The 72,089-nt window shown below is 38.3% G+C and overlaps 3 protein-coding genes and 1 pseudogene across 6 annotated transcripts; 3 read left to right on the top strand and 1 right to left on the bottom strand.

The window, feature by feature from the left end:
- The first annotated feature begins 21,161 nt into the window (after positions 1-21,161).
- On the top strand, positions 21,162-34,063 carry LOC132621715 (uncharacterized). 2 transcript variants are annotated; one of them, XM_060336074.1, is made up of 8 exons: positions 21,162-21,300; positions 27,595-28,006; positions 28,396-28,536; positions 29,682-29,837; positions 30,063-30,152; positions 30,251-30,309; positions 33,281-33,431; positions 33,511-34,063. In XM_060336074.1, the coding sequence occupies exons 2-8, from the start codon at positions 27,677-27,679 to the stop codon at positions 33,583-33,585; spliced, it is 1,002 nt and encodes a 333-aa protein (XP_060192057.1). In that variant the 5' UTR covers positions 21,162-21,300; positions 27,595-27,676; the 3' UTR covers positions 33,586-34,063. The 2 variants fall into 2 exon arrangements, with proteins under 2 accessions (XP_060192057.1, XP_060192058.1); XM_060336075.1 differs by lacking the exon at positions 21,162-21,300 and having other exon boundaries at positions 33,281-33,407.
- A 4,141-nt stretch (positions 34,064-38,204) lies between these two features.
- LOC132621492 (probable methyltransferase PMT9) lies at positions 38,205-42,977 on the top strand. 2 transcript variants are annotated; one of them, XM_060335779.1, is made up of 8 exons: positions 38,205-38,767; positions 38,870-39,034; positions 39,525-39,707; positions 39,782-40,376; positions 40,668-40,780; positions 40,889-41,109; positions 42,190-42,515; positions 42,728-42,977. In XM_060335779.1, exons 1-7 carry the CDS (start codon positions 38,525-38,527, stop codon positions 42,500-42,502), a joined length of 1,833 nt encoding a protein of 610 aa, XP_060191762.1. In that variant the 5' UTR covers positions 38,205-38,524; the 3' UTR covers positions 42,503-42,515; positions 42,728-42,977. The 2 variants fall into 2 exon arrangements, with proteins under 2 accessions (XP_060191762.1, XP_060191763.1); XM_060335780.1 differs by having other exon boundaries at positions 38,638-38,775.
- Positions 42,978-43,164: 187 nt separating this feature from the next.
- On the top strand, positions 43,165-50,938 carry LOC132621493 (uridine kinase-like protein 5). Of its 2 annotated transcripts, XM_060335781.1 has the most exons (14): positions 43,165-44,989; positions 45,593-45,684; positions 45,903-45,972; positions 46,081-46,196; positions 46,669-46,765; positions 46,981-47,060; positions 47,639-47,833; positions 47,969-48,052; positions 48,131-48,191; positions 48,817-48,877; positions 49,050-49,143; positions 49,569-49,641; positions 49,728-49,810; positions 50,189-50,938. In XM_060335781.1, the coding sequence occupies exons 1-14, from the start codon at positions 44,875-44,877 to the stop codon at positions 50,348-50,350; spliced, it is 1,383 nt and encodes a 460-aa protein (XP_060191764.1). In that variant the 5' UTR covers positions 43,165-44,874; the 3' UTR covers positions 50,351-50,938. The 2 variants fall into 2 exon arrangements, 1 of the variants encoding a protein (XP_060191764.1); XR_009575530.1 differs by lacking the exon at positions 50,189-50,938 and having other exon boundaries at positions 49,502-49,641; positions 49,728-49,803.
- Positions 50,939-51,081: 143 nt separating this feature from the next.
- Positions 51,082-56,187, bottom strand: LOC132625046 (glucuronokinase 1-like; annotated as a pseudogene).
- Positions 56,188-72,089: the final 15,902 nt, after the last annotated feature.

Here is a 72,089-nt window from a genome sequence, read left to right as displayed (position 1 = left end):
CCTCCTATCTAAGGTCATGTCCTCGGTGAGCTGAAACTGTGCCATATCCTGTCTAATCACCTCTCCCCAATACTTCTTCGGCCTCCCTTTACCTCTCCTGAAATCGACCATAGCCAACTGTTACATCCCGTATTTTCATGTGTTGGAAAGCGTGCGAGATAAATGATATTAGTAACGAAAACGGGGTTATCCTCCCAATCTTATGGGTGGTTGTAGTGATGGCACAGATGTGTTATGAAGTTAAACAAATCTAAGAAAATAAGTTTGGTCGAGGTTCAAAATTTATTTGATGAAATACGGTCCAAGCTATAATATCCCGTATTTTTGGATTAGAAAAATTTAATCGTGCAATATGAGCAAAATTACCTGAACCCGGAGAATTCGATCATATTCAAGGATGAAAATCGAGAGCTCGGTGTACAAAGAGTTTGAGGTCCCGAAATAATTTAGGACTTAACAAGTGTGACCACGGTGATGGAGAATAATATTTTGTGTGTACCATAAGGGGGTGAGGTAGTGCTATGCCATATGATTTATGATAATGAGTATATGAAGTGATAAATATCTAAGTAAATTGAGATCAAGAAATTAATTATGTGTGTAATTGACTAAATGTCGGATTGTAGTGTGGATAAAGAATTCAAAAAAAAATATAAGGATAAGTGTCAAACATTATCCACGTGGCAGTAGCTGGACTTGAGGATGACATAATTTTAGTGAATGAGTCATAGCCATTTTAATTGGCATAGTGACACATGGAAAGAGTAGCTCACGGCAATTAAGAGGTCTTTAGACAATATTGTTGCAAAATTTCCTTGGGAACGGATCCAAGAGCATTACACAAACCGGAACGTTAATCCTTGTGTAAAACAATTAGTTTTATCATAAGAATTATTAGCAAGAGGCAGCAACATGGTGTTATATCTTAAACAGGGAACGTAAAATTCCTCTCAAGAATAATATTTGGGTTTTGCCCACTGCTTTGACCTCATTATTCCATTTTGTCGTATTGTTGAATCCGGGCTTTCTTTGAGGTGAAATTAGATGGAAGAAGATCATTTATCGACATATAAGGTAAGAAATCCACTCCCCTAGATGAATTTGAGTTATCCGAGTCGTATCTACATTGCTAGATGAAAGAATTACGAAAGCTATATCGGAAGTCGGATAAATTGTTATTGTTATCATGTGGGATGTTTGGTGGTTGTTATGAATTTTTTTGTGGGCTGGAATATCGTGGGATTGGCTGTAGTTGTTATTGTTGTGTTTGTTGTTATACTATGTATATACGAAAATAAAGAAGTGTATACAAGCGTCGGTATAGGAATGTATATTGGGCTGTTTTGGAGGAGATTTAAGAATGGATTTGATTCTATTTGGATATGTATTTATTGATATTGTTATTGGTATTGTGATTGATTTTGGCTAAATTGTGAGAATTGATGAAATAAACACGAACTTGAAAATAAAATCGTCATTTGGAAAGAGTTGAACTTGTGAGTTGTTTTCTTGTTATAATCATGTGATGTAAGGTTGGAATTTGTGGTAAATAATGTCTTTTTCATGTTGGGAACGTTTTTAAGTTAAGAAGGAAACATATAATAGGTGTCGTGGATTGTACGGATCCCAACTAGAGCTTATCACTCGTTATATGATATTGTGAGTTGTTATAATTCATATATATTGTAACGTTGAGGTCTATTTTGTTATTGGGCTGTTGTGCAATATACCGAATTGGGAGGTACTAGTGATATAAGGGAGATGCGACCCGTTTCGTTTAGAGTCATAGTCATCAATTCATATACGCGATATACGAAAGCCCTCTAAAGTTGTGTACGTATTCCTATGATTATAGGTTTGGCATACTAATTGTGGAAAGTTCGTGATTAAGTTGAGTCCCTTGGACGACATAAGGTATGCAAAGCTAACCCTTCTTTCTTTTTGGCATGATCTTTATGAAACAAACAGACGACGTGTATATGACTCCAAAGAAGCTCCTATTCTTAGAGACACTAGGATGGTTAATGTTCTTGATTCCCAGAACTTATTTTATTATGTCTTGATACGTGTCTATGATTCCATAAGATCTATTCTGATATAATCCATAGTGACATTCGAAGGATACTTGATATGACTATTGTCTTGATTATCAAATGATGGTTCATTTTGATTATTTTATTGAGTCTCAGATATGACTTAGTTTGCATATGGTTGCTCACTACTCTGCTCGTGCATGCCTCAATATATCTTTCACCGAGTCCCGGGCCGGGGTACGTTCTCGTGCACAGTTTCACTGCATTGTTCACCGAGTCCCTCACTAGAGGGCCGGGATACGGTATATATATATATATGATATGATAATGTGATTATGGCGCTAAGGATGGTATATGATGACTTTATTCACCGAGTCCCATAATGGGCCGGGTATGATATATGATATTGATATGCATGATTTACATTTCATAAGGCAAGTGTATTGGTATTATGATTGTCATACTTGTCTCCTGTAATCTTTATTTCAGTCATGGTCCTCTTTATTGTATTTCATGCTTTATATACTCAGTACATATCTCGTACTGACCCCCTTTCTTCAGGGGGCTGCGTTTTATGCCGCAGGTACGGATACTCGATTTGGTGATCCTCCAGCCTAGGATTTCTACCCAGCTGTTTGGAGAGCTCCATTGTTCCGGAGCCTATCTTATTTTGGTACAGATCTTTTGATGTAGAGTTATGTATATCTAGGGGTACAGCGGGGCCCTGTCCCGTCATATTTCACTATCGATACTCTTAGAGGTCTGTAAACATATGTGTGGATTATGTATAAGTTTGTTCAGCTGTGTCTATATGATTTGTTAAGGATATTCCCGTCCGTAGTGGCAGCCTTGCCGGCTTGCGTATCGTATCGTATGTAGTGGAAGCCTTGTCGGCTTGCGTATCATATTGGTTTGTAGTGGCAGCCTTGTCGGCTTGCGTCTCATATTACGTTTTGATTAGTTGTGACTCCTCAGGAGACAGGTTATCTTGATATATACGACGTTGTGAACCTTTAATGTTTTTGCAAGTTTCCATATTGTCTTTAGTTTCAGTCTGACTATATCTAACAGGTACGTATACGAGTGTGCAGCTCGGGCACTAGTCATGGCCCACGGGGTTGGGTCATGACACCAACCTCTCACACCTCCGCACTGGAGCATCTGTGTCTCTCCTCTTCACATGTCCAAACCATCTCAGCCTCACTTCCCGCATCTTGTCCTCCACCGATGCCACTCCCACCTTGTCTCGAATATCTTCATTCCTAATTCTATCCCTCCTAGTGTGCCCACACATCCACCGCAGCATTTTCATTTCCGCGACTTTCATTTTCTGAATGTGAAATTTCTTGACTGGCCAACACTCCGCCCCGTACAATAAAGTCGGTCTAACCACCACTTTGTAGAACTTGCCTTTAAGTTTTGGTGGCACTTTCTTATCACACAGCACTCCGGAGGCGAGCCTCCATTTCATCCACCCTGCACCAATACGATGTGAAACATCGTCGTCGATATCCCCATCTCCCTGTATAATGGACCCAAGATACTTGAAACTTCCTTTCTTTTGAATGGCTTGGGTACCAAGCCTCACTTCCTCGTCAGCCTCACATGGTAGGCCACTGAACCTGCACTCCAAGTATTCTGTCTTGGTCCTACTCAATTTAAATCCTTTAGACTTCAACGTCTGTCTCCAGCCCTCCAGCTTATTGTTAACTCCGTTACGAGTCTCGTCAATTAGGACTATGTCATCCGCGAACAACATACACCAAGGCACCTCACATTGTATTTGTCGCGTCAATTCATCCATCGCCAAGGCGAATAGAAACGGGCTAAAAGTTGATCCCTGATGCAACCCCATCAGAACAGGAAAGTGCTCCAAGTCTCCTCCTACCGTCCTTACCCTGGTCTTAGCTCTATCATACATGTCCTTTATCGCTCTAATGTACACCACAGGTACACCTTTAGCCTCCAAGCATCTCCATAGGACCTCTCTTGGCACTTTGTCGTGGGCCTTTTTTAGGTCAATGAATACCATGTCCAAGTCCCTCTTCCGCTCCCTATACTGCTTTACCAATCTCCTTACAATATGAATGGCTTCTGTAGTCGAGCGCCCCGGCATGAATCCAAACTGGTTCTCTGAAATAGACACACCTCTCCTCACCCTCATTTCCACCACCCTTTCCCACACTTTCATAGTGTGACTTAGCAGCTTGATACCTCTATAGTTGTTGCAGCTTTGAATGTCTCCCTTGTTCTTGTACACGGGAATCATTGTACTCCACCTCCATTCTTCCAGCATCTTCGATGTCTTGAAAATGACATTAAACAACCCAGTCAGCCACTCCAAGCCTACCCTGCCTGCATTCTTCTAAAATTTCCCAAGAATCTCATCAGGTCCGGTCGCTCTTCCCCTGCGCATCCTACGAACAGCTCCCTTAACCTCGTCAACCTTTATACTCCTACAATATCCAAAGTCGCGACGCCTATCAGAGTGCTCCAAGTCTCCCAACACAATGTCTCTGTCCCCTCCTTCGTTCAAGAGTTCATAAAAGTATGACTGTCATCTCTGTCTAATGCGGGTTTCCTGTACCAACACTTGGCCATCCTCGTCCTTGATGCACTTCACTTGATCCAAGTCGCGTGCCTTCCTCTCTCTCGCCTTGGAAAGCTTAAATAGCTTCTTATCCCCACCTCTGTCCTCTAGTTTTGCATAAAGGCGTTCAAAGGCTGCCGTTTTAGCCGCCGAAACTGCCAACTTCGCCTCCTTTCTCGCCATCTTATACTTTTCCTTGTTCGTCCGCTTCTCTTCATCATTCTTGCTATCTACCAACTTCACATATGCCTGCTACTTTGCTTCTACCTTCCCTTGGACTTCTCCATTCCACCACCAATCCCCTCGGTGCCCACCACGGCGGTCTCGTGAGACCCCCAATACCTCTCTAGCTGCTTCCCTAATGCTACTGGCCGTCCTATCCCACATATTGCTCGCATCCCTTTACTATCCCATACTCTCATAGCCATCAACTTCTCCCCCATCTCTAGGGCACTAGACAGAGTCAAACTCCCCCATCTAATCCTCGGTCGGTCATCCACGACCCTCTTCTTCTTCTTCTTCTTCTTCTTCTTCTTCTTCTTCTTCTTCTTCTTCTTCTTCTTTCTTATCTCTAAATCCATCACCAATAGTTTATGTTGGGTCGTAAGATTCTCACTCGGTATGACCTTGCAGTCCTTACAGAGGCCTTTATCATCTTTTCTAAGAAGCAAAAAGTTTATTTGCGTCGCAGCCACCGAGCTACGAAAGGTCACCAAGTGCTCCTCCTTCTTCGAAAAACTCGAGTTGGCTACCACCAAACCAAAAGCTTTTGCGAAATCCAGGAGTGAGACTCCTCCACCATTCCTGTCCCCGAATCCAAATCCTCCATGCACCTCGTCATAACCCCTCGAAACAGACCCAATATGCCCATTGAAATATCCTCCTATGAATAACTTCTCAGTAGGCGGTATACTTACCACCACTTCGTCCAAGTCCTCCCAAAAGCGCCTTTTTACCTCCTCGTCCAAACCCACTTGTGGCGCATAGGCACTAATAATGTTCAAGGTGAACCCTCCAACAACTAACTTAATCGCCATCATCCTGTCATTGATCCTCCTAACCTCTACCACTTGATCTTTAAGCTCACTATCTACTAAGATCCCTACCCCATTCCTATACCTCGACTTGCCCGAGAACCAAAGCTTGTACCTGTCCACCTCCTTAGCTTTAGGTCCTACCCATTTAGTCTATTGGACGCAAGCTATATTAATCCTCTTCTTCTTAAGAACCTTAACTAACTCTATGGACTTTCCCGATAAAGTCCCAATATTCCAAGACCCTACTCTCAACCTAGAAGCTCCCTCAACCCCCTTAGCCCCCCTAACCCTAGCCCCCGATCCCAACCGAGAACATGACCCTAGTCTACCATCCCTCCCCCACTTATTTACTGGACAAGAAAATAAAGTTTGTAAATTAATGAAATTACTTTATGGCCTTAAGCAAACTCCTAAACAGTGGCATGAGAAATTTGATCAAGTCTTATTGAGAGACGATTTTTCTTCTGTTGAAATGGATAAATGTGTTTATACTAAAGTGGTAGACAAAGATTATGTGATAATATGCTTATATGTTGATGACATGCTCATTTTTGGTACAAGTTTAACTATTGTGGAAAGCACCAAACTATTTTTGTCTACTAATTTTGATATGAAAGATCTGGGTGAAGTAAATATGATATTGGGAGTTAAAGTTATAAGGAGTGATGATAAAATATTGTTGTCACAAGAACATTATGTGGAGAGACTTCTTAACAAGTTTGAATGTTTTGAGGTAACACCTGTGGCCACTCCTTATGATACTAACTCTCAATTGAAAATGAATAATAGTGACCCAGTTGCTCAGTCTAAATATGCGCAGATTATTGGGAGTCTGCTGCATTTAATGAACTTTACAAGGCCTGATATAGCCTATGCTGTGTGTAGACTGAGTAGATACACTCATAATCCCAATCATGAGCATTAGTCTGCATTGATTAGACTAATGAAATATTTGAGAGGAACCATGAATTATGGTATCATGTATAGTGGATCTCCCTCTACTTTAGAAGAGTATTATGATGTAACCTGGATCTCTGATTCAGATGAGACAAAATCCACTAGTGGCTATGTGTTCACCCTTTGTGGGGGTGCAATATCGTGGAAATCAGCTAAGCAGACGATCATTGCTAGATCGACTATGGAGTCAGAGTTTGTAGCTCTGGAGTTAGCTGGTTCTGAGGCTGAGTAGCTAAGAAATTTCTTAGCGAATATCCCTTTAATAAAGGGTGAGTTGCCTCCTGTGTTTGTGCATTGTGATTGTCAAGCGGCAATAGCTATTGCAAAGAATAAATCTTATAATTGTAAGAGTAGACACATGAAATTGAGACATGATGTCGTGAAGCAGCTGCTGAGAGATGGAATAATTTCCATTGATTATGTGAAGTCATAAATGAATTTGGCCGATTCACTGACTAAACCCGTGGGAAGAAAATTAATTCTTCAAACTTCAAGAAAGATCGGGTTAAGGCCATATGATTGTCAGTAGAGATGGTAACCCAACCTATGTGATTGGACATCCTATGAAGTAGGTTCATATGGGTAATAACAAGTCGATATTGACTTTGCGCATTTAAAGAGAGTGCTTGAACTGCTACTAATTGTGAGGATGAGTATTAACTCTTAATGAATTCATAGTCCTTATGGATGGTGTATTTAAAGCAGTATACACTTGATGAATTCACCTATATGAAAGTGCAGTGGGGCCGCTCCTATGAGACATTGGCCTAGTCTCTAGAGCTCTCATGAATAACCAGGCACGCGCATGGCCTACGGCGCAAAACCGCATTGAACAGCAAAATTACAGAATCGAAATGTGATTGATGAAGTCTCTGACTTACAACAAGAATTATTGGTTCATAGAAATTTTATATTTCACCAGTAATTCTGTAAGTTAAATTTTATCGGTCTAAGTTTGGTTCATAGCCCAAAAGGCACCAAACTTATTGCATTTCAGACATGCAAATCCAGCAAGTATATATCTTTTTTCTAAAATCTTTAAAATAGTGGGGGATTGTAGTAGTATTTTAAAGATTTTTATGACAATTAATATTATTACTTCGAGAAGTGGCTAGTTAGATTTTATGTGGCAATTTGCATGGAAATGTTTTGACACCTAAATAACCATGTGTCTTTAATATAATTCATGACTTTTAATAAGTTTTTCTAAAGACAAGTGTCTAGGTGTTACACCCCGGAAATTTTCCGTTAGCATGTGCAAAATAGGCTAATAAGGATAAAATGTGTGTGTAGCATTTCGAAGGCAAGTAATAAGGTCCCGTAGATTGGTATCAAGGAGTTGAACAACTTTTACGAAGGTTCCATAAGGATCGGAAATGAAACAAAGTCAAGAAAATAAGCTTCAGTGAACTGGGAGTATACGGTCCATTATACGGACCGTAAAAGCATTTTGCGGTCCATTATACAGACCGTAGAAGTGTCACAGAAGAGGTTGGCTGAAGGGTGAGTTTTACGGTGTACTATACGGACCGTATAACGGTTTGACGGTCCGTAAAATGAATCGTCAAAGTGTCACAGAATGAGGTTGAGAGAAGGTCGATTTTACGGTGAATTATACGGACCATATAACGATTATACGGCCCGTCAAATAGATCGTCAAATGGTTACAGAGAGGGGTGATCACTGCGTCCATTTTACGGTCAGTTATACAGACCGTATAAATTTATACGGACCGTATAACGAGCCGTATAATGGCATCGGGACTGAAGTTGAATTATAAAAATAATGATCCAAGGTTTTATTTTTCAGTTCCCCTTTCTACTACACGATCCTCTCTCTCTCTAGAATATTCTACACTCTTCCAAACCAAGAACACAAGTTAAAATCTAAGATCAAATTCATCAATTCATCATAACCTAGTGAAAGAACACATCAAAAGGGATTATTTGAGTCAAGAAATTCCTAGAAGGAGGACCTAGGGTCTTGTTGGAGTGAAGTATTTCAACTCAAGCGTTGTTCAATCACCATCCAAGGTATGTTCCATGACTTTATCAAGCTATTTAAGTGTTAGAAGCATAAGAAAGCTTGAATTGTAGGAAGATATAGAAAATGGGTGAATAGTGTCAACATTGAGGGATAGTAGAATTAAATCATGGACATTGAAGTGGTATGGCTATGAATGTGCTAGAAATGATGATTTTACCATGAAATAAGTATTAAAGGTGTGAAAACACGATAATAAGCTATAGGGATAAATGTGGGAAAAATTGGAGGAAAATGGTGAAATATGATGAGTCGATATGAATGATGGTTGTTGATTGTAATGTTGTGGATATTATTGTGAATGTTGGGAATTGATATAGACGATGGGAAAAGTAGAATAAACAAAGGAAGTGCTGCCCAATTTTCTTTAGAAATAGCGACGCGTTCTTATAGTCCACTAACTAACGATAATTCGAATTCCCCTATGAAGGTAACGACGCGATATTAAAGGAGAGCAAGTGGACGATATTTTAGCTAAGCGACCAAGGTATGTGAGGCTAGCCCTTTTCTTCAAATGGCATGAATCCCATAGCATAAAATCATTTTCTTTCCATGAGCTCTTATACTCCGAAGATTTAGAAGCCTATTTTTATGACCATCTATATGAGCTAAGAGATACGATATGATAATGCTAAAGCGATGATTATGTCCTCATTGTCTACACTCACCTCATGTACTAATTCCTTCGAGGTGAGGAAGAATGTCAGAAATTGCTCCATAAAGAAGATCGGGGGATCACGACCTTACGTCACCGCGATAAAGTACAGATGATCATGAGCCTACGCATGTATTATGATTAGATAAGCATATTTTTAAAAGTGTATGATGATAATTATTTTATGTTAAGCATGTCATGATTGCATTTACACCGTGCCTAGTTGGCCGGGCAGACACCGCTTTGGCGGGCGGCTATACGGATACACCATGACCCTCTCGGGCATGGGCAGACACCACTAGTGGGCGGCATGAGATAGTACCCCGGACGCGGGAGGCCTGGACGCGGGCTTATATTATTGATGATCACACCGTCCCGACATGGACGGGCAGCTTGTATGATATGCATACATGATATGATAATGAGTATGAGTAAGACAGCATGCATCATCCTTCCTATGATTATGATTCAGTCTCATATGTTTAAATTGATGTTCCTTATGTTGTTATTGTCTCTCTCTTCATTATTTATGCCTCTCATACTAAGTACAATGTTCGTACTGACGTCCTTTTCTTTGGACGCTGTGTTCATGCCCACAGGTAGACAGGGAGACGAGTTAGACCCAGATCCATAGTAGCAGTCAGCTGTTGAGAGCACTCCATTGTTCGGAGGTGCCTATGGCTTCTCTTTTGTGTACATATACATACATATACATTCATTTTGGGCATGACGGAGTCTTGTTCCGTCCATTGTATAGCATGTCAGTAGAGGCTCGTAGATGCGCAGTGTGGGTTAGATGGTTCCACAAGATATTACTATATGTATATACTATTTTGATAGTCGTATGGCAAATGTATGTAAAGCAAGTATGTTTCTTGTAAAGTATGATTTTCACATGTTTCGTCCATAAATTATGAAAGGAGTATTTAATGAGTAAAATAAGAATTAAGAAGAGCGGTGCTCGGTGGTTAGCCCCGGGTACCCGTCGCGACCCCTAGCCGGGTCGTGACAAAAGTGGTATCAGAGCAGTTCAGTCCTAGGAAGTGTCTACGAGCCGTGTCTAGTAGAGTCTTGTTTATGGTGTGTAGCGCGCCACATCAATAAACAGGAGGCTACCGGGCATTTAGGAAAATGACCATCCTTCTTTTCAGAGATCGTGCGATAGAGCCGTGTGAAGGATTTTATTCTCTTCTAAAAGTGCGTTATGATTTCAGAATGCCGCCAAAGGGGAAAGCTACGGCTGCCCAGAAGGGCAAAGCTACGACACAGAAACGAGCAGAAAGAGAGCCTCCGGCGAATGTGGAAGAGGGTGAATCCCAAAATGAGGCATTGCCTAATGTAGAAGGGCAAGGAGGAGCCTCGGCTCCGGTTCCTCCACTAGTTGCTTCGGGTCAACAAGTGACCGAGGCCATACACTTATTGACTCAGTTGGTTGCCGCCCAGGCACAACGACAAAGTGCGGGCCCGAGTGATCGTTCAGCTAGTACAAAAGCCCGTGATTTCATGACCCTAAATCCCTCGGAGTTCTTTGGGTCTAAGCCGGATGAAGACCCGCAAAACTTAATTTATGATATGTTGAGAACCCTAAAGATTATTCATGCTTCCGAGACAGAATCCGTAGAGTTGGCTTCTTATAGACTCCACGATGTGGAGGTGCTATGGTATAACAACTGGATGGCATCAAGGGGAGAAAATGCATCCCCTCCGGTTTGGCAAGAATTTGCGAATGCCTTTGTTCGTCATTACTTGCCACCCGAGACTCGCCGAGCTAGAGCGGACAGGTTCCTGAATTTGAAACAAGGGAACATGAGTGCCCGAGAGTATAGTATGCAATTCAATTCTCTGGCAAGGTATGCTCCGAGTATAGTAGCCGATATGGGCGATCGTGTACACAGATTCGTGAGTGGTTTGGGGCCACATTTGTTCAGAGAATGCTTGACGGCCTCTTTGCAAGACGGGATGGATATTTCCCGAATACAGGCCCATGCACAGAATCTTGAGGAACGACGACAATTACATAGAAGTGATTATGACATTGACAGGAGACAAGGAAAAAGGGCTAGATCAATGGGAGCAAGTAGTGAATATAGAGGGGGGTCGAGGCAGATGCATTCTAGGCACTTAGGTCAGTTAGCGACCAGTGCACCTCCCAGGTTCCCAGATAGAAGGGTTGATCGTTCTTTCCAGCCAGGACAGGGCCAGAGTTCGAGGGCCTCAGATTCCCAGTTCAGGGGAGATTTCAGTCAGCGGAGACCTCCAGTACCGCGGTGCAGTCAGTGCGGTAAATTGCATTCCGGGCAGTGTCGTCAGGGTTCAGATGCATGTTATGCCTGCGGGCAGGTTGGTCACCTTATGAGAGATTGTCCTTCCGCGAGAGGCAGAGCGGGGACTCAACGCACAGGTTCAGCAGCGGGTTCTTCTTCAGCACGCCCGACAGCACAGACTTCTCAGACTACAGCAGGTAGAGGCAGAGGTAGAGGGGGAGTATCTACTTCAGGTGCTGTTCAGCCCCGCGTATATGCTTTAGCCGGGCGACAGGATCTTGAGTCCTCCCCAAATGTTGTCACAGGTACATTGACTATATTTTCCCGTGACGTGTATGCTTTGATTGATCCAGGATCTACTTTCTCTTATATTACTCCGTATGTTGCTGGTTGCATTGCGGTGATGCCCGAGTCAATTAAGCCCTTTGAGGTACTTACTCCGGTTGGTGAACCCGTGATAGCAAAACAAGTATACAAAATTTGTGTCGTTGTTATGTGTGACCGCCAGACTAGAGCCGATTTGATTGAGTTAGAAATGGTCGATTTCGATGTAATTATGGGTATGGACTGGTTGGCGTCATGCTATGCTAATGTTGATTGCCGGACGAAAGTGGTCCGATTCCAATTTCCGGGAGAACCCGTACTTGAATGGAAAGGTAACACTGCATCCCCAAAGGGTAGGTTTATTTCCTACCTTAAGGCGAGGAAGATGATAGCAAAGGGTTATATTTCTCATCTAGTTCGAGTTCATGATATCGAGGCAGAGCCGCCAACTTTTCAAACAGTTCCGGTGGTAAACGAATTTCCATACGTATTCCCAGATGAACTCCCAGGTCTTCCTCCAGAAAGGGAGATTGATTTCGCTATCGATGTATTACCCGACACCGAGCCCATTTCTATTCCTCCGTACCGAATGGCACCAGCAGAGCTGAAGGAATTAAAGGTACAGTTGAAGGATCTACTCGAGAAGGGGTTTATAAGGCCTAGTTCATCGCCATGGGGAGCACCAGTCTTGTTCGTAAAGAAGAAAGATGGATCTCTACGAATGTGTATCGACTACAGGCAATTGAATAAGGTAACAGTAAAGAATAAATACCCTCTTCCCAGAATTGATGATTTGTTTGATCAATTGCAAGGTGCTAAATGGTTCTCCAAAATAGATTTGCGATCGGGTTATCATCAGGTGAGAATCAGGGAAGCAGATATTCCCAAGACTGCCTTCAGGACGAGATATGGCCATTATGAGTTCTGAGTAATGTCGTTCGGGTTAACGAATGCCCCGGCAGTGTTCATGAACTTAATGAATAATATGTTCAGACCATTTTTGGATCTCTTCGTGATAGTATTCATCGATGACATCTTGGTATATTCTCGCACAGAATCAGAACATGCAGATCATTTAAGGATTATCCTTGGCGTTCTCCGAGCCCGAGAATTATATGCAAAGTTCTCAAAGTGCGAGTTTTGGCTTAATTCTGTGGCATTTTTAGGCCATATTATTTCAGGTGATGGCATCCGAGTCAACACTCAGAAAATTGAAGCTGTGAAGACTTGGCCAAGGCCTACGACACCGACAGAAGTTCGTAGTTTCCTGGGTTTGGCAGGATACTATAGGAGGTTCGTAGAGGGGTTTTCCTCCATTTCAGCTCCCTTGACGAAGTTAACTCAGAAGTCGGCAAAATTTCAATGGAACGACGCTTGTGAGCGCAGTTTCCAAGAATTGAAAGGCAGGTTGACTTCAGCCCCAGTGTTAACACTTCCCGAAGGGCTAGATGGCTATGTGGTATATTGTGATGCTTCCGGCATGGGATTAGGATGTGTATTAATGCAGCATGGCAAAGTCATGGCATATGCCTCGAGACAACTGCGGAAACATGAAAAGAATTACCCAACTCACGATCTCGAATTGGCTGCAGTTATTCATGCTTTGAAGATATGGAGACATTACTTGTATGGAGTGCACGTCGACATATATACAGATCACAAGAGTCTCCAGCACATATTTAGGCAGAAGGAATTGAATCTACGACAAAGGCGGTGGTTAGAATTGTTGAAAGACTATGATGTAAATATCCTGTACCACCCCAGAAAATCAAATGTGGTAGCCGACGCGCTTAGCCGTCGATCGATGGGTAGTTTATGTGGAATTCCCTCAGACAAGGAAGAAATGGTCCGTGAGCTTTATCGATTAGCCAAACTTGGAGTGCGTGCAATTGATTCGAGTAAAGCAAGTATCGGCATTAATGACCCCACAGTTTCATCTTTAAATGCAGAAGTGAAGGAACGACAATATGAAGATTCTCAACTAAGCCGTTACCGAGACCTATCTTGTGAGAAGGAAAAGTCTCCATTTGAAGTTTCCATGGATGGAGTTCTTCGATATCAAGGCAGACTATGTGTGCCGGATGTGGCAAATTTGCGCCAACGGATCTTAGAGGAAGCACATCATTCCCGGTATTCTATTCATCCAGGTGCAACTATGATGTATCATGACCTCAAACTAATATACTGGTGGGATGGCATGAAGAGGAATGTAGCAGAATTTGTAGCGCAATGCCCAAATTGCCAGCAGGTAAAAGCAGAACATCAGAAGCCAGGAGGGTTGTTACAAGCCATGGAAATCCCTATGTGGAAATGGGAGATCATCAATATGGATTTTGTTGTAGGATTACCCTGTTCACGAGGGACGTATGATTCTATATGGGTGATCGTGGACAGGCTCACGAAATCAGCTCATTTCCTCCCAGTTAGAACTACGTACTCGGCGGAAGATTATGCCCGGTTATACCTAAAAGAAATTGTGCGACTCCATGGAATTCCTTTAGCCATTATTACGGACAGAGGGGCACAGTTCACAGCCAAGTTTTGGAAGTCGTTTCAAGAGGGTCTAGGTACCCAAGTCAAATTTAGTACGGCATTTCACCCACAGACCGACGGGCAGGCCGAGCGTACTATTCAGACCCTGGAAGATATGCTGCGAGCATGTGTGTTGGATTATGGTGGTAGTTGGGACGAGCATTTACCCCTCATTGAGTTTACTTACAACAATAGCTACCATTCCGGTATTCAAATGGCTCCATATGAAGCTTTGTACGGAAGGAAATGCAGATCTCCAGTTGGCTGGTTTGAAATAGGAGAATCACAATTAATAGGTCCCGACCTGATTCAACAAGCAGTCGAAAAAGTCAAGATTATTCGGAATCGGTTGCTAACAGCCCAAAGTCGCCAAAAGTCTTACGCAGACAATCGCCGACGAGACCTGGAATTTCAAATTGGTGATTGGGTGTTTTTGAAAGTGTCGCCGATGAAGGGAGTGATGAGATTTGGCAAGAAAGGGAAACTAAGTCCCAGGTATATCGGACCCTATGAAATCGTTCGTAAAGTGGGTCAAGTAGCTTATGAATTGAATTTGCCTACGGAGCTTGAATCAGTTCATCCAGTATTTCATGTTTTGATGCTCCGCAAGTGTATTGGAGACCCCACAAGGATTGTTCCGGTAGAAGATGTGCAAGTGACAGAAAAGCTAACATACGAAGAGGTACCTGTTGCTATTCTAGACAGACAAGTGACAAGGCTTCGGAACAAAGAGGTAGCATCAGTCAAAGTTCTATGGCGGAACAATAACCGGGAAGAAATGACTTGGGAAGCGGAAGGAAAGATGAAGTCCAAGTACCCCCAATTGTTTCAAACCCCAGAAGAGGCTCGACATGAAGCAACGACGAATTGAGGTATGTACGCTTTATTTCTATCATTTTGGTTGTGTGTGACCATAGATGTATTGATATTGTGATATAGCCATGTGGGGAAATGATATTATGGGTTGCTGTGACAGGTTAGTAGTGCCAGATTACAGAGGAAACTCTGGCGAAATTTCTGTAGAATCTCGAGTGTTTAACATTCGAGGACGAATGTTCCAAAAGGGGGGAAGAATGTTACACCCCGAAAATTTTCCGTTAGCATGTGCAAAATAGGCTAATAAGGATAAAATGTGTGTGTGGCATTTCGAAGGCAAGTAATAAGGTCCCGTATATTGGTATCGAGGAGTTGAACAACTTTTACGAAGGTTCCATAAGGATCGGAAATGAAACAAAGTCAAGAAAATAAGCTTCAGTGAACCGGGAGTATACGGTCCATTATACGGACCGTAAAAGCGTTTTACGGTCCATTATACGGACCGTAGAAGTGTCACAGAAGAGGCTGGCTGAAGGGTGAGTTTTACGGTGTACTATACGGACCGTATAACGGTTTGACGGTCCGTAAAATGAATCGTCAAAGTGTCACAGAATGAGGTTGAGAGAAGGCCGATTTTACGGTGAATTATACGGACCGTATAACGATTATACGACCCGTCAAATGGATCGTCAAATGGTTACAGAGAGGGGTGATCACTGAGTCCATTTTACGGTCAGTTATACGGACCGTATAACGAGCCGTATAATGGCATCGGGACTGAAGTTGAATTATAAAAATAATGATCCAAGGTTTTATTTTTCATTTCCCCTTTCTACTACACGATCCTCTCTCTCTCTAGAATATTCTACACTCTTCCAAACCAAGAACACAAGTTAAAATCTAAGATCAAATTCATCAATTCATCATAACCTTGTGAAAGAACACATCAAAAGGGATTATTTGAGTCAAGAAATTCCTAGAAGGAGGACCTAGGGTTTTGTTGGAGTGAAGTATTTCAACTCAAGGGTTTTTCAATCACCATCCAAGGTATGTTCCATGACTTTATCAAGCTATTTAAGTGTTAAAAGCATAAGAAAGCTTGAATTGTAGGAAGACATAGAAAATGGGTCTTGAATGGGTGAATAGTGTCAACATTGAGGGATAGTAGAATTAAATCATGGACATTGAAGTGGTATGGCTATGAATGTGCTAGAAATGATGATTTTACCATGAAATAAGTATTAAAGGTGCGAAAACACGATAATAAGCTATAGGGATAAATGTGGGAAAAATTGGAGGAAAATGGTGAAATATGATGAGTCGATATGAATGATGGTTGTTGATTGTAATGTTGTGGATATTATTGTGAATGTTGGGAATTGATATAGACGATGGGAAAAGTAGAATAAACAAAGGAAGTGCTGCCCAATTTTCTTTAGAAATAGCGACGCGTTCTTATAGTCCACTAACTAACGATAATTCGAATTCCCCTATGAAGGTAACGACGCGATATTAAAGGAGAGCAAGTGGACGATATTTTAGCTAAGCGACCAAGGTATGTGAGGCTAGCCCTTTTCTTCAAATGGCATGAATCCCATAGCATAAAATCCTTTTCTTTCCATGAGCTCTTATACTCCGAAGATTTAGAAGCCTATTTTTATGACCATCTATATGAGCTAAGAGATACGATATGATAATGCTAAAGGGATGATTATGTCCTCATTGTCTACACTCACCTCATGTACTAATTCCTTCGAGGTGAGGCAGAATGTCAGAAATTGCTCCATAAAGAAGATCGGGGGATCACGACCTTACGTCACCCCGATAAAGTACAGATGATCATGAGCCTACGCATGTATTATGATGAGATAAGCATATTTTTAAAAGTGTATGATGATAAGTATTTTATGTTAAGCATGTCATGATTGCATTTACACCGCGCCTAGTTGGCCGGGCAGACACCGCTTCGGCGGGCGGCTATACGGATACACCATGACCCTCTCGGGCATGGGCAGACACCACTAGTGGGCGGCATGAGATAGTACCCCGGACGCGGGAGGCCTGGACGCGGGCTTATATTATTGATAATCACACCGTCCCGACATGGACGGGCAACTTGTATGATATGCATACATGATATGATAATGAGTATGAGTAAGACAGCATGCATCATCCTTCCTATGATTATGATTCAGTCTCATATGTTTAAATTGATGTTCCTTATGTTGTTATTGTCTCTCTCTTCATTATTTATGCCTCTCATACTCAGTACAATGTTCGTACTGACGTCCTTTTCTTTGGACGCTGTGTTCATGCCCACAGGTAGACAGGGAGACGAGTTAGACCCAGATCCATAGTAGCAGTCAGCTGTTGAGAGCACTCCATTGTTCGGAGGTGCCTATGGCTTCTCTTTTGTGTACATATACATACATATACATTCATTTTGGGCATGACGGAGTCTTGTTCCGTCCATTGTATAGCATGTCAGTAGAGGCTCGTAGATGCGCAGTGTGGGTTAGATGGTTCCACAAGATATTACTATATGTATATACTATTTTGATAGCCGTATGGCAAATGTATGTAAAGCAAGTATGTTTCTTGTAAAGTATGATTTTCACATGTTTCGTCCATAAATTATGAAAGGAGTATTTAATGAGTAAAATAAGAATTAAGAAGAGCGGTGCTCGGTGGTTAGCCCCGGGTACCCGTCGCGGCCCCTAGCCGGGTCGTGACACTAGGACACTTGGCTTGTCCACATACATGTCTTAAGCCTATAGATAGGCTATACTCCCTCCCCCAGAATGTGATTTAACAACAAAAGTTTCTACTCCCTCTCCTATTTTACCCGATTCCCCTCTCTTTCTCTCTTTTGTTTTTGTGTTAATTCTTTGTGGTCTTTTATTTTTGCTCTTTTAAAAACTTGCTGGTAATATTTTAATTTTGCTGATTCCTATATCCTCTAATTAACATTAGAGAAGGGCTTGTTTAATCTTGAAAAAATATTTCACATTGTTGAAATAGTTTCCTAGGACAGTGTCTAACACGACTTAAGTCATATTTACAATATATATTATCATAGTAATATTTACTTTTCAAGTGTTGTTATATTACTTTGCTAAATAAATAATAATAATAATAATAATAATAATAATAATAATAATAATAATAATAATAATTATTATTATTATTATTATTATTATTATACTGGTTTATTTTGTGGTTTTCCCAACATTTCCATTGCCAAGTCCTTGAAAAACTAATAACATCAAAAATTTGTTTAACCCTCTGCCAAATTGTCACCCACGATATTCCCATTTTTAGGATGCTAGATCTGATCTAAAACTAGAAATAGTGCAGTTTGATAATGTAAAGTATGTATACGACCCAGATCAATAAAATTTGAAGAAAATAATCATTTTTGAATGAAAAGATATTTTTGTCTTTACATTGTTGAACCAATTTTTTTAATGTGCAAGAAAATATCTAGAGTTGCTCATTTTGCTCATATGAACGTCAATTTCAAGTCATTCAATGTTGATAATCATTGTGATTGTGCTAATTGCCCATTTTCCTTTTGGTGGATTTTGATTACATGTAGTCTGTTTCATCTGATTGGAGATGATTCGTGGTAGCTAAGTAAAGTTTAATCTTTCATATTGATTAACTTTTTGCAACGAGTGGTAAAGATAATTTTAAAAGTAAAATGGTCATGCTACATAATTTTAAAAGTCACCATATTATTTCTTGTGTTTGTTTATGTTGGAGCGAAAATTATTGATGCTCCCTCCTTTGTTTAATTGAAAAAAAAAATGCATAGTAATCGAATCAAGAGTAATTATAAATAAAATATAGTTAAAAGTTGAAAGGTAAATTTTGATAGAAGTATCGTGACACATGAAATTTAGTATGTCAAATCCCTTTGGTTCACGTAGGAGCTCTTAAATAGCAGTTTGGTCCAAATTTTCGAAATTTACTTATTTTTACAAGTGTTTTTGTTAGAAGTGATTTTCGAAAAAGTATTTTGGAATTAACAACCTGTGTTTGACTAATTAGTTTAAAAGAAACTTCTATAAACTTTATAATAATAATTTGTACTTGAAAAATTTTCAAAAAGAAATTATTGGGAAGATCTATTTTTCAAATTCTGCTACTTTCGAAAAACACATTTTTTCTGCTAAAAATTTGGTCAACAATTCAACTTTGTAAAAAAAATATTTTTTTTGAAAAAACATTTCTGATTTCAAATGCTTGATCAAGATTTCAAAAGTGTTTCTTGAGATTTCTCTTTCAACCTCTATTACCGGTCAAAAAGCACTTTTTTTTTCTATAAAAAATGAGCGCTTATGATTTTTAAGAAAATTGCCAAATAAGTTACTCCTATATGTTTTTTTGTGGGTACATATGATCTGTTTGGAAAGCCACCTGGTAATTGAAATTGGTGTAATTACTAGGGTAGTAATTACATAGCCTAGTAATTATAACGACCTGTTTGGTTGTCATCACGTAATTACAGTGTAATTACAAGAGTACTGTTTGGTTGCACAAGTGTAATTACACAGTTAGTTTAATTTAAAAGTAAAATTTAATTATCAAAAATTAAAAATAAATAGTTGAAAAATATGTGCCTTTATAAATGATATTAAAGTATATATTTAGCAACACATTATTTCTTGAAAATATATTAATTAATAATCATATATTTGTAACTAATATTAAAAAATAATTGATATATATATATATATATATATTAAATTAATAATATTTTAATTTTAATTAATTATAAAAATTAAAAGCAGACTTTTTTGTGAGAACATCATGGATTGGACGTTTGACAAAAAATTAAGTATTTATAAATACAATGCCATAACATTATTTAAATGTTTGATAAAAAACATACCAACTATAAGTGAAAAATAAGCAATAAGCAACATGCAATGTGAAATAACAAGTCAATAGTACTAAAGCAAATAAATTAAGATTGAAAATATAACCTAAATTCAAAATTCATAAAAATAAGTTTAACATAATACTCTTCTGTCAAATTCCGACATTACATAAATAAACTCCAACGTAACTTAAGTAAATATAATTTAAAAGAAAGGAAGAATATAAGTCTATAGCCTCATTCACAATGAAATTCTACTTTAATAATATCACTCATTTATATACCAAATTTGTTAATGACTCACTTTTTTCTAATACTACTAAGAGGTGTAGTTTCGAAAATTAGAATAATAACACAGCTATGATAAATGAATAAAATAAAAAAATATGAGCAATTACATAGAATCAAAAGAAATAAAGGTTGGGAATGAGAAAAATGGAAATGAAAGATAAATAATATAAAAAATAAAAATAACTAAAAAGTAAAAGTTAAAAAGAATTTAAAATAATAGAAATAAAAAAATTAGAAAAGAAGAGAAATTAAAATAAAACAAAATAGAAAGAAATTAAAAAGTAACCCTGTAATTATACCTAATTCACCACCCTTGAGAATTGGGTAAGGTCTGCGTACACTTTACCCTCCCCAGACCTCACTTTGTGGGATCCAACTGGGTATGTTGTTGTTGTTCTCAACCACCCTTGAGAATCAGAAAGTGTAAATGCACCCTCTCAATTACACTCAATTTCCACCTAATCAAGTAATTGAAATAGTTGTCTCAGCTTATTTATCATTTTAGAAGTTCAAAACACAATTAATTATTTTTTCTACCACTTTACTTTTAAAAAAAATTTGTCACTAAAGAGATTGACACATGAAAGTGAGATTATAACTTAAATATAAATAAAAATAAAGTAATTAAATATCCCTCATAATTAATACAGTATTTATTAAAGAGCGTGTAAAATAAATCAGAAGACATAATTTGAGATTGAGGGAGTACTGACGCCCACGCTCGCTTACGAAAAAGTTGGGAAAGCACGTCATAATAACATTTATATTGAGACACGTATCAGGTAAAAACTGTTGAGGTAACGTTTGAAACATTTATATTGAAACGCCCAACACGAACAAGTGAAACTCAAAGATTTATCTTTTCAAGTTGAGGTACGGATTTTATTTTCGTCTATAACGTTTGTTTTTTCTTTTGTTGGATTTGATCGCGGTCATTTTGGTTTGATTTGATTAACTAGGGTTTCCTGTTTTTCATCGAATTTGATTTTATACTTGGTTTGTTAAAATTAGCTCTTGAAATTTGTTATTTTGAAGTGTGAATCCCATATTACAAGAGTTGTTTTCAACATAAACAACACCAACTATTATCACCCAATGTTATGTCTCAGAAGGTGTGGGCTTACATAACCTTGGGCTCTCCCATCTTAACTGACTTTTTGGGGTGTGGTTCGCTTGGGGTTAGTAATGTCTAGCGCGCAGCCATTGAAGACAACGGATGCGGAGGGTGGTGGTTTGTTATGTCCCACATAGGCGCTTAGCTAGCTTTTGGCGTGCGGTTCTCCTTGAGTTATAACACCCAAAGATGTGACCTAGTGGTCAAACATCCCGTGAAGGCAAAAACACTAGGTGATTTCTAATCTCTTTTCAAGTCTCGGTGGACAGAATTACTTGGTACATGTGTTGGTTGAAGTACCCTTGGAATTAGTGGAAGTGCGCACAAGCTTGGTCGGGACACCTTATTAAAAAAAAAAAAAACCCAACTATGAATGTCCAATTTGATTCTTTTTGTACTCAATGTGACTAGATTTTAAGCTCAACTTTATCCTAGATTGCATAGAGGCAATCATACAACTTTATTTGCACACAAGTAGGAGCAAGTTATAGCATTAAGGAGGAGATATCATAATTTTTGTACAAGCTATCCTTCTTTCATTAATCAATGCGATTTCTCATACTGCCCATTTTTGTGGTTACTACACCCTCATTCAAGCCACTTTACCCATAGTGCAATAACACTCTGCCTTAATAATTGCTTAATCACTTGAGCTTGACAAGTTCAAGAAAAATTGTACTACTAGGTAGAGCCCATTGTCGATACTGTTCCTTAAGATATTTGTACATTTCGTGTACATAAATGTCCGTGTGTGTGTAGAGGTCTTAGAGAACCACTATCTTCAATATTTTTCATTTTAGTGATGACGCATTGAGTAGAATAGGATAGAGGCGTGGAAGGTGGTTACTTGAGGAGTTTCAATACAACGGTTGGGCGATATGATATTGTGAGGGTTTTACACTTATTATTTGCAGATAACACTTTGGTGTTTTGCGATGCTGACCGGAAATACTTGAGGCAATTGCTTACATGGTTTTAGGTAGTGTCAGATCTTTAGATCAATCTCAGTTAGTGAGATCATTCCAATTAGGGTGGTGGATGGCACTGAGTCTACATTTTGGTATTTTGTGATGTTGACACGACTCAGTTGGAATTAGAGCAAGTGCTTACATGGTTTTAGGTAGTGTTAGACCTCAAAATCAATTTCAGGAAGTGTGAGATTATTCTAGTTAAAAAGGTAGAAGACATTGAGACTCTTGCATTGGTATTGTAAGGTCAGAACACTTCACACTACTTATCTTAGCTCGCCATTTGGTGCTTCGAATAAGGATCAAGCTGCATGAAATTCGGTGTTGTACAGGATAAGAAAAGGCTCGCAAGGTGGCGAAAAAGACACTTGATCAAAGGAGGAAAGAAAGTCCTTATCAGGAGCACATTATTGAGCATTTCCACATTTTTATGTCCTTGTTTCATGCTCCCGCTAGTTTTTTTTATTTATTATTATTTAATGACAAGGGAACCCACAGCTGCTACCCTTTGGGTGCGCACAGGTTAGGTTTTATGCTCCCGCTAATGTCACAGGGAAGTTGGAAAAGCTTCAAAGAAAGTTTCTATAGGATTCGTTAGACATGATAAAGAAGTTACACGTCACGTGATTGGAGATTGTTGCAACTTCTAATTGCTAGGGTGGGTTTGGAGTGAAAGATTTAAGGATGTTTAATAAGGCCTTACTACGAAAATAGTTACGACAAGTTGGGAAAGAGGAACATGCTTTTTAAAGAGTTGATAACCGAAAAATGCAGAAGGTGGTGGAGACTAATACCACATGCATTGCGTGTTATGGAGGAACATTTGAAGGGTTGGAAGAGCTTAGGGGATATGCGCCCCATAGGATAGGGAATTAGAAGTGTAAATGATGAGATTTCCTTTTTGGATTTCATCGGCTCGCTGAGCAATAGCCAATATTTTTGCTTCTGTTTAGCTCCATCTGTTTTGTCTAGAGCATGTTGCAATGGAGTGACCAACTTTCCTTTTGTTATCGTTGCATCTTCGTGATGCCAACAATACAATATCTTACTATATAATAATAATAATAATAAAAAAAAAGGGCAGCCCGGTGCACTAAGCTCCCGCTGTGCGCGGGATCCGGGGAAGGGCCGGACCACAAGGGTCTATTGTACGCAGCCTTACCTTGCATTTCTGCAAGAAGCTGTTTTCACAGCTTGAACCCGTGACCTCCTGGTCACATGGCAGCAACTTTACCAGTTACGCCAAGGCTCCCCTTCATAATAATAATATTAATAATAATAATAATAATAATAATAATAATAATAATAATAAAAAGACAGGGAATTAGAAGAGGGTTCGTATTTGTGGGACACAAGTGGCGTGGAATGAATAGCTTGAAAAGTACATGTCCAATATTTATAGGATATCTTGCGAGTTCGGATGTTACAAACATGGATGGAGAAGTTTTATGGACTTGAATTGTAGGAGGAATTTTCAAGATTGGGAGGTGGAAGAATTTCATAGAATGGTCAGAATTACTTCACAAACAAAGCATATCACAGGATGCGTGTATGGAGGTGGAGGGCGGTGGAATAGTGGTGTGTTCTTTGTTAAGTTATACTATGAGAAACTTGTTTTCAAGGCAGAGGTTGCTTTTCCTTGTAGTTCGATTTGGGTCACTATGGTATCAAGGGAGATGTGATTTTTCACTTGGCTAGCAGCGAGGGGTGATCTTGACGGTTGAGAATATACGGTAATAAGGTTAATTTCGTCTGTTGGTGCTTTATGTGAAAGGGTTCGGGCAAAGATGTAGACCACATAGTTCGATTTGAATACGGAAGGTACCAAGAAACGTGTGCTTCCTCTTGGCTAGCAGCGGGAAGGGTGATCTTAACTACTGAGAATCCACGAGAGAGGAAGGTTAATTACATAGGTTGGTGCTTTATGCGCAAGGATTGGGGTGAAAATGGTGACCACGTCCTTCTAATTTATCAGAAATCTTTGAGCTTATAGTGGAAATCCTAAGATGATTTGGAACACTTAAAGTGATGCCATGCTCCTTAACAGAAGTGATGTTTTGCTGGAATTAGGGCAAAAGCCAAAAGGAAGAAAAGAAGTAGGGCGTGGAAGTTTGCTCCACTTGCATTTATGTGGGTAGTTCAGAGAGAGAAATATGAGTACTTTTGAAGGTATAGAGATGACTTTTATATAGTTGAGGAACAACCTCTTATCCCTTATTTCTTTTTGGTGCACCCATAAGGTTCCTTTACAGGTAGAGGATTGATTGTACTTCATAGAAAATCATCTTTTTATAGGTTTTTCTACCTGTTGGTTATACTTCTTGTATACATGCTTTTTTGCCTAGAGATCAATAAAATTTATTACCTTATTTACAAAAACAATGAAAATGCACGCTCAAACTCAAGATGGTGAGGTAGCTTGGGTTTGCAAGTCAAAATTGGAAAGTAAAGTTGAGTGTGCCAGGTTGGAGTTTTCTTTCTCAATGCTGCCATGAGTCGGAACTAACTGGGTGGTGGTGCTATCTTGAACCATGAAATGGAAAAAGAGATTACTTTTTTCCTTTGAAATAGTGACTGAAATTTCAATCTCGTATTTACACTTTGATACCGTATAGAAAAACAGTTAAGCTATAAACTCCAAGCTAGTTGGGGGTGTCTACATTAATCCTCACAAATATTTATGTTGCTCCATTTGAATATGTTAGAAAAACAATTTAGGTTCTCCAGCACTAGGGAGTTTTATACATTGTCCATTGACATATAAATTTCTAACAAGACTAAAAGATTCTTACTAATCATTGAACCTAAAGTATATGTCAACCTGACTAAAACTTGGTCTCGACTAATTGATCTCCTACATGGGTCTTATCTTTCATTGTGCCACATTTTTTGCTAAGTATGTATGGTTCCAATATATTTTAGGTCTTTCGAGACAACTTACTTACATGTGATTTTAGGTCTACTTGATCACCTTTTAACGCCTTCAATTACCATGTTTTCACACCTTTGGATCGGTGCATCTGTACGTTAATGTTGCACATGACCACACTATCTCAAGTTACCTCTATCATTTTATCCCATATGTGCGCTACTTGCATCTTCCGTCGAATTTGATGTTTTCCTCTTTAGTTGAATTCTATGACTGCATATCCATCTTACCAATTATATTTTTGCAATACCCATCTTGTAACTAAACATTCCCATATAATTTTTTCAGTCTTACATCTGTATTATATTCCTTTCTCAAGAAAAGATAAATGGAGAAGACTTTTCTAAAATAGTGAGATCTAATGTTCAAAGGCGCATTTGAATACTCAAAACTTTGTACACAATAAAAGGGACCTTGGAAGATTGACCGAAAATTCCTCGGGGAAGGACTCAATAGCTGAACTCTGATACATGAAGAAGAAGATGAAGCTTTCAGAACAATAATGGAAAATGTGACTCAACATCTTGATTCTTATTCAATGAAAAAAGAATTTGGAACTTTTTTTCTTGAAATATTGATGAAAAATGATAGAATAGTGGTTGAATAAGACGACATTGTCGGTTAACCGAACAACAACTACATACCCAGTGTAATCCCACAAGCAAGGTCTGAGGAGGGTAGGATGTATGCAGACCTTATCCCTATCTTTGTGGGGGTAGAGAGGTTGTTTCCAATAGACCCTCGGCTGAAAAGAAATGAAACCAATCCAGGATTGCAAGGGAAAATAAGACAGCAAAATATCAGGATACAAAACAAATGAAGCAACATATAGTAATACACGCTAAATAATAAGGAGCTGCATGATACTTAGATAATAATACTACTAAGGAAAGGAGAAATGGAGATGAGGTGGCTAGCCCCCTACCTCTCCCGCACAAAGTGCGATAAGGTTCAACTACCTACTAACCTTCTACCCTAATCCTTGACCTCCAAATCTTCCTATCTAAGGTCATGTCCTTAATCAGCTGAAGCTGTGCCATGTCCTATCTAATCACCTCCCCAGTTCTTCTCCGGACTATCTCTACCTCTCCCGACTCTTGTTATCGCTAACTTCTCACACCCTCTAACTGGCGCATCCTCGCACCTCCGCTTCACATGTCTGAACATAGGCGTGATGTTGTTGGGAATGTCACTGAAAATAAGAGTGGTGCCGTTAGAATGATTATCGAAAAAACACCAAGAATATAATGAAAAGAGGAAAAGCTTAGGTGGGGCAGATGACATAAGGACATTTGTCGGATAAGCGGAAGCTACTTTGAATGTCCACTAAAATCATAAAAGCTCTAATGCAATGTGAAGATAGTAGCGAAATAGTAGTAGCCAATGAAGTGGGTCAGCGACAAAAACACTAGGTGATGTCTTCCCATCTGTTCTGGCCTTGGTAAACAGAGTTACCTAGTACACGTGGCAGGTATCCGGTGGAATTAGTTGAGGTGCGCGCAAGCTGGTCCGGACACCAAAGGTTATTTGGAAAAAAAAAAAAAACACAATGCACAAGAGGGACTCCTTATATAGAAGTTAAGTACAATGTGGTAGGTAGTTAACTTCTATGCACAACAATGTAAGTAATTATTCTTTTAAATACAAAGGATTTTATGTTATCCTATAACATTCTTCTACTCATGTTACCTTTATCAAAATAAAAATAAAAATATAACATTCTTCTACTCAATTTCAATGAAGATAGACATCATGAATTCAGTGGTGGAGCTAGGAATTCACAAAGAAAATACCAGAATGTCACCTAGGATTTAAACTTAGGCCTTAAAGCAATTATTGAACCCTCTTTACCACTAAACTAGAATCTTCCCTTAAGTCAAGGGGATTTAACAATTTATATATAACCCGAAGAAAATTCGTTTTTGCCCTATTTGCATAGTATAATTTTTCGACAACCTTGCCTAAACCTAGCTACACCTCTATATGAATCTAAACACATCTAACTTCACTAATCTTTTTTTCGTTCAATGGATATAACACAATTCCATCTCTAGTTTATATTTGTGTGAGCTATTCTATTTTCTTGATGGTGAAGAGCCCCTTCTGTGTTACTCTGGCAGCTTATCAGTCAACATGGCTTTGTTTTTGCTTTGCAGTAATACTTTGGTGAGCACTACCGCCACTAATCTAATAGTAATTCAGTACAGAAGTTGGCATTGAAGCTATTAAGTACCTTAAATGGGTAGGGTTGCTTCGACTGAATGCAACAGAGAAGGACCAGATTACTTTGGGCTTTTTGCATCTGAGGTGGCGGAGTTAATTTCTCAGGATGAAGATTTTCTGCTAATTTCGGATCAGATATTTGAGAAATCTGGGGAAGTAAATGGTGCTGTCAAAGAAAAGAATAGTAGTATGCATAGCTATATTGCCAAAGAGTTTAGATACACCGATGGTTCTGCTTCCTTATTTTCTGATTGTTTTGGATCTCATGTTTCGGATTTTGGAAAGGAAAGATTGAAGTTGTTGCTTCGGCAAAGTATTGTTCCCCTTTCACGGGAAGTGGACGAGGTACACACTACCCACTTTGCTCTTCACCTACATTGCACATGAAACAAAGTTCTCCCTATACTTGCCTATTTCTAGAATGGGTGTTACGTTTATAGTTTTATGACATATGACTCCTTAATATATTTTGGGCATGTCTATGTGGTAAGAAGTTGGTCTCAGCCTGTGCCATTATAGTTGTGGGAAGTGGTCATCGCTTTCTAATCCATGGTTTTCCTCTTTGCTCATGAAGATGTAACAATAGCAAAAGATAGCTGTTAGATGTGCTAGTATGTGAATTTTGTGATCATTTCTAAGCAAAAAATACAATGAATGATTGGAAGCCAGCTGACTTTCTCAGTAATTATTCGGATTATATTAATATAATTTTCACACTGGAAATTTAAATGTAGATTCTGGATCCTGTATTTTCCGTATGCCAGTTACGGTCATGCCTAAGGTACAAAGAAAGTTTATTAGCTGTACCTGGTGCTGTATCTGACTCTGATCAAGGGAACCATCCTCGGAAGAAGCTCAAGGCATCCCCTTCCTCAGTAAGTGGTTTCATGCTTTTTTTTTTGAGAATAGCAAGTGTTTTCATGTTTTATTTAGGACGCGCTATCTTTAGCTTCTGTTCGATTTTTAAAAGGAATTTGAGTCTTAACATTACAGGTTACTTGTAAGAATGTAGCAGGTTCTTAATGAAGTGAATCATAAACGTCCTCTATTAGGAGTCTTTTTATAAAATATAGGCCATATATTTTGTTGAGATTTGCCCCCCTGGACTTCAGGTCAGTGGTAAGAGGACAACACCTAATGTGAGTTAGATGCACGTCATGAGTTCAAACTCTATCACTAAAAGCCTGATAGTTAAGTGAAGGGTAAAAGGGCGAGCTCGTTATCCACCAAGTTTTGGACCGTGCACCAGTTTGTTTTTAGGGATTTTTCGACTACAAAAAATTGTTAGATTTGTATCTCTTTTTTGTAAATTTGGTAAAAAGGAAAAGCAGGAATGGTGTTAATTAATTTTTGAGCTGTAAATATTTGTAATTGGTCTGCATAAACTTCTTTCCAATGCCTTAACCAACTTATCCAGGAGAGTGACTTGAAGCTTAACTATGCATGTTTAGACGGTCAGTGCGGACCGAATGCCATCCATTAAGTGGAGTGTCCATTGACCGCCGGCTCAAGCTCACTCTAAACATGCCTTCACGGGCCAGATTATTCTTGTGAAGCGGAAGAAGCAACCGAGCCAGGCCCCTTAATGAATTAGGTAGGGCAAGTCTGGGCTTATTTTTATAATAATCTTTTGACTGGCCAATTTTTAAATGTTAAGCTAAGATTCGTTTGGCATAATTCAGTCCTTAACCATCCAGCGACAAATAATAGGTAAAAGTAGTATTATACGGGTAGGGCAAAAGAAGATACAGAGCAGTACTTGATAAGTTAGTATGATGGAAAAACATCCCAACCTGCACTTCATTGGCTATAATGCTAAACGAAAAATTGTCTTGTGTTAGACTTCATATCTTGGTGTGGTGGGGTGATGGGAATTTTTTCCTGCCGTCCGAACAGACCTGAGGGTCTTCCTTCATCCGACTATCTATGGGAGAAAAAGTTCACTGCCTTAGTCTCACCCCACATTTTGGCTTGATTTACGGAAATGTATTTGAGACTTCCTTTGACTCCTTATATGCAGGATTTAGAACGAGAGGACTTGAATATCTCTCCATCTAGAGGAGATATGTCGAATGGTGTTAAAAAAGTCGAAGCTGAACAGGTAAAAGAATCGTTTGCAAAGAAGGAGCAAAATGAAGTGGGTTCAAATGCTGGAGCAACTCCTGGAGACCTGGATGTATGATCCATCTCTCTCTCTCTCTCTCTCTCTGCCTCTCTGCTGTATATCTCTAGGCTCGCTTTCTTTTCTTTCTTTCTCTCACTCTTGGGAGGAGTTTTACTGGTTAAGGATAAAGCTTTGATTATTCAGCTGAACTAACATGTTCGCTGTGCTTTTGCTTAGAATATTGAATTGCTGTAGCTGCAGAGAAAATGCATCATCAACCCTACTTCCCGTTTTCAGGTCCCCAATGATTTGCTGTTTTTGCTACAAAATGATAGCACAAAGGTTGAGAGTGTGATGAAGAAGCATTGTGATGAGCTTTTAGCGACGGTAAGTTGGTTGAGAGCTTGAGTCTCTCTCTATCAGGGGTTTTACTAGTTTTAGTAAATTTCTTACCTATGTCTAAATTGTGGTTGGAAAATATGCAGCTTGGGTACATGGAGGAGAAGCTTGAAGAACTTCTTGATATAGTTATGTCGAATTGCAGGTATTTCACAACACATTGGAAGTTTGATTATTTGCTGTTCCCATTTCAGTATGTTTTGTTAGTTCTTTTATGCTAGGAATATTTGATACACGATGATTAGTTCTCATTTCATAATTTGTTTCATTTTATTATTGTTTTCTTTTCTGTTCTCTATTTGGCATACATGAACTCTAGGAAGCTGAATTTTAACAAGTTGGATGAGCTTTGCTTCTAAATCTTCTCTGAAACCTGAATTTCATAAGATTCGATACAAGATTAGAGTGTGTTATATAACGCTTGTTAATTGCTTACAATGCGAACACCTGAGATATTCATTGGAAAAGGATGTTACGATAATTTGACTGTTTTAGGAAACCATAACACACGATTGATATGTTGCTCTCATGGTTCTATAGGGTGCTTGATTGAGTTGTTGGTACTTTATCCAGTTCAAGGTGTCTCTTTTTGGGTATGCACTTTACTGGGTTTATCCTGCCCGAACATAAATTCAAATAATTTGATCAAATAGTATTAAGTATTCCTGCCATCCCCAACTTGATTGACCTTGCTGACTTTTCATAATGTTTATTAGAAGAAAGTTTGAATGGTGATGTTACGTTTAATTTCAATAGAGATGTTTAAAACCAAAGTTGGAAGATGGGAAATAGTATAAAGGTGTCATATCAAATTGTTTTGAGAAAAAAATATGTCATATCAAATTCAGAAATGTGTAGCATCATTATATGTTAATTTCTAAGTTACACGGACTCGGGTGCAGGTATCCGATACGGGTACGGATTCAAGTGTCGGATTCGGCAAAATCTAAATTTAAGATTCGGGGGTGCGTATCCGGTTATGGATACGGGTGCAGGGATTCGGCTAAGAAAATTCAAAATTATATAAAAAATAGAGCTATAAAGATATTACAAATTTTGAGAGATATTCTTATGAAAAACTTACATGTATATGAAATAAAAGTACTTCTTGGTTTATCTGAAACATGAAGCAACATATATGAAATAAAAGTACTATAATATTAAAGGTATGTCATTTTCCTTATCTTAAATCTGTTTTATTTTTAATTTTGAGAAATCAAAATCTCAAAATTTTCCCCCAAATTTGTCGACGGACTCCGGTCAAAGTATCCGTATGTGATTGACCGTATCCGGAACGTTTGCCGTTCCGGCACCCGCACCCGTCCGTATCCGGGACGGGGACGGCACCGAAAATGGCGAGTCCGTGTAACTTAGGTTAATTTAGCCTTTTCAATATGGTAGATTGTGCCATTTCAGGGGAGTGGTCTTCTTTCCCAGAAAGGACTAGTATGAAAAAATTGAATAATGGATATAATAAGTAACACTCTGAAGATGCCGCATTATGTCCCATTTAAGCATATCCTACTAGCGATTTGATGATTGCTGTGTGGTATCAACAATTTGAATGAAATCTTTGTTCACGTGTTTAGATATTTTCTAATCAAAAGGAGCCCTAACTGAATTTGAATTTTCCATTAGTTGACCATTTGTCCAGGTGTAGTTGTGTGGATGCGAGACACAACATTTGAAAAGCAAGGGACATGAATTTACCTCTTTTTGCACCTAACTTTTGTATGGTCTTATTCTGTTAAAAATCTCTAATAACTAGTACAAAAATAAGGGCGCAATACATTTTTTATCCATTTCATACTTCATATATTATGTTATCTCAATGTTCAACTCCTTCAACATAGCCTTAAGTCTAAGGGCCCCTTGGACATGATTTTAAATCGGGTTGATTTGAAGTTGAAGTTTTGTTTGGACATGCAATTTCAATTTCTTAAGTTGTATTTTTCCTCATAAACATGAAAACCCCACAATTTGTGAAAATTTCCCCAACTCTTGTACAATCTTACCAAATGAGCAAACCATAGTTCATATATAAGGTATCGGAATATCCTAAGGTGCCGCAGTAATAAATCACATGTCTTCATGTTCCTTTTATAAATAATGCTTGCAATTGCATGATATTACAAACTTTCAAACACACAGTTTTACAAAGATCCATTGGTCCAATAAATCAACATTAGTAGTAAGTAGCTATCTTTAATATAAACCTCCCACATGGTAAGGACAATCTCTTAATGTTGAGCATGAGTCCTTTTTTACAAAATTTAAAATGGTGGGTTTTTCTTTTACAAAATATAAACTTATGGGTCAAGTTTGACATTTAGAAAAAGTTAAAACCACTACTTGGAATTTGAAATCCTACTTATTGGAGAATTTGGGATTTGAAATTGCAATTGAAGTGTTGCACAAATTTCATAAACAAACGTTGATTTCATATCAAAACTTGAAATTGGGGTCCCAAATCCTATGGCTACTAAGAAAGAATCTAAATTATCCGTATGGCAATTCTATACTTTTTTCTAAATTTAGTACCAGGTCTATCCTTCCTTTACAATTCAGGGCATGGTAGAATGAATGAGACTGGAAGAGTGTGTGTGTATGTATAAATGATACAACTGTGTGAGTGCCTGAGTGTATCTGATTTTGTTGTGTTTGTCCTCGTGAACAATTAGAATATGCCGCCCAGGTTGTTATGCCCTGTCAGATGCTGGCTTTGGTGTAACTTCCTTGCACTCCTGAAGCCATGTTAAATTTGTGTCCAGAACAAGCAGTGATAGAATTAGGATCCTGAGTCATTGGAACCCTTTATGAAGGCAATAGTAGAATATCTGATTGATGTCTTCGGTCACTATAGTTCAGTGCTTGTATATGGAAGGTCTGTAGTTTGATCCTGCAGGGCAGGGTTTAATTCTTCCATTGTTGTTTTGAAAGGCCCTTAAATAGAATGATTATAGTGTGTTCATATGACAGATCTTAATTAATTTGGCATTGATCCGAAGTTGATCAATCTGGTGGTCTAACACATGAGGTGTCAATATTTTATGCGGCTTGTTGCTCATCAGATCTATCCTGAAATTTTGGTATGGGGAATTCAATTACCGTTGCAGGTTAATGACCTCACCTGAGAAACGCCACCTTCGGCAGTTGATACAAGAACTTCCACCTGGGAATCTTGATCGTGTTGTCGAGATGTTATGCCGTGGTAAGCAAGTTGAGAAACATTCTTGCAGTGAGGTGCGTGTTGATTTAGAAAACGAGGTAAATATAATTCTTTTCCAATTGCGTGCATAATTTTTCTAAGTGACCAGCCTCCTAAGTTCCTGATGGGTTATTGTAGGACAAAGCAACACTTTGGAGAGTGTATTTCTATGTTGAAACAGTTGAAAATGCTAAGAGGCTTCGCGAGGTGTAATACTAAGTGGTGACAACTGACAAGGCCCTTGATGAGACTCTGGGTCCTAATAGTTCTATCATGAATCATGTCTTTATTGTTCACAAGCTGCAGAAAGGCTTATCCAAACTGCAGATCGTGCAAATCTTCTAGTTGAAAGATATCTCTTGTGGTGATCGTACAGGCGTCTCAACTGAACATTTTAGAGGCCAATGGTTGGTGTAGATGGAACACAGCCTTGTGTGCAGACTGCTCGTCTTTGACGACAAATAGAAGCAACATGTACACAATCACATTCAATGGCTGTTTAGAGTGCCTGTCGGTTTTGGGCCTTTGGCTACCCATCATTTCTAGCATGTAAAAAAACTATATTTGATGATTCAGGTATCAACAATTGTAAATTGCCCCATGGTTTGTTATGCACCTGGTGAGACAGTCACTAGTTACTGCTTATCAATTTGAAGAGGAGGTCTAATTGATGAGAGGCCAGTTTCGCACACATTGAGAAGCTTGGAATTATAAGTGTGAAACGTTACAGAAGTTCTAACCATGTAAACCTAGTAGAAAGAAGCAAGTGAAAAAGTTCAATGTTAAGCACGTGGCTGCTTCCATTTTAAAACTCAACAACGGTACTCATGTTCTTATACATAATATACCTAAATAAGTTTTGCTCAAATTATATAAACTTGATAGAGGGAGGTTCCTGCCTCTGCTATTAGAATTCTTGAAATATTATAAAGTGAAAAGATGAGACTAAGATGTGATGGTCATAAGGTTGCAGTTTAATCTTTTTTCTCCCTAGGAATTAAACTTGGTTCTTCACAAATCCAGAGCATTTCTGGTTTTCAGACAAATGCAGAATGCTTCCTTTTCTACCTTAGAAACTGTAGACGACATTTTTATTCTTAGGAAGAGAGTACAAAGAGGGTTTTCAATCCGAATGAGTTAGGGGATCTGTCGGGGTAATTTCTCAGATGGTCATTCAATTAATGGTAGTTCTCTTAGAAAGTCACCTTTCTTTGTTCTATAACTCAAAAGTCACTCATGACTCAACTATTGGTATTTAACCTACAAAGCCATCCAATCAATTTAAACAATTTTTTCGTTGGATTTTGCTGATATGAAAATTTTATTTTAAGGTAAACTTTTAAGCAATAAAAAGCTATCCATTTTAACCATTTTATTAACCCGCACCACTTGCCCTGACCTGCTAAAATTATATGGGTCAAATATATTTAGCTACAGGACAGTAGTCAATAGCAAGCCAAGTAAACAGCCTAATCAAACACAGTGGATTTTTGTTAAGTTAGATTACACATTGTATGAGTTCCTAGCTGCTACAGTTTTGATTTCCAATCTACGTTGGTAGATCCAATGCATAGGCGAAATGTGAGCCATAAAGAAATGCAATAAAGCAGCAAGTCAATTAGACCTTTTGCATTGCGAGCAAATGCAATGTCGGCCCCATTGTCAACTGCGGGCATGCATGTGTCCCATCGAAAGGAACAATAGAGAGGAAAGGGGATCTTATCTTGTTCATCAAGAATATCCCAAAGAACCATCACATGGATTCCGGTCTACTCAACAAAAAGTGGTTAACCTTAGGGGTCGTTTGACATGCGGACTAAATTATTTTAGGATTATAATTCTCGAATTATAGTTTTGAAAAAGATAAAAATTATTTTTAAGCACTTACTTTTAGGTTAAAAAAGTATATATATAAGCCAAAAAACAAAAGTTGGGTCGAACCAACTTATGATTTTTAGCTTTTAGCTTATAAGTTATTTTTAAAAAGTCAATCCAAACGTCCTCAAAGTATAAAATGAAGCCCAAACTTAATCCTGAAATATCCCACCATATCCTGCATACCAAACGACCCTAAGAATGGCCAAATTCGTTTATTATACTAATCTAATGCGGTAGATGGTAAACTCATTTTTATGGTGCTTAAGATTGATCATTGACGTAGGCAACATTTGTCGTAAGTAATATAGGACATGTATAGTGAACACATGAACAAATTATCGCCTCGGCAAATCGTTTTTTGTTTTTCCCACGAGGAATCGTGATGTCTTTCTACGGATTCATGGGTCTCTTTATTAGCTCTTATTTGTGGTGCACAATTTTTCGGAATGTGGGTTGTGGTTATGATCGATTCGATAAAAAGGAAGGAATAGTCTGTATTTTTCGTTGGGGATTTTGGGGAAAAAATTGTCTCATATTCCTCCGATTTTTTATAAAAGATATTCAGTCCGTTAGAATAGAAGTTAAAGAGGCTGGTGCTAATCAGATTCCCCATTTTATATTGGTGGTCAATAAAATTCTCTAGAGAGTGAGTTTTTGATCATAATGATCACCTAAAGTTGGATTTCCAATTGTAAGTTTTAGTTTGAGGTGTCAATAGTATCATAGTTGCTTAGTCGTCCTTCCTCTGACATATTACAATATATATAGGTGCTTTTCATGTTGCCTTTAGCAGAAAACGGTCTACATGGACAAATAAGGGATAGGCAAGAATCTGTGCTTGAACTCTAGAAAACAGGCGGAAAGAAGTTCATCAGAAAGATAGGTTCTGTAACAATATCATATTAAAAGAACAAACTTTGAATCATATAAATAAGAACACAATTCAAGTATATTATTATTACTCTCCACGAACCAGCACACCAGGAAGCTTTAAATCGCATAAGAGGAGTTTTTTTGTTGTTCATAATTAGAGTTTTAAATTCAATTATGTTATTCTGAATTTATTATCAAACAGTTAAGCATGAGTTTATGCGGTACATCCGCGTTGAATATTTTACACAGCCACAGATCTTTTTTTAAGGAAATATCTAAATGTATAGTTTTTATTTTTATTTTTTTTAAATCTATATGGTTTTTGCTTTACTTTTATATCTAACTAAAAGTTAATTTATATAAGAAAATCCAGTAAAGGTGAATCAAGTTAGCATAAACTTTGTGCACTGAAATTTACAATCTGATGGCTGCATTCGTTTACTCAATTATGCGTATTCAAAATTTGATTAAAAAAACGAATTATGATAATATGGTGTAAACTCATATCAAATAAATCAAAATTGAAAATAAAAAAAATCGAACTATATCGAATTAAAGTTTCTCCAAATCATATCTAACAGATCAATGAACTCCCCCCTACTCAATACAAACTCTTAGGTAGAACTAGCCTTCATCCACTACTTTTAGATCATTTTTTTTTAAAATTATTATTATTTCCCTTGTTGTTAATCTTCCATTCCTTTTCTATTTATGGCAAATTTCATAAAATAGCCAAAAAAGAAGAAGAAAGAAACAAGAGAGGGTGGAAGTAATACTAGGCAGCTGAGTCAGCATTATAAGATCAAAACAGTGACAAATGCTTCGTGATAATCACGCGTTCTCTGATAGGATTAAAGAACAAATATCCACTGTCTGAATTCAGTAGCGCGTGACACTTAAAAGCAAGTATATTTTCCTAAAGGTTAGTGTAGATAATAATAACTTACCCCACACCCACTGGGCCCTCTACCCTCAAGTTGTAAGGATCCCAATAATAACCATAAATGAAAAAGGACCCCCCCACCCCAATGCAGAAAGATTCCCTTGTGCTTATTTCCCATTTTTTGAAAATTCATTTTATTTTTCTGTTTGGTATAATTTGATATTAATCGTAGCAAAATCCGATAAATGATTTAACTTGGTACTTTGGCATAGAATGAAAATAAACTAATAAATTGACAATATTTATTAGATCACTTTATTCTTTTCCTTGTTAGTATGATTTTATTAGGAGAAAAACTCGCTCATTGTATCGTGAATCTAATTCTTTGTTTTACAAAATTTTAAATAATTGCTATAGGGAGGCTTTTGGAACGAAAACTTTTAGAAAAAGAAATTTTGTGCGTTTTGATTTTTTTTTGTTGGTGTGTATAATAATATTATTATTATTCGGAACACTCTAATTTGATTAATTCATATTTGTGTCTCACTAAATTCATTAAAGGAAAAAACTATTTCTACCCTCATGTACTTTTTGAAAATTCACACACCCCTAATAAAATGAAATTTAAGTTATATACAGTTATACACTCTAACGCAACAACCTCAAGTTGAAAATGTAGAGGATTTTACGGTTTATTGAGGCAAATGCGTATACCTAAAGGTAATGATATGTTTTACGTGGTTAACTGAACTACCTAATAGATGAATGAAAATATACCCAAAATATTTTTTGAAATTTAAATTGAAAGTATCTAATTTGAACACTTTATTAGGAGTTGAGATTTTTAATTAGAGTATGACATAGTTCAAGTGTTTAAATAAAATATTCTAACAAGTTTAAGAGGATATGTATATATTAAGTCTAATTTCTTTCTTAAAGATCAGTACATACAACTTAATATAGGGTGGTGGATTGGTTATTATTTTTATCATATTGTCAATTAATAATAATAAGACATAAAGATTTCCTACAATGACTAAAGGTATATGATCTGATTATATAATTATGTAACTCATTAAAAGCACACAAATAAGACAAAGGTCAACATGATTTTTCTTCATGGTCCAATAGGAACCAAACGACTCGTTGTACTCGATCTACACCGCTACTTTGTGTCTCGACTTTTCTCAAAAAGTGGCACCAAACAGTAACCAACCAACACTTAGCTTCAACAGCACACTGTCATCCAAAATTCACTTCACTTTCCACATGTTCCTACTGACTCCAAATACAGTCCTCTCAATTTCAGGATATTACTTTATATACCCCAATTGAATCAAAAAGTGAATCTTGAATACTGCTTTTATGGCCACTGAATAGTCTTTTATTCCTTTCTTGGTATGCCAGAAATGGATCTGTATCTGCTACTTGGGCTTTAAGTTAACAAGTGTTTTCCAAGAACCCCAGTTGAGTACAGCAGAAATCTTGAAGTGGGTATTTTATTGTTTTTTGTGAAAAATGAAGCAAAAAAAGGAGTTACCTCATAGACCCAAGTTGTTAAAATATGTTATATTTGGGATGATTGTGTTCTTGGGTTTGGTTTGTCTTTATAACTGTTCATTTATTGCTCCTGGTCTTCCTAAAGCACGTGGTCCTTTGGCTGTTGATGATGGTTCTGATCCAGTTACTAAGATTTCTTACCATAGGCGCGTGGATATGGATATGGAAGATCAAGAACTTGAACTTCCTAAAAGTATTCCTGTATGCATGTAATTCTTGATTTTATTTGCTAAGTGATGTTTGTAAAGTTTGCATTTTTAAAGGTGTTTTGTGTTAAGATTTTGATTTGCTTTGTCATTTTAGGTTTGTGATACAAGGTACTCGGAGTTGATACCTTGCCTCGACAGAAATTTGATATACCAGTTGAGGTTGAGGCTTAATTTGACTCTTATGGAACATTATGAGAGGCATTGTCCACCTCCTCATCGTCGTTATAACTGTCTGATCCCCCCTCCAGCTGGTTACAAGGTCAGCAATTGGTTGCTTTTTTCTGCTTTGCTCAGTTTTTTTGGTAAATGAGGGCTCGTTTGGTTCGAAGACAAGTTATGCCATTATTTCTTATCGACTTTTTAGTTTGTAAAATAACATGCATTGCATACTTTCTAAATAGTGCTGAATAGAGGGTATAAGTATAAGAATAGTACTGGTATTGTTAATGCCATGATTTACTATACTGAATAGGGTGTATAAGTAATACTGGTATTAGTTGTACTAGACCTAAATTTGCAACCAAACATTGTTTTATACCAACATTATTTTACCTATACAGCCTACTAAACGACCCCTGAATGTAGAAAGCCATGAAGGAATCTGGATATTAATGATCTTGAATTGATTCCCTTTATTCAATTTGTTCACACTTGTCGTCATGTGCATTAATGAGGTTACCTTTAGATATTGCTATTGTTATTGTTTCTGTCTAGTTTTGATGCCAAGGAGGTCCTTGTTAGATTTCCAGATCCCAATTAGATGGCCAGCTAGTAGAGACCAAGTGTGGAAAGCAAACATACCCCATACACATCTTGCACAGGAAAAGTCTGACCAAAACTGGATGGTTGTCGATGGTGACAAAATAAAATTCCCTGGTGGAGGAACACATTTTCATTATGGAGCTGACATATACATTGAAGCAATTGCAGGGGTAATTTTAAGCTTAATTCTACTTATGTTGCAGGTTGATTTATTTATACTAATTGCACTAATGTGCTTGTGTAGATGCTCAAAGTGCCCGGCGAAAAACTCAGCAATGGCGGAAACATAAGAAATGTTCTTGACGTTGGCTGTGGTGTTGCGAGCTTTGGGGCATATCTTCTTTCCCATGATATTATAGCTATGTCGCTTGCTCCTAATGATGTGCATGAGAATCAAATACAGTTTGCATTGGAAAGGGGAATCCCATCTACGCTAGGAGTCTTGGGCACTAAAAGACTACCTTATCCTAGCAGATCGTTTGAGTTGGCACATTGTTCACGCTGTAGAATTGATTGGCTCCAAAGAGACGGAATTCTTCTGTTGGAACTTGACAGATTGCTTAGACCAGGTGGTTATTTTGTGTACTCTTCACCTGAAGCTTATGCGCATGATGCTGAGAATCGAAAAATTTGGAATGCTATGTATGATCTATTAAGAAGAATGTGTTGGAGAGTTGTTTCAAGGAGAGACCAAACTGTGATATGGGCTAAACCTCTGAGTAACAGCTGTTATATGAAGAGAAGTCCCGGGACCCAACCTCCCTTGTGCATGTCTGGTGATGAGCCTGATGAAGCTTGGAATGTACCCATGAAAGCTTGCATTACTCCTTACTCACCGAGTAAGTATGCAACTGCTAATGGTCCATATTCTTTCAATTCATGTGTCCTTCTGATAGATGATAAATTTTTCTGTTTATACTGTGGCGTCAATAGCTGCTTTTTGCTGTGCATGGTTTGTGATTGTTTTAGAAGTGACAATTCACACTTCATCCAAAAAAAAAAAAAAAAAAAAAACAGAAGTGACAGCTCACATAGAACTGTCATTCTCAGTGACTACTTCTAGCAAGGAGAATACAAATACTTAATTTTCATTTTTAATCTGATAAGTTTTCTATTACGTGTTATTGAAGAGGTGCATAAGGAAAAAGGGACTCGGTTAGAACCTTGGCCAAAGAGGCTTACGGCTCCACCACCTCGCTTGGAGGAAATTGGTGTCACTTTGGATGAATTCCATAAAGACACTGTAAGTTTCACAAATAAGTGAAGACTGTATTTCTGTTGGATCTTATTCAATGATTTCTTTTTCTTGTTCAATTTGTCTTTTAGCTAATTAATATATGTAATTTTCCAGAGTGTATGGCATGACAGAGTGGTTGACTATTGGAAGCAGATGAAGTCTGTTATCCAAAAGAACTCGTTTAGGAATGTGATGGACATGAACTCAAACCTCGGTGGGTTTGCAGCTGCACTAAAGGATAAGGACATTTGGGTGATGAATGTTGTTTCTGTTAATATGTCATCAAGATTGAAAATAATTTATGATCGAGGCTTAATTGGGACAGTTCATGACTGGTGCGCTACTTTCCACTCTTTTCAGATATTGTTTTCTTTGCATCCTCTATCCCGGTTCCCATGGACCAGCAGAATTGCTGCTCCGTTTTTTGTGGCATATGGACACCCTACTGCTAACTGCCTACTGCCTACTTTCTCAATCTTAGAAATCCAAAATTCATTCTTATTTATTGCACATCAAGTTGTTCATAATTGGCAGGTTACCTATGATTTGGATCGCTCTCCTTTTCTTAATAAATTTAACAGTAGAGGAGCTTGAACTTTATAAAATTACATCAGTTGAGGATGAAATAAATGGAAATAAATATGAAGAATTATTAGTGAATGACATATGCTAATCCCACTTTGCTCCCTTCATGTTTATCACCATCCCATAGCTTGTTAAGACTTCATGCACTTCTTTATAGATTAAATTCACTTGTATCTCTGATTCCCCTGTATGACTTTAAATTATGATATGAAACAGTAAATAATAACATAGACTTAAACAGTTGGATGGATAGGAGTTCTGTAACAGATGGAAACAGAAATGAAAAAGAATTCAACTTTTTCCTCTTTAATAAGTACCTTGTATAACTGTGCTTTCCAAGAAAAGGAGACTATTCTCAACGACCATGATATTTTGGTTCTAGTAATTAATGGTTTTGTAGCTTTTATCATCACATTTTTGACATGATAATGAATTTCTTCTTATGCGCCCTTCCATCTAAATTTCCATGACCTTCCAAGTGAAGTGAAACTACATGTCACACTTTGAAAATATTGATTGGGAATTAGTCAATAAGGTGCTGCTTTTAGGAAAATGCTTCATATCAAGATCTGAATAACGGCAGACTGTAGTAATCTGTGTTTAATATCGATAAAAAGGTAAGGATCACATAAAACACATCTATGAAAGAGATCAGTCTTTTGAAACAACTCAAAGTAGAAAGTAGGTCATGCCAATGGGATGAAAGGAGCTAGGGGGAAAACGTCCAGAAGCTTTTTTTAATGTTTGAATGACGATGTTGTAGTCTTGCAAAATATACCTTCTAATTTGCACCTTCAATTTGATAAGGACTAACCATCATATATAATTAGGTGTGAATCATTTTCAACATATCCACGCACATATGACCTACTTCATGCGTGGATGATCCTCTCGGAGATACAAGATCGAGGCTGCAGCATCGAGGATCTACTTATTGAGATGGACCGCATTATAAGGCCAGAAGGATTCATCGTTATAAGGGACAAGCCTCATATAATAAACTCTGTAAGAAAATTCTTGACTGCATTAAAATGGGATGGATGGTCATCAGAGGTAGAACCACGGACTGATGCTCTCTCCTCGATCGAAGAAAGAATTTTGATCATAAGAAAGAAATTTTGGAAGGAGGAATTTACAATTTAGTGACGTTTGTTTGGTATGTATTTTTTCTTCGCGAATGGACTTGTGTTTCAGTGCTCCTTGTTTCATTCATGGTCCCATAATGTAGCTGCAAGTCATTGCTAGGAACTGGCTGAGGCATCCTCATGGCCAATGTGTTATATATGTCTAATTTATCAATGACACTGGTGGGACTATCTTTCCATAGTTTTAACTGATTTTCGGATTGGAAAATTCTCTGTGTTTCAGGAATGAAAGCTGGATTCTGGATCTCAGTTGATCTATTGTTGGCTTTTGGAACAAAAAGATTGATCCCAAAAGATCAATGTATTATCTGCAAAAGTACAGACTTATGAATATACATCTGCAAAAGAGTAGGGGTGGGGTGTAGTTATGTTTTTCACAGCCATATTTTGTACGTAGTTAACTTGGTCCATAAATTAGAAAATTAAATATAATCTTATAAAGTAGGTTTTACATATTTAAATCTTTGATATAATGGGTTTCCTTGCTTTATTTCTCAATAAAATAATTTCCAGTTGCATCTGTGCTATGTTATAATTTATGCAGTCCAAAAAGGTTATTCTAGTTAGAAGTATCATTTTTGTTGTATCTGATCTGAATGGCCAATATACTTGTTACTTTTCTTGGGGATATCAAAGTGCGAGAATCTGAAGTAAAGTTCCTTTATTTGCATTGGGAACTATTTTTTGCCAAAATATTAGATGGTACTCCTTCACAGTAACACTTTAATTGAACTCCAAGTTTATGTTCATGAACCATAGGCGGAGACATAGAGAAGAAAAAATATCCTCTTGTTCTAGGAGAATCAATTTCTTAGCCACGCTTTTCTTAAGTATTTTCTAAATAGTTTTAACATAGAAGTGTAATCTTTTGATTAAAAAAAAAAGTGTAATCCTTAATACTATATCTTTATCTATTTTTCACACTTCAGGGAGAAAATCATTTACACCCTGCAACATCCCACTTGTTGAAGTGCATTCACCTAAGGGTTACTTGTAAATATTTTGCGGTTACAAATTTTAATGTTGATCTCATTAAATTTAAATTTTGTATGTTCTCCGTTTATGTGAATTTAATTTAATTTTACTCAATTATAAACTGCAGTGCTTTGACAAATGGTTTGATTATTGTACAAAAAGAGTAGGCATCTCGAATATCGTAATCAAACCATCTGTCAAAAAACACCCTTCACTATAGACTTGAGTAAAATTAAATTAAATTCACCTAAAAACGGAGGAAAATACAAAATTTAAATTTAATGAGATTAGGATTTTTAGACAAAAAATAGTTATAAGTAACCCTTCATAATTTAAAATATTTGCAAGTAACCCTTTACAATTTTATAAAATAAGACATGTTACTTTCAACATAAAATTAACATGAAATATAACAAAGGTATATCTTTTCGAACAGAGGTTGAGTTGATCATCAAAAGGAGAATTAGGCCAAAAATTAGGATACATTTTGGGAAAATCAAACTTTCATAGATGAAAGGCTTTCATAAAAATTCTCGTGGAATTAAGAATGACATTTTCATCCCGTACATGTCAGATCATGGATTAGTAATGTAATTTTTTTTTTATAGGTAAGTGGATATCAATTAAACTCAATAATAAATAGATGCAAATAATACATAGGTAACCAAAACATACATGCGATTTTGCCGCTCATTCAGTTTGCTTCTTCAACAATTCACAACAAACCATAATAAGATCACCCAAACAGAGTCCTCGCTCTTCTTTACCATATCGCTACTCCACAGAGCGAATGAAAACTAATTTCATCAATCATTAAAAGGTAAATTTCCATCTTTAAATGCTTTCAAAATTCTACATGAAAATTGCCACTAGTGTTATACATCTATAAATGTTGTACCTCCATCGTCACATATGTCATAATTTTTACCCGTGAGATTAGAGATTCTCAAGGATATTCGTGTAACAATCTTATGAACAGGGGCGGAGCTAGAGGGGCAGAAGGTGGTTCATACAAAACGCTTTCACTTGTAAATTACGTTGTATGTATAAGGTCAAATGTTTTTTTATGTATATATAGTAGATGTTGAACCTTCTTGGTGAAAATTTTGCCTCTGTCATTGTCAATGAAGACTTCATAATTAAAGTATATGAAGATTCACCGTCTAATGACTATTTTTAGTCTACTTAGAAAGATCATATATAGATAGAATGTGATATTGGACTAGCTGATTGATTGAATTTCATTAGGAATGATTACAAAGTCAGAGAACAATCACGTTCATTTTTTCCATGACGATTTTAATAACCTCTAGATCATAATAAATCCATGCCAATGGCGTATATTATATTTTAGTTGATCAATGAGACCTATTTTTGTGTAGGATAGCCCGATCGATGGATTCTCAAATGGCTGCTGCTTTGAGTAGCAGTGTAGAAAATCACTTCTCGCTTCAATCAAATGCAGCCACAGACACTGAACAAGTCGTGTTGAAGGTACCTTTCGTCATTGGTAAGGCTCCACCCCGGATTGGTTCAACCTTTAAGGTTCTTACCGTTGAATCCATTGCACTTTTGAAATATGAGTTCAGAATTAATATGTGCTGACATTTTAGTAAGTTTCCACAATGTGTATCTATGTCCGTAATTGAAAATATGAGGTAAGTTAAACTCATCAAGTGTATGGCGCATGCACCTCTCACCCTCGCGTACTATCTCGGACACATGGTGCATTACTTTTCATGTAGGAATGTTTTGATTGGATAGGACTACACTGTATTTAGTGCTATGAAGGGAAAACAGCAAGATTTTTTTTTTTTTTTTTGGTTCCTGTTGTGTAATAATATGACTGGATGAAAATTAAAATATGGGAGTGCAATTAGATGTGAAAATAAGCGAATGTCAATAGCTCGAATAGAGTGGAACAGATATAGAGAATTTGTGTAGCTGAGATCAACTAGTTTGGGACTGATGTATAGTTGATCGATTGATGTCGAGTGACTGCAATAAGCTGATATTGACACTTGTATGCCTGAGAATCTTTTATGTCCAATTGGTATTTCATTTCTATCCATGCATTCTTTGTATTCATATAGAAATCAATGAAATTGTGAAGGTGTTGCTGGAGGGACTGCATCTGGCAAAACAACTGTTTGCGATATGATTATTTCACAGCTTCAGAATCAACGAGTCGTCCTAATCAGTCAAGTAATAGCTTGCTCGCTTTTCTATCTGCTACCACTGCTCAGCATTCATATGCACTCACTTTGTAATATGAGAATTACCTCTTGATTTCCTATTCAATCCCACTTAAATGTCTTTTGAGTTTTGACTGTAAACAATTGGTATTCTGGAAGTTTGCATTCTTGTCATATTTAACTCTTCATCATCTTATAACACTTGATCACCCTAAGTTTAACTTTCAGGAAGCATTTTATCATCCATTAACTGCAGAGCAGTTAGAGAAAGTACACGACTACAACTTTGATCATCCTGGTACGGAACTAATCTTGAAGTTCCATACTTGATGGCAAATATTGCTTGAATAGGTTCTCTATTGAACACATACTAAAGTTGTCTCTTTTAATCGTGCATTCTTTTCAGATGCCTTTAATACGGAGCTTCTGCTTTCGTGTATGGAAAAATTAAAACATGGAAGAGCAATTAACATTCCTAATTATGATTTCAAGTGCCATAGGAGCATCGAACCAGCCCGTGTGGTAATAAATTCATCTTCCCTAGCCAAAGATTTAAGTTGACGTTCTTGCTAAGTACTTTTTAACCTTACCACAAAGCTTCTAATCATGCATGAAGAACCAGTCAGAATATAGAATTGTGTATCTGATGGCTGTGAATTTTACATCTTACTAAGAAGTAATCTCCTGAATACATCACTTGCAATATACCGTGTCTCAGGCTATAGAGTTCCAGTTTGCTTTTCTAAGTGATGGGAACTGTGTAAAATATAGGAATACCATACTTTTATAGGTTCAGTCAAACAAAATGGAAATTCTGTTTAAATCATTACCCTGCAACAGTTCACATTGCAGTCATGATTGCTGAAGCTGTCGCAATCAGTTAAATGTATCAGCACGGTTTTTATATTTTGCCTTTACAACTTTCATCTTGAAGTTTCTAACTTCAAATGCAGAGGATTCTCAATTCTCAAACACATTTTGTAATCAAATGCAGGTCAATCCCTCAGATGTAATCATTTTAGATGGAATTCTTATTCTACATGATCCACGTGTACGTGATCTCATGAACATGAAGATCTTTGTTGATTCAGGTTCTTCTCTAACTGACCCTTAACGTCCCTTACTTATCCCCGAACGGGAAAAGAGAAACAAGAGAGCTGCTTACTTGATATTATTTAGTCCACTCTTTACCCATAATCTTGCTTTTGAAATTGGAAATGAAGTAATCTAATTTGAGAGCCCTATTAGGAAATATTTCCAATATTCCATATTGCTCCCTAAACTATTAGTTAATTCATGAATGCAGACTCTGATGTGCGGCTGGCAAGGAGGATACGGCGGGATACTGTTGAGAGGAACAGAAACATCCAATACGTGCTAGATCAAGTTAGCAGTTTTTTTCTGCACTTTACTCTCCTTTTGGATTTTCTATTGCTCCTAAAGTGTATGACCGATTATCAGTTTAGCAGTTCTTTTGCACATAAGACTCCTTTCCGGATTAGTTACCTGTCTGTTACGACAAGTTAAAATACACTGATAGAGTAAAAAGTCTTTACACTATCCCTGAGAAATTATGTACATCTAATTTGTATACAAATTGCAGTCAGCTATGCTTCTACAGATAGCTCCTCGGACTGTGAGCTACACTGATCAGATAAGGAATGTTGTATTGGCAAGTCCTTTTGGACCATTAATTACACGGACAATCTGCTTTGTATTCCTGTAATTCACCTGTGTTACCAAATTGATGTTAATAGGGACTGGTTACCCAGTTAAACAATTCAATGCACGTGACGTTTAATCAGAATATTGCATATGTATACTCATTCAACATCAGAAAACTGTAGATTTTTTGATGATTCACTAAAGTTTGGGTTCTCTATTACTTGATCCATTTGAAATCTTATATTTGATTCATTTGAAATTTGAAATTCTTCAATCTGATTGAGCTATTTGACATGCAGTATGCAAAATATGTTAAACCTGGTTTCGAGGACTTCATTCATCCAACAAAGAAACATGCTGATGTAATTATTCCGCGAGGAGCAGATAATGATGTTGCAATCAACTTGATAGTTGAACATATTCGTACAAAGCTTGGACAGCACGATCTTTGCAAAATATATTCAAATGTATTCGTTATACATTCTACATTTCAGGTATGTATATTGTCTTCTTGATCGTACTCCAATTCAAGTACTGGACATTTTGAATATGCAAAGTTTCTTGATCTGTCCTTCAACATTCTTGAAGACCAAGGCGGAACAGTTCCATAACACTTGTCCTTTCTCTAGATACGTGGGATGCATACGCTTGTACGAAATGCAAAAACAACCAAGCATGACTTTGTTTTTTATGCAGATCGCCTTATTCGCTTGGTATGATTGCTTTTATCTCATGTCAATAAATTCTCTTTTGAGAATGTTGTGAAACACGTTTATTTACTCATTTTTTAGGTTGTGGAGCATGGTCTTGGTCACCTTCCCTTTACTGAGAAGCAGATAATCACTCCTACAGGTAACTTTCCTGTTCTCATATGCTTCCACTTAAAATAGGCACAAAAAATTACTAAGATTAAATATTTTGGTGCCCCTTTCCAGACTCCTTTTTGTCTCAGAAATATGTTAGTTCATGTATGTTAACAAAGATTTAGCCCATTAAGTTTAGGGAAGTGGGAAGTGTTTCTAGATTAACACATTTGCACTCTCCAAGTTTTAGACGAGTTTAAATTCCACGCACTAAAGGTTCATAAAATATTTGCATAATCAGATCACTTGAAAGTCAACTACATCTAATTGACTACACTAAACCTGGGTTGATAACTTACAAATATGGTGGAAACTCAATGAGTTTGGCAACTGGAGGAGGTCGGAGGGTTGAGCAGGAGATGCTGCTTTTCACATATATATATTTCAGGAGCACAAGCAGTGTCATATTTATATACAATGGCAGTGTAAATAATTTTTACACCCTCATTTCAATTTAAACGATTTCAGCAGGTTATTATTATATTTTCCTGATTACCATATTAAACTTTCTATAAAGTGTTACTGTTTGTTGTCTGATAACTTAATCTGATGTGCAAAAAAATCTAAGAAGAGGAAATTGTTAAATTAAAGAATTATCTTTTCCTCATTTGCAGGATCTGTTTATAGTGGCGTCGTTTTCTGTAAACGCTTGTGTGGAGTCTCGATCATTAGAAGGTAGTCATTTCCTACTCTATTATAGAATGAGTAGCATTTACAGCATATATATTCCAGACAGTTCCTGTTCCATAATACACTCCAGTTATCAAGAGTAGCATGCCATTCAAATGCATCTTCGGTTATAATAGTCATAAACAAATTGAAAGTTGACATGATTGCCTTGGATCAGTGGAGAAAGCATGGAAAATGCATTGAGGGCTTGCTGCAAGGGAATCAAAATCGGCAAAATTCTAATCCACGGGGAGGGTAACAGTGGCAGGCAGGTTAGTCATACAAATTACCAGCTTTATTGCATTTTGGCTTTCCCGGTCCCCATTATTCTCTTAATGCTTCAATCCCCAGAACAAAGAAAAGATGGAAGCTAGTACATGTTAGAACAGAGAAATGTGGTACATACTGCAAAAAATTATTGTCAGAAAGAACTGTTGCTTTAAGATGAGCTACATTCTCTCGTTCCTTAGTAAAAGTTGCTTTTATTGAAAAAAATGGTATGCAATAAAGTACAATAGTATGACTGCATTATGCTCACGCACAAAGAGTTGCCTCCAATCCATACAGACAACATTTCTCCTTGCTCAAACTTATACTTCTGCTCGCACTTTTAAAAATCTCCAACAACAGAGCGAATTTAATACTAGCAGAACATCAAGAAAAATGCAAGTTCTTACCGATCCAAGCAACATTACAGTTGATCTATGAGAAGCTACCCTCAGATATTGCAAGTCGCCATGTGTTGCTGCTTGATCCAGTACTTGCTTCAGGTTGGATACGCTTTGCTTCTACCAATCATAAGTTCCTGAATATATAACTTTGTCCACTAACCAATGAATTGCTAATTACTGTCCAGGGAATTCTGCAGTGAAAGCTATTTCTGTGCTGCTTAGCAAAGGTGTACCAGAGTCTAATATCGTTTTCTTAAACCTTATATCAGTGAGTAATCATACTTAACATTGTGAAAATCAAAACCCAAAGTATTTTGTTTCAGATAGTTTTCCATATTACTTCTTTGGGTCCCTATTGTTTGTCATTTAAGGTTTTGCACACCCTTTAAGAAAGACATTTAATAGACTTAATCATAAGCGTATCTGTTCTAACTTACCCATTATCTCTCTTTTAACATTTCACTTAATTAATACTCTACTAACAATAGGGGTAGATTTACTACCGAAAAGGTAAGAAATGACTTCTTTTTCTAATATTCAAGTATTCTGAAACAAATTCAATTTGTCAAAATGTCTAATATTTGGACGGAGGACGGAGGGAGTATTTTCCATCAGATAGCTTTGAATGTTTTACTTACTCATGCAGGCCCCTGAGGGACTACATACTGTATGCAACAAATATCCAAGATTGAAAATTGTGACATCAGAGATTGACACAACCCTTAACAAGGACCTGCATGTGATTCCTGGTATGGGAGAATTTGGAGATCGTTATTTTGGTACTGGTAGTCGAGTTGCTCCTTCCTAGCATCACATATGCAAAGCTTGGGGAGGACATAGACATACTCTATCCCTCTTCTATTCTGGGGTGGAATTATAGTGTTCATCATTTAATTAAATGTGGGTTAATCTTAAATAATCCACAGAAGTTTTGTAATAACTTTTGTTACATTTTCCTGAAAGCACAATCTTAGCCATAGAGAATTTGCGCTTTCTTCCTCTTTGTATTAATTAGAAAGAGCGAGGTCATATTTATTCAAGGGGATGAAAGACCCGTAAAGAATCACGAGATTTTGTGATCAGAGAGGTGTCTGTGAGGCTTGGCCATAGAGTTGTAATTGGATTTTTTTTCCTTACATTTTCGTAATATTATTGTTGCACCTGATATAGAAATGTCTGTGATAACTTCTGTAAGACGCGTTCTTTTTAAGTTTTATTATTATAACAGCATATTCTTCTCCCCTTTCTTGCAGTTCCCTCTTCCCCCTCTTCGTTCCTGCCATCCGTCATGTTTAAAGCAACCATCCGAAAAGAAGAAGTTTATTCTTTTCTCGTTTGACTTGCCCCTGTCCTTTTTATTGATTTTCCACCCGATGTCTGGTATCCGCTTTGGGGTCCCGATTATTTCGGACTCACGCCGCGTAAGGTCCATTAAAAGGGAAGACGCTCCCTACCCAGATTTTCTCCATTCCTCCCGCGTGCATATACCTCCGAGGAAGAAAAGCATACGATAATTCCTCCATTACATAGATCTCTTGATCAAACAGTATAGTAGTAACTGGCACATCATAGCTATAATTTGTAAATGACCAATTAAACACCCCAGGGAACAAACAGAAAATGAAACGTAGATCTTGCTTATATTCTCGAAAGATTGGACAGTTCAAGTTTCATATATAGATGCTTAATCCTCATGATCACTATCCATAGGAAACAAGTGATGCCTCTGTATTAGTACTGTGCATTAGAAGGTGAAAGAATAAAACTGGTCCAAAATTGGAGAAGCTGTCACCATTTTCACTTTGAAGCAAGAGTTTGAAGATCAATACCATTTAAAAACGAAGGTATGACTTTAATTTTCTCACAAACAAAACCAGCATCTTGGCATGCATCCTCGAGCTGCTTCACTTGTTAAGGCCCATCTGGACAGAATACAACCACAGCCCCACCGCTTCCCGTGAACTTTGATGCAGCACCTATCTGTCGAGCCACTTCGACCATCTCCACGTTCACAGCTCCAAGGGCATCGTCACCAAACATACTCCTACAAAATTCATATACCGAATTTCAGAAATTCCTTTAAGGATACTAGCTCCATAGTTAACAATACAAAATCAAAATTTGATTATAGAAATAGCTTTGGCAACAGAAGAGGTAGGGAAGGCATCAATCAATTAACCATGCCTCAATCCCACACTGGTTAGAGTAGGAAATATGAATACCGTATATATTCCATTTATCCGATCCCCCTTCATCTCAAAACAGCTAAGTTATTTGTTTCCAAAGCACGTTAGGGCTTCTCCAAAAATGGAGGTTCTTTAAATCTGCTACTTACTCCTTAGCAAATCAAATGTACATGCAACAACTAAGTCTTAATTCAACTAGTTGGCATCGTCTATGGATCCTTTGCTTCCATGTATTACATTCTTAGATAAAAACACATCAATTACGAAAGATTGTAGTTTTTCGAGCATACATATGTCTCATTAAAGAACAATAGAACATCATTGTGATAATGGATGTAAAGAGCATTGTCGCACAAACATGTGTCAAAAGGAAAACAAAAGCCGGTCAGTTGGTCGGTCACATTACCCTATTAGGACAACTAATGACTAAATCAGCTATATGCGATGGTGAACTAATAAAGATCTGCCAATCACTCAGAGAAGGTTGTCATATGTTTTACCTTCTTAAATCAAAATTATGATTCAAGAAGGCGGTTAGCTTAGCATAGTCCTTGTCAAGTAGAGCCTTTTGTCCTTCCACAGCTATGTTTGCAACCTCCTCCATTGTTGATATAATGAACTCATCACCTGCTAACAATCTCTGTCGAACTGTACTATGCGCCTGAATCAGAGAAATGTTTTACCAATTAATGCCCCAAGATACTGATATTCATGTTCACCTGTGAACCTAGTGCAGCAATTACGTCTTCCATCATCAGAAGTGTTCAGCAAATTTGTGGAAGATACTAGGAGGTAACCATTTTCTTCTAAAGCAAGAACAAAGCTGAAAAATAAAGGGTCCTTTATGGGTTACAAGCCTAAACTGTCCCCTCTTCGAGTTCCCGTCCTTAACCTCTTTGTATCATGACAGATATAGTTCAATACTTTAAACTGTAATGCTGAGTTAAAATAAAGAATAAAGACCACTCCTGCTATTCCAAAGACCCATCAGCCGAACATTAGAAAGACGAAGGTGTCAATGATACAGACCTTTCCGGAATCACTGGGATTCTCAGCGTAGAAGAGGTAAAGAGGCGGGAGAAAACCAATATCCATGGGTGTGTATATGCCATGACCCAGTTCATCCATGTGGTTCTTGCTGAAATCCTGCGAAAGAAAGGTAAAAATTGATCATACAAACTATACCAACTTTATAACCATGAAAAGCGTGCTGCTATTAATGCTCTATACCATGTATACAAGGCCTCCATAGATCTGTGCCACCCTATCCTGCAGACCAGCTACAATACCAAGTTCCTTCTCTGCATTAAGGACCAGGTTTGGCCTTACCTCAATTTTTATCAGATGTCTGACTTTGTAAAAGTCAAGAAGGTAATTCAATGCAGCAGTAACAATAGCACTGGAACCTGAAAGCCCTGTCTGGGATGTGGAAAGTATTTGAATTATGAATAACACTTTGTCAATGAGAGATTATCGTGAATGTTTTCTCTTCTAAAATTATGACCAACAGCAGCGATAAGAGTTGCTAAAGACACCACTATATTTTTATAACTTTATATGAGGCAGAGACGGCGGTGATGAGGAAAGAAGGAGACAAGGAAAAGACCTAAGGAGAAAAAAAAACCTTAGAGAAAGCAAGAAGTTGTTATGATTCTATGTACGTAAATCTCCAGTTTAATAGAACATGCAGGATCCACAGGATTCTATTTTGTATACGTCTGAATTTCAAAAGATATAATATCGATTTGTGTGGGCCTATTCCAAGGTACAGTTCTATTTCTCCCCATTACAGATAAAGGAATAACTCTACTTTACTAAAAGGAATAACTCTACTTTACTAACTTAGTGTTTTGCAAAGCAGATTGTACAACTGGGGAAAAAGAAGTCTTTTGTAGATTAAGATACTGTACAAATAGAACAAGTACAGAGACGAGGCCTTTGATCCAACTCTTTTTTACATAAAGAAATGAAAATCCAAAAGCCGGCGAATCCATTGGTCGGATAACAATTTTTTCTAGTAGACCCAGTCCGAAATATACATCTTTTTTTGGGACGGAGGCACTCGTGCTAAAAAAATCTCACACTAAACTGAAGTTGTTTCCTCTTGTACAGTTAACCATAGGAAGAATCTAAAAAAAATAAAAAATAAAAAGAAATGCTCATATGCATAGCCAAACCAGCCTCCAAGTATTTGAAGCAGTATCGGGTTGCTGGATATTAGGCTGGGGATTGAATCGGTTGAAACTTCTTTGGGATTGGTTTGACAACAATCAGCTAAAGCTCACTTCCAAAATTTTGTCAACAACCAACTGAAGCATGTTCCTTTGTTAGTTAAACTAGTAAAGTGACTTCAACTGGATAAACAATTTGCTAAATATAAAGAAAATATCAAGCCACTTGAGCTTTTACTGACCAGCAGTAAAAACTCATTTGAACTTAATTTAGGTTGATTTTGATATTATCAATAAATTCAGTTAGTAGGCATCTGCCAATTAGCCCATTAAATTTAAAAAAAAAAAAGGTTGGTAAGAAAAGAAAGTTCATAACACGATTCGAAAAAGGTTGTTAAGAAAAGACAGTTCATAACACGATTCCGTTCTAGAAACAACAGAGCTTGAAGAGAATACTATCAAAGCTCAAGTGAACTTGATTAGCCTCCAACATATAGTTGACAACCAACATGATCAGAATCAGAAAGTTGAGCATAAAACCTGAAAGCCACTGCAACCACTTTTACTTTTCATAAACTTGATAAGCTATTTAAAGTTCGAGTAACCGAATATTGATATATTAAGTGTAAAACCTTTCACCGATTACAACATGCTTAATAAGGATTTGACATGCCTTAAAATGTCGGTATATAAGGAAAACCTAAAATATTGTGTGTTGCTTGGTCTTGTTTCTCATCTAAGCTTACATATCATGCTTCGGGCTTCAATATAAATGTACAAATAAAGCTGTACAAGTATTTTACAATATTGAATTTTGAAGAACATCTATGAGGTTTTTTGAATAACTATTCATACAAATACCAAGCTGTATACGGTAAAAACCGGTGAGACAAGGATCCAAAGGAAGAAGAGGACAAGAGCATACATGAAGACTTCCATGCTGAACCGGAGGAGCGCTATGACCGGGGCTAAGCAGAGGCACCATTTGGTCCGGTTTCTTCATCACCGGGCCGATCGAGGCCGTTAGTCCGATTATCCGTGATCGTTGGTCCGGAAGAGCCGTTGCGCGTGAGCCACGCGTCGGTAGCGTCCTGCCATGGTCAACCACCCACCATGCGTGTGTCAGACAGTACAGCCAACCTAAACCACTCAGAGTCGTCCTTTCTCTTATTTTTTAATGATTAGCATTGTATGAAGCCCATGGAGGCAACACTATAAATAGAGCTCATCCCTCTCCTTACGGGGGTTGGCTTCCTCACACCAAGAACACTTTGTAATAGCAATATATATACAAGATCTCTCTCTCAAACACCTGATTTCGGTCACATTTGTTGTGTTCATTTCTTGCATTACTTCAATCGAATAACACTCACACATTAGTGAACATACAAGTATATAGCAAACCATCGATTATCATTGCTCCCGCCGTATTATATCTATATTTATATCTTTCTTTTATCAAGTAGATTGAGACTTAACCACATATCTTATACCCACTCACAAATTTAATTGATTATCCAAATTCGGGGTAAACACAAGCATAGTACCATCTCGGAGCAGATAAACCTTGCTGCTTTAAGTTTTACCTGGCGGGGAATGTTAGTATCATACGAAAGAGTGAAATTTGCCTCAGATAGAGTGATGTTGTTATCCTTGCAATAATTGTGGAAAATTTTACAAATTGCCATAAGTAAACGCACACCTCCATAGTAACTCTCACTCTGCAACCGGTTCACCTGTGATACAAGAAACATGACTTAACACCTAAACAAACTAATTATAAAGTGAGAAGAAATGGAAAATCAGTCACAAAAAGCCCAAAAGTAAAGTGGAATTAGTTCTCTATCTATAGCATGAAGTATTTAACTCCTTTGTCACTGCAATAATCTCTAATGACATTGTGCTTCTCAAAACACTTCACTGCCAATAGATCAAAAGGTTGAGACAAAATTTTGTCGATGTACTCTCCTCCACTACACTTGCCTTACATTATAACATGAGTTTACTCCATACTATGTAAACAAACAACTATCTGATCTTGCATGCCAGTAAACTTTCCCCCGCCTTCGGTTAACCTTACTCATAAAGGGTCTTACGGTCCGGAGAACTACCTAAGGAAAAATAGTGTTCTTTCTAAGAGTAGGCGTGGAGAGCTTTTTGAAGGGAAATTTGCAAGTACAGTTTAGGGGGAGGTGGGCGCGACCCTACCTTATGAATATTCAGACTATAACAGTTTCAATGAACAGTCACTAGTGACTTTTGACAGCACAAAGTAAGACATCTTAGCCATTTTTACTAGGCAAAGAAAGGCAATGCTTCTCTCTCTCTCTCTATCTCAGATGGCCTTTAAGTCAAACATAATATAACCATAACCATTTCATCAGTCCAGGTCCATGCTACCACAGAAACAGTGACTTGAGAGTTCAAGTTACAACATAAAACAAAAACAATCTAAATGGTAATTAGTCCTTAAGTACTAGTGCTATACGTTTAACCAAACTCTAATGGAATCCACGCTGAATCAAAAGGAAATGCTGCTAAATTGTGTCAGTAATTTCAGTAAAGCTCTAATCTTTGAGACTAAAGTTCAACCATATGAAGAAGCCATAAGGACAACATATCAACCGGATAGTCAACCAAATTAGTTGTTCGTTATTTTATTTATCCTACTCAAACTTAGATAAATAAATAAATAAATAAAAAGCTCAAGGCACATATGAAGGAACCAATTCCCACAATTCAAACATACGTAAGAAACTGAAACTTTTACGAATTTAGAACTAGTGGTATATATCGAACTTGATAATCAATCAACCAATCAAACTACACCTCAATTCTAAGAAAGTTGTGATTATTGTTTAATTCTCCATATTCATTCTACTTTATTAATTAAAACAAACTAAATATTCAATAAAAAATAATCTCTACATTATTATCCATATATTACTGATCAATGTATAACTAATTCCTTCATTACAAACCCTGCACAACTAATCCCTACATAACTAATTCATATGTTACTAATCCCTACATGTCACACCCCAACATTAAGGGGGTGCGGCCGGCACCTGGCACCCGAAGGGCCGAGCGAACCAACTGTGATATCTGAACTCTGTAACGTGAATCATAGGCCGACAAGGCCGCTGAATAACAATTGTAAGAAGTATATCATGATAACCTGCAAGTAGAAAAAGCCCAACAACACATATATGCATAACTAGGGCCGACAAGGCCACAACCAAGAAAGACAACTAGTCAAAAGGCCGGCAAGGCCAAACACAACACTTGTACACTGACTGATAGTCTGTAAGCCTCTAAGAGCACTAATATGCATTAACTGATCGGGACAGGGCCCCGACGTACCTATAGCCATACTCATAATATATATATACATATATACACATGCATGCATCCTATTTGATGACTCTGACCAGCAACTCCGGAGAATGGAGTGCGAACATCCCTGCTGAACTCTGGTATCCTACTGAGAAAGATACATCAATCCGTCTATCTGTACCTGTGGGCATGATCACAGCGCACAAAATGCGTCAGTACGAAATATGTACCGAGTATGTAAGGCGGTAAGCATAAAAATAACATAAGCATAAGAGATATAAATAACAAGAGGGGAGATATAGAGGCAACCTGGAACTCTGAACGAGGCCACTGAGGGCGACCATAACCATGACATAAATGTAAACGCATGCTCGTAAAATCATTCCTCACGGAGGAGGCTTATAACATATCATATTATATAATAATATATATCCCTCTGTGGGGTGAGCTCATTATCATATCATCATCTCTGCCCAACTGATCAGTGCTATGCACAGCTACGTGCCTGCCTGGTCGTCTATGACACGGTGCGGTAATGAAAGAAATCCATCTAGGTGCACATCTACGTGCCTGCCTGGACAACTATAGCGCGGTGCGGTAATGAAAATAAATACATATATATAAGTGCAATGAAAGACTGACCTCAGAAGAAATATCATGGAAAGAGTCGGAGTGACCTATCGTCGTTATCCTCAGACTATCATTATTGTCGCTACGTTTATCATTCTTTAATCATTAGGCCAAAGAAGTAAAAGTACAAGGAAACATCTTGTTATGAATTATTCAAGAAGCCAAAGTTAGTCAAACTCTTATGAAATATGATCGACACAACTTACAACTTCATCGGAAAGAGGAAAGAGTGTGCCAACGAGAGGTTCGTTACCTTGGAGCTATAGACAAAAAGATAAGGATTAACTCAATTAAAGGAAGTACAATCACTCCTTTGATGTGAAGAGTACCATAACTAATATCATTCTTCATTCGATAAACAAGAGGGATACGAAATATGAAAGGTACTTCAATACAAGCTATTCATGAGAAAAGGGTAAGCTTAACCATTTTGGAACGTAATCGACACAAGTTGAACGGAAAGTCTTTTTGTTATGTCCCGTGTTTTCGCATAATTGGAAATCTTGAAAATAATTAAGACTTGTATGTTATAAGGCAATATTTTGATTTTAGTTAATATGCCTATGTTGTTTATGGAAGTATTGGTGCGAAGACATCGGGGAAGGCCAAGGGCAAGAATTGGAATTTCGGAAATTGGTTTCGGGAATTATACAAATAAGATCCATGAGTTAAGTGGGCTTAAAATAAAAAGGGAAATCTAGGCCCAATCCACCAAGGGTGGCCGGCCATGGTCCATGAGCTAGCCAAGCCCATGGATTAATTAGTCATGTGATGACCATGTGACAAATTATTAAGGGGGGCAATATTATATATACATGCTTACCCATTAGAATGTTCAAGAAGAACAATTAAAACACAAAAAAAAATTGAAGAACCCCAAAAGGAGCTCTCGGCCGAGCAACAAGAGAGGAAAGAAAAAATTTCCTAGCTTTGATTCCAATCCTAAAAATCTTATTCTTCTTGTATTCATAGAGTATGTAAGACGCTCTCCGACGTGATACAATTGGTTTGGCAAGAGAGCGACGTTTGCGGCAAGTCGGAATTTCAAGAGAAAGGTAAGATTTCTATGTTTTTATGCTATGGAATGGGTATCTATGTTATAGTGACTAGAGTTGCATGAAGATTATGGAATTGTGTTGTGTTTGTGAGTGGCCATGTATGTGTGTGGGGTGGTGCATGGCCGTGTGTTGTAATATAGTGTAGGGGGAGATGGATTTGATCCTATTTAGTTCGTTAGTTGCGTCGTTGTGGCATTTGTGACGTGAATAAGGGTTTAATGAATCGAATTAGCCTTGAAATTGGTCGTATGTCATTATGGGAAATTAGGCGATTTTCATATAGTTTTATATAATTATGAAAGTAAGGTTCTAGAATGTGAATTAATGTTATCGTTGTGGAATTTGGAAGAAGACAATGCGATTTAGTAGTTTTGTCGCACTTGTAAGAGTTTCGGGTAGAATATGGAAAGTGGCAGATTACTTGAATTCATGTATATTGCTTGGAATATTTTTGGAATATGTTTGAATAATCTTGAGCGAGTAAATGTATACGATAATGTTGATGTTAGTTTGATGTTGCGAAGTTCGAATGAAAGTCGTCGCTTTATGTAGAAAAGAAGAATATTAACGTTAGATCTATTTTGTTGTAATTCGTGATGTCTTTGGTATTGTGGGTTGTTGTTGTTGATATATTGAGCCGAGCTAAGCCTCGGGGATGTTATACGTATAGGGGAAGTGCTGCCGAAATTTCGGTAGACAAATATTAAGTTAAGTGAATTCTTAAAGTATTGCAATCCCTAATTGGTAACTATGACCAATTGTAGGTTTAAGGCGAAACGGAGTTTGATTTTGGACAAGCGTAAGGAGCGCGAAAGGTATGTAAGGCTACCCCATTCCTTCTTTTGGCATGTCCTAGGTATACTAGGTCGATATTTGAGCCTCGGAGGCAATTCTGTCCATGGAAATCCGAATTGGAAATCGAGTACTATTCATTCAATTGAATTGAACTATAAAACTCATATTTTGTTGAAAAGTGATCAAATGTCCAAAACTTTTGTAAATGTAATCGAATCGCTTCGAAACTCCTATGTGTGATTCCATAGACCCCAAATGTACGTGATTCATGTCCGCCACCTCGACTTGACCCGAGGTGGGCCCGCTAACCCCGAGATTCCTTTGTTTGCTCTATTAGGCTCGTTTTTGTATAATGTCGGCAATGGACTTTTGATTATGAATTTGGCTATCGTAAAATAATGTTTTGATTGCCACGATATTCTAAATTATATTTTGAACCATAAATACCATTTTGGAAATACTTTTGTGAGATTAACCCCATATTGGCTAATGGTTCAAACTACTTTGACTAATGAGTTAACATATGATTTTATCAAGTTTGAAAAGGTGTTTTGATATATAAATTGCATTATCCGCTCACGACTCCGCTCGTGCCTTATTATGCCTTCGTTCACCGGTTCCCGGGCCGGTTATGGTTCGTGCGCGCTATGATAAATTCGGCCGTATGCTGTGTTACGGTTCCCGAGACCTCGCCATAGGGCCGGGTTCCGTTTGGAGTTATGCTGTGATATGGCTGGAGATATGTTATGATGATATGTGTGTTGGGGTCGTACGGAGATTTGAAACCTTCTGGAGTATGCTATGTGTGGCACCAGCGTCGGAGTGGTGACCACGTTCCTGAGCTTTTGCATGATTTTATTTGCATTATCTATATTTGTTTTCAGTACAGATTTTGATATACTGTTCAGTATTCCCCTTTTGTATCCTGTTTGTTTTCAGTTGTGGGTTACATTTCTGTACTCTATGCTTTACATACTCAGTACATCTTTCGTACTGACCCCCTTTCTTCGGGGGCTGCGTTTCATGCCCGCAGGTACAGACGCCGGTGATCCACCACTGTAGGCTCCACTTTCTGCTATTTCGGAGTGCTCCCTTTCATCCGGAGCCCACATTTTGGTATATATGTCTTTTGTTGTACATATACTTCTGTATATCTGACTATTTGGGTACGGCGGGGCCCTGTCCCGTCATATGTTTTCGTTCTGGATTTGTAGAGGCCTGTAGTCATATATGTGGGTCGAGGGTCCTATATGTGTCTGTTTTGCGTTTTAATGCGGTCCGTCTGTTATGGTGGCCAAAATGGTCCATATGTTTGTATCTGTACATATGATCGGCGATGTGCATTCCGCCGCTCCTTTCTGTTCTGATATGATATTTTGGTACGCGCGACCGCTTAAGACAAGCTTTGATTTAAACTATGTTTAAAATAACTATTATGAAATCTGAGTCAAGTTTGGACATGATGATTGGATATGTAAGTCTGTCTGGGTGCCCAAATAGGGCGCCAGTCGCGGCCCACGGGGCTGGGTCGTGACAAAAGTGGTATCAGAGCGGTTTGTTCTCGGAGTGTCTACAGGCCGTGTCTCGTAGAGTCTTGTTTATCGGTGTGTTGTGCACCACATCTATAAACCGGAGGCTACAGGGCATTTAGGGTGTTACCTTTCCTTGAAATCTTAGATCGTGCAATAGAGCTGTGCTATTAGGATGATTCTGATCTGATTCGTTATTGTGTTTTCATTGATGCCTCCGAAGAAGGCAACGGCGGCCCAGAAGGGCAAGGCGGGGATAGGAGAGACCAGTCAGGCACAGCGAGTTACCCGGGCTCGTGTTTATGATTTGCCCGAGGTTGTGCCCCATTCGGAGGGATCCGCTACACCACCACCACCGGCGGAGCCTGGAGCAGGTCCATCAGTAGCTCCAGGGGCCCGAGTACCTGTACCCGAGCCTCCAGCTCCTCAGTCAGGGGCGGAGGATAGGACGCTGAGGGAGGTTGTGCAGTTATTGACTACGTTGGTAGCGGGGCAGGCTCGCAGACGCGGGCGGAGAGATGACGATGGTGATGATAGGCGTGATAGCCTGAGGGTTCGAGATTTTCTACTATGTGGCCCCCTAGAGTTTTTTGGGTCTAAGCCCGAGGAGGACCCCCACGACTTTATTCGGGGGATGCGGCGCTCATTAGATTTGGTCAGGGCTTCAGAGACCGAGTCTGTTGAGTTGGCCTCACACAGATTACGGGATGTTGCTGCTAACTGGTACTAGTCCTGGGAGCTATCCAGGGGTGAGGGTGCTTCCCCAACTATTTGGGATGAGTTCGTGGCTGCTTTTACCCGCCACTTTTTGCCCCCAGAGTTACGGCGGGCGCGGGTTGATCGATTTTTGCATCTGCAGCAGAGGGGTCGGAGCGTTCGTGAGTATAATTTGGAGTTTGATTCTCTGGCCCGGTATGCACCTGCTATAGTAGCGGATATGGCTGACCGGATGCACCGGTACGTGATGGGATTAGACCGCTACTTGATTGATAGCTGTATGGCAATGGCGTCGCAGACAGACATGTATATCGCCCGACTACAGGCCTATGCTCAGGGTATGGAGGACCGACACAGGGCCGATTATTCCAGTAGAGATCGGGACAGGAGGCCGCCCAAGAGGGCCAGGTCTGCTGGAGATTCTCGAGGCGGACAGCCTCAGCAGCAGCAGTCAGGCAGATATTTTCCTCCGTCAGGCCGGGGTACACAGTCAGCCGGCAGGAGATTTGACGGTGCAGGACAGTCTGGGGCCGGTCAGAGCTCCAGAGCGTCAGTTTCACAGATAGCCAGAGGTTCCAGTCAGCCCAGACCACCCAGGTCCCGTTGTTCTCACTGCAGGAAATCGCACCCAGAGGAGTGCTATCGAGCTACCGGAGCCTGTTTTTCATGCGGCGGTCAGGGCCATATTATGCGAGATTGTCCGTTGGCGAGCGGTTCTGGTAGTGTAGCTCAGCCGACGGGATCAGCCGCTGGTTCATCATCTGCTCCATCAGTTGTGCGCCCTGCGGGGCGAGGTATGCCGGCACCGGCGGGACGCGGTCGAGGCCGTGGCAGCGCTTCAGGTTCTAGCGGTCCCTCGAACCGCATATATGCATTGGCCAGCCGCCAGGACCAGGAGGCTTCGCCGAATGTCGTTACAGGTACATTACTGGTTTTCTCCCGATCTGTATATGCACTGATTGATCCTGGTTCTACTTTATCATATATCTCCCCGCTCGTTGCTAGTAAAATTGGGATAATGTCCGAACCTATAGAGCCATTTGAAGTAGCTACACCGGTCGGGGACTGTATTATAGCGAGACAGGTATATAGGGATTGTTCTGTGACTATATGTGATCGTTGCACTAAAGCTGATTTAGTAAAATTAGATATGCTGGAATTCGATGTCATTATGGGTATGGACTGGTTAGCTTCCTGTTATGCTAATGTTGACTGCCAGAAAAAGGTAGTCCGTTTTCAATTTCCAGGGGAACCAGTTATAGAGTGGTTCGGGGGTACAACATCGCCGAGGGGTAAGTTTATTTCGTACCTCAAGGCTAAGAAGACGATTCAGAAAGGTTATATCTACCATTTGGTTCGTGTGCACGATACTACAGCCGAGACACCTACTCTTCAGTCTGTTCCGGTTGTTAATGAATTCCCAGATGTATTCCCAGATGAGCTTCCGGGTCTTCCGCCTAAAAGGGAGATAGATTTCGCCATAGAATTGTTGCCGGATACGCAACCTATATCTATCCCTCCGTACAGAATGGCACCGACTGAATTGAAGGAATTGAAGGAGCAGTTGAAAGATCTGTTAGACAAAGGCTTTATCAGACCCAGTACGTCGCCCTGGGGAGCGCCAGTATTATTTGTAAGGAAGAAAGATGGTTCGCTGCGAATGTGTATCGATTACAGACAGCTGAATAAGGTGACTATTAAGAATAAATATCCCCTCCCCCGGATTGATGATTTGTTTGATCAGTTGCAGGGTGCTAAATATTTTTCAAAAATAGATCTGCGCTCGGGTTATCATCAGGTGCGGGTGCGAGAATCAGATATCCCAAAGACTGCTTTTAAGACCCGGTACAGGCATTATGAATTCAGAGTGATGTCTTTCGGGCTGACTAATGCTCCAGCGGTATTCATGGATCTGATGAATCGGGTATTTCGGCCTTTCCTGGATATGTTCGTGATTGTGTTTATCGATGATATTTTGATTTATTCACGAACAGCAGAGGAGCATTCGGATAATTTGAGGACAGTACTTGGCACTCTTTGGCAGCAAACATTATATGCTAAATTTTCCAAATGTGAGTTCTGGTTAACTTCTATGGCATTCTTGGGGCATATTGTCGGAGCGGATGGTATTCGGGTCGATACGCAGAAGATTGAAGCTGTACAGAATTGGCCCAGGCCTACTACACCGACAGAGGTACGCATTTTTCTGGGGTTAGCCGGATATTACCGAAGGTTCGTGGAGAATTTTTCTTCTATTGCGGCACCACTAACGAAGCTTACTCAGAAAGCAGCGAAATTTCAGTGGACTGATGCCTGTGAGCGCAGCTTTCAGATGTTGAAAGAAAAATTAATTACAGCTCCAGTTTTAGCTCTGGCAGAAGGATCAGACAGGTATGTTGTCTATTGTGATGCCTCTAGTATTGGGATAGGTTGCGTGTTGATGCAGCACGGTCGAGTCATAGCCTATGCTTCCCGGCAGCTCAGACCGCACGAGAAGAATTATCCCACTCATGATCTTGAGTTAGCCGCGGTGATTCATGCTTTGAATATTTGGCGGCATTACTTATATGGGGTCCACGTTGATATTTATACGGACCATAAGAGTCTCCAGTATATTTTTAACAGAAAGAACTGAATTTGCGGCAGAGAAGATGGCTTGAATTATTGAAAGATTATGACGTTGATATTCTGTACCATCCTGGGAAAGCCAATGTGGTAGCGGATGCACTTAGCCGCAAGTCCATGGGCAGTTTGGCTGATGTACAATCTGGTAAGAAAGACTTGGTTCGCGAAATTCATCAGTTAGCCAGCCTTGGAGTTCGTTTGGCAGATTCTGGAAGTACTGCGATTTCTGTTCGGGCAGTTGCCGAATCATCAATTATAGAAGAGGTAAAGCAGCGTCAGTTCGAAGATCCTATTCTGGTTCAGTACAGAAATGTGGCCCTTAATAAAGGAAAGACTCCGTTTGAAATTTCGTCTGAAGGGGTATTATTATATGAAGGCAGATTCTGTGTACCGGATATTGCAGGCCTGCGGCGACAAATCATGGGCGAGGCGCATAATGCACGGTATTCTGTTCACCCTGGTTCCACTAAAATGTATCATGATCTCAGGTGTTTGTATTGGTGGGACGGTATGAAGAAAGATATTGCTGAGTTCGTTGGCCAGTGCCTAAATTGTCAGCAAGTTAAAATTGAACATCAAAAGCCCGGTGGATTATTACAGGAGATGGAAATTCCAGCCTGGAAATGGGAGATGATTAATATGGATTTCGCTGTTGGGTTACCGCGCACTCCACGCAGGTACGATTCTATTTGGGTTATTGTTGACAGATTGACGAAATCATCCCACTTTCTCCCAGTCCGGACTACTTATTCGGCTGAGGATTATGCTAGATTATATATCAGAGAGATAGTCAGACTTCACGGAGTCCCTGTATCTATTATTACTGACCGAGGTGCCCAGTTTACGGCGAATTTCTGGAGGTCATTCCAGGAGGGATTAGGGACTCAAGTGAGCCTTAGTACAGCATTTCATCCTCAGTCCGACGGACAGGTCGAGCGCACTATTCAGACGCTGGAAGATATGTTGCGGGCCTGCGTTATTGATTTCAGAGGCAGCTGGGATGATCATTTGCCGCTTATTGTATTTGCTTATAATAATAGTTATCATTCCAGCATTCAGATGGCACCATACGAAACCTTTTATGGCAGAAAATGCAGATCTCCTATTGGTTGGTTCGATGTGGGCGAAACTAAATTAATTGGACCAGATGTGATCCAGGAAGTAGTGGATAAAGTAAAACTTATTCGGGAGCGATTATTGGCTGCACAGAGTCGACAAAAAGCATATGCAGACAGACGACGTCGACCATTAGAGTTCCAGATTGGCGACTGGGTATTTTTGAAGGTGTCGCCTATGAAGGGTGTTATGAGATTCGATAAAAAGGGTACCCGCGGTATATCGGGCCATATCAGATCGTTCGGAAGATAGGCGAGGTCGCCTATGAGCTAGACTTACCATCCGATTTAGAGGCAGTACACCCGGTATTTCATGTATCCATTCTCCGGAAATGTATTGGTGATCCTTCCAGAATATTCCCAGTGAATGATATTCAGGTAACGGAGGATCTGTCTTATGAAGAGCAGCCTATAACTATTCTGGATCGACAGGTAAGGAGACTGCGCACTAAAGAAGTGCCTTCTGTTAAAGTCTTGTGGCGCAACAACAACCGGGAAGAAATGACCTGGGAGGCGGAGGATGAGATGAAGAAGAAATACCCCCACTTATTTCCTACGCCCACAGGTAATCTAAACTTTTAAGTTTGTTGTATTAATTGACGAATGAATTACGTGTGCTATCTATAAAGAGAGACTCCCGTTATGCTTATAAGATTTTATAAGACTAATTTAACATTCGGGGACGAATGTTCTAAAGGGGGGGGGGGGGGGGGGGGGGGGGGAATGTTATGTCCCGTGTTTTCGCATAATTGGAAATCTTGAAAATAATTAAAACTTGTATGTTATAAGGCAATAATTTGATTTTAGTTAATATGCCTATGTTGTTTATGGAAGTATTGCCACGATATTCTAAATTATATTTTGAACCATAAATACCATTTTGGAAATACTTTTGTGAGATTAACCCCATATTGGCTAATGGTTCAAACTACTTTGACTAATGAGTTAACATATGATTTTATCAAGTTTGAAAAGGTGTTTTGATATATAAATTGCATTATCCGCTCACGACTCCGCTCGTGCCTTATTATGACTTCGTTCACCGGTTCCCGGGCCGGTTATGGTTCGTGCGCGCTATGATAAATTCGGCTGTATGCTGTGTTACGGTTCCCGAGACCTCGCCATAGGGCCGGGTTCCGTTTGGAGTTATGCTGTGATATGGCTGGAGATATGTTATGATGATATGTGTGTTGGGGTTGTACGGAGATTTGAAACCTTCTGGAGTATGCTGTGTGTGGCACCAACGTCGGAGTGGTGACCACGTTCCTGAGCTTTTGCATGATTTTATTTGCATTATGTATATTTGTTTTCAGTACAAATTTTGATATACTGTTCAGTATTCCCCTTTTGTATCCTGTTTGTTTTCAGTTGTGGGTTACATTTCTGTACTCTATGCTTTACATACTCAGTACATCTTTCGTACTGACCCCCTTTCTTCGGGGGCTACGTTTCATGCTCGCAGGTACAGACGCCGGTGATCCACCACTGTAGGCTCCACTTTCTGCTATTTCGGAGTGCTCCCTTTCATCCGGAGCCCACATTTTGGTATATATGTCTTTTGTTGTACATATACTTCTGTATATCTGACTATTTGGGTACGGCGGGGCCTTGTCCCGTCATATGTTTTCGTTCTGGATTTGTAGAGGCCTGTAGTTATATATGTGGGTCGAGGGTCCTATATGTGTTTGTTTTGTTTACGATTTGCGTTTTAATGTGGTCCGTCTGTTATGGTGGCCAAAATGGTCCATATGTTTGTATCTGTACATATGATCGGCTATGTGCATTCCGCCGCTCCTTTCTGTTCTGATATGATATTTTGGTACGCGCGACCGCTTAAGACAAGCTTTGATTTAAACTATGTTTAAAATAACTATTATGAAATCTGAGTCAAGTTTGGACATGATGATTGGATATGTAAGTCTGTCTGGGTGCCCAAATAGGGCGCCAGTAGCGGCCCACGGGGCTGGGTCGTGACACTTTTAATCGATAGCCAAAAGGAGCTGTGGAACATAATTTGGTACAAGTCATAGATGAAGTATGTATCAACTCAAATATCATGGAACGCGATCGATCCAAGTTAACAGAACAACTTGTCAATGAAAGGTCATTTGAATTCTAGGCATGCCACAAAGAGAATAAAAAGTCCTACATACCTTAACGATAAAGTTTTCCACGTTCCATGAGTCCTCGAATACCTGACAAATGATCACCTACATCATACGACCAATATGGAATCAATTCCAAATTCATAGCTTATGGAAAAACTCATTGAGGCATTTCATCGAACAACTTGAGGGCGTAAGTTCGTAGGGTCATTTGTAGTTTGATTTCTTCATTCAAGACTACCATTTTTCTTCCCTTTTACTCCTACTCTTCCTTATCAATCTATCCATAACTTCATAGCTCCAAATAATACATTTAAACCACAAGAAACAACCCAAACAATCAAGTTCCTCCATAAGAGTTCCTTAGAGTTAATAAAGACTTGTCTTATGGGATTTCTCCTCCAATCTCTAGGTTAAATACTTGTAGAAGCTTAAGAGGACCATGAGAAGGGTATAACATACCTGAAACTTTAAGAATCACTCCAAAACATAGATTACTTCAAGTTGAAGATTTCTTCCGAAAAGCGAAACAACGAAGAAACGATGATTCTACGATTACCACGTGATTCCTTATGTTAAAGTTACTTGATTAGCCTTTGGATTTGCTTATGATTGATGGAGAAATGTTTGAGAGAGTATTAGGAGTGCTTAGGGTTTGTATCTTAGATAAAATGAAGGTCCAAGATGATTTGTGGGTCTTTTATGCAAAAGGGAATAAGCTGCCACCGACCTTGCACACTGTTTCCGCGGCAGTTTACGTCCCTGGACGGAAATGCGAATATCTCTCTACTCCGATGTCGTATTGACAAACGGTAAAATGCGCTGGAAACTAGACTCGTAGACCTTCAATTTGATAGATGGATTACCCCGCAACTCCAAGTATATTGAGAGAAAAGCTCCTCGACATATGACCCAAATTTCAGTGAAATTTACGAACTTAACTTGCGACGCCCTTTGTCGACTTGCGTATTACAACTCGTTTAACTTCCAAACTTAACAAGAGACCATTATACGATTCAAATACTTCATATTAGTACTTTATTATCATGTGAAGCACTCCTAATCTCACCCCAAAAGTACAAGTTATCGTATTCCCAACTTGCTGACTTTTGACGAAACTCATGCTTCTTTGATTCATTCACCCTCCAAATCTTCCGCCACTTACTAATCTTATTTATAGACTCTTGTAACCATTTATATTAGTAAGCTCAATCCCTTTAATCCTTAAGATAATTTCTTTTGAACTTGTGTTGACTAACTCATGATGCGACTTTAACGTGTGAAAAAATCCGGATGTAACATCCTTCCCCCGTTAAGAACATTCGTCCTCAAATGTTGAGGGATATTCTAACTCTTGGGATTTCCAAAAATTTCGACAGAGTTTCCTCTGTAAATAGGACTATCCAAAACCTGTCAAACAACCCAAACAAATGTCCAAAGCTACACAAGGCCACAGAACAGCATAGCAATATCAATTTGGCCCCTCACGATTGTCTATTTATACAAAAATAATAAAAGGTTAGCCATAACTTGCCTCAACCATCCTTTGCTGAAGTCTGCAACATACTAGCCATGTCCGTCTCAAAAATAAAATCTAACAAGATATATAAAAATTCAATATATATAACTGGAAAGTAGGTATCTTATCACATGAGTGTCGGTATAAATCTGAGGTCTGAAACAGATGGGGGGTATCTAGCCTTCACATCCTCCATTGTCTCCTTATGTCGGTTCCTCCACATTATCCTATTAGCAACGCATTTTTTTTCTTTCCACTTCGCAGCTTGTAAATGATGATTTCGAGGATCAAGGATAGTGATGGGGTACTTATGATATTTAGATGTGCAGAACACCGGATAAACTACTTTAAATTCCTTAAGCACATCAAACTTATCAACTACTTAGCCGGTCCCACTGTAAGATAAGTCTACCTTTCTTGGCGAGTCTCAATACACCTTTCATGGGTGGTGATTCTAGTGAAATTCCAAAGTCGGGATGCCGGTTACCCGAATAGGATTCCTGTCAGCTTTGAAAAACTTGTCAATATCGCAAAGATGTTTAAAGGAGACAGGGATGTTTAGTCCTTCACCCTTTTTCATTCCTTATTACTATTTGCTGTACCAAATCATGACTTCATTTTCTTGTTAAGAGTTACATACTCGAATGGTGGCGATTACTACGGATGAACTCAAACCACCTATGTTACTTGTAAGTTTAGTATGAGCATATGTCTTCTTGAAAGGGCCTCTAGAATTGTGCACCTTAGTCTAGTAAGATAAGGACTGGAATCCTACGAGATTGAGTCGTTTTATTTCTGTTTAATTTGGCAAAATCTTTCAACCATGAGTGTAGTTTGAAGACCAAAACTAGTTCTACTCACGATTTCTCAAAGGAATTAAACTCGCGATGGATGTTGCCTAATCCTAAAATAACACTCTGTATTATAGCTTACACCCTCCAACCCAAACTGAGTGTAATGGTTTCTTTTTCTAACAACTTGCCGGGCTTATTTCTTGGATTCCTTGCACAGTTAAGTGACATATTTCATCTCTAGCCTCAGCACATAATGGGCCAATGGTTCAATCCTTGTCGGTACTCTTCATATCTTATTGTCATATCCATTTTCACTTCTAGTTCCTTTCATCTACTAATCCTTTTGGTCTGGTCCGTATCATCTTATTATTAGCAACGTTACTTATCTTTTCCTTCGGGACTTAATTGCACCAACATTCTTAGCTTGTATAATGAATTTGTCTTACAATGGTTACATCGCGTTCAGGCCTCCACTTCCCCAGTGCTCTGTATCTTAAATACAACTATGTCTCTTCTCAATTTGCTTTTATTTATCTTAGTTATTTGGCCTTTGTCTGAAATTTCTATTTGCTTTCTCGAACCTGAACTTGCTTGCAATTATCGTTACTCCCTCCACATTAGTCTTCTTTTCGATGATTGTCCCCTTTTTCATTCACGTATACTTTCCCTGACGTCTCCTAATAACCAGGTACATTAGACTTTCTTTGATAGCTTCCCCCCTTATTGGGGCATCGTCCTTGTTGACACCCAATTTTGTCCCGCATCTCCTCCGAAATACCTATTTATACTTCTGGTATTTCGAGAAATTAAAAAATATGCATTTTTTAGTTTTACTATAATTATTAATCTTTTATTAACACCCACGTTTTATTTATTCTTCTGCAGTTTATTATTATCATTATTATTATTATTATTATTGTTATTATTATTGTTATTATTATTCTTAAATTATCATTTTTTTATTATTAATTGTCCTTTATTATTATCATTCTTGTTATTTCCATTATTATTATTATTATTATTATTATTATTATTATTATTATTATTATTAATTACTAGTCATTATTATCAGCGTTATTTTTTTTTGTTATCGATTATTTATTATCATTATCATCGTTATTTTTTATTATTAATTATTATCATTGTTTTATCAATAATTTTTATTTATTATTATTATTATCATCATTTTGTTATTTATTATTATTATTATTATCATTATTATTTTATTATTACCAGTATTATTGTTATTAATTTATTATCATTTTGTTATTATCAATAATTGTTATTTATTATTATTATTGTTAATTATTATCATCTTTATTATTATTATTAATTATTCTTATTGTGATTTTGCTATTAATTATCCATATTTGTTAGCTACTATTATTATTATATCTATTATTACCATTATCATCAGCATTATCATTATTACCATTATCATTATTGTTATCATTATTAGCAGTATTACTATCGCTATTTTATTCGCTGCTATTATTTAGTATTATTGAAATTTGCGGCTTCCGCACACACATCACATTTATTTAGCACATTTAAATGATAGCGTTTGTTATTAAATATTATTGCACGGACATTTGCGACATCATATAATTTTTACCCGGATCTTTTTATAATTACATATTTCCGTATTAGGTGATATTCTGGCACCCTTAGTACATCGTTAATCAAAATGTGTCTCTTATTCAAATTTAGAAGCCAAACTATTTCTTGCACTCAGTCCGTATTTTGACTTACCGGACCCCAAATCAAAGTCCGATTAATTCCTAATATCTTTTTTTGGACTAGACCATATTTTATCTCAATTTTTAGATCAGTCCATGTTTAACTTACTAGTCCATTCTTTTAAATACCCAGTCTAAAATTTGACCCGGTCCACAAATGGACCGGGTCCAATTCATTTTTCAGCAAATTAAGGGAAACCCTTTTTAGGGTTTCCCCTTTCATTTCCG

This window comes from Lycium barbarum, chromosome 12 (assembly GCF_019175385.1).
Source record: "Lycium barbarum isolate Lr01 chromosome 12, ASM1917538v2, whole genome shotgun sequence".
Classification (NCBI taxonomy): domain Eukaryota; kingdom Viridiplantae; phylum Streptophyta; class Magnoliopsida; order Solanales; family Solanaceae; genus Lycium; species Lycium barbarum.
The sequence above is the reverse complement of the archived record's forward strand: the minus strand, read 5'-3'. Positions and strand labels throughout refer to the sequence as shown.

What these genes read in the sequence shown, in the direction of transcription:
- LOC132621715 (XM_060336074.1), top strand. Translation starts at nt 27,677, where the DNA reads ATGGGTAGGGTTGCTTCGACTGAATGCAACAGAGAAGGACCAGATTAC. An exon ending in TCAAGGCATCCCCTTCCTCA is followed by an intron (nt 28,537 to 29,681) that starts GTAAGTGGTTTC and finishes CCTTATATGCAG; the next exon opens with GATTTAGAACGAGAGGACTT. An exon ending in CAACTCCTGGAGACCTGGAT is followed by an intron (nt 29,838 to 30,062) that starts GTATGATCCATC and finishes TCCCGTTTTCAG; the next exon opens with GTCCCCAATGATTTGCTGTT.
- LOC132621492 (XM_060335779.1), top strand. Translation starts at nt 38,525, where the DNA reads ATGAAGCAAAAAAAGGAGTTACCTCATAGACCCAAGTTGTTAAAATAT. An exon ending in CCCCTCCAGCTGGTTACAAG is followed by an intron (nt 39,035 to 39,524) that starts GTCAGCAATTGG and finishes TTAGATTTCCAG; the next exon opens with ATCCCAATTAGATGGCCAGC. An exon ending in CATTACTCCTTACTCACCGA is followed by an intron (nt 40,377 to 40,667) that starts GTAAGTATGCAA and finishes GTGTTATTGAAG; the next exon opens with AGGTGCATAAGGAAAAAGGG.
- LOC132621493 (XM_060335781.1), top strand. Translation starts at nt 44,875, where the DNA reads ATGGATTCTCAAATGGCTGCTGCTTTGAGTAGCAGTGTAGAAAATCAC. An exon ending in GAGTCGTCCTAATCAGTCAA is followed by an intron (nt 45,685 to 45,902) that starts GTAATAGCTTGC and finishes TTTAACTTTCAG; the next exon opens with GAAGCATTTTATCATCCATT. An exon ending in GAAGATCTTTGTTGATTCAG is followed by an intron (nt 46,766 to 46,980) that starts GTTCTTCTCTAA and finishes TCATGAATGCAG; the next exon opens with ACTCTGATGTGCGGCTGGCA.